The sequence below is a fragment of the Cibotium barometz genome, chromosome 5 (assembly GCF_041138505.1).
Source record: "Cibotium barometz isolate CiBa-2024 chromosome 5, ASM4113850v1, whole genome shotgun sequence".
Lineage (NCBI taxonomy): Eukaryota > Viridiplantae > Streptophyta > Polypodiopsida > Cyatheales > Cibotiaceae > Cibotium > Cibotium barometz.
The window spans coordinates 4616276-4683000 of NC_141050.1; the positions used below are offsets into that span (position 1 = coordinate 4616276).

At 43.7% G+C, this 66725-nt stretch overlaps 2 protein-coding genes across 2 annotated transcripts; one reads left to right on the plus strand and one right to left on the minus strand.

Moving 5' to 3' along the window:
* The first annotated feature begins 25992 nt into the window (after positions 1-25992).
* On the plus strand, positions 25993-60439 carry LOC147637985 (RNase L inhibitor protein-like protein). Its single transcript, XM_086797319.1, has 5 exons — positions 25993-26244; positions 32449-32498; positions 32575-32627; positions 59944-60009; positions 60173-60439. Exons 1-5 carry the CDS (start codon positions 26009-26011, stop codon positions 60401-60403), a joined length of 636 nt encoding a protein of 211 aa, XP_086653445.1. The 5' UTR covers positions 25993-26008; the 3' UTR covers positions 60404-60439.
* Positions 60440-62671: 2232 nt separating this feature from the next.
* LOC147637986 (uncharacterized) lies at positions 62672-65332 on the minus strand. Its single transcript, XM_086797310.1, has 2 exons — positions 63570-65332; positions 62672-63473 (listed from the first exon to the last, which is right to left on the minus strand). The coding sequence occupies exons 1-2, from the start codon at positions 64644-64646 to the stop codon at positions 63015-63017; spliced, it is 1536 nt and encodes a 511-aa protein (XP_086653436.1). The 5' UTR covers positions 64647-65332; the 3' UTR covers positions 62672-63014.
* Positions 65333-66725: the final 1393 nt, after the last annotated feature.

Sequence of the window (66725 nt, forward strand, 5' to 3'; positions counted from 1 at the left end):
CAAGAAACTCGACCATAATGCGTACAGAAATCTATCTCAAAGACATCCTCCTCGGATATTCATATCTAGTGATAACCAGTACGAACGTCAATCTTCTAAAAATAAACAGTATCCTACAACCTATCTATCAAATCATCCGCTCTGGGAAGAGGATACCTATTCTTTATCGTAACCTTATTTAACTTTTAATAATTCACACACCATCCTTCTTGTGCTTCAAAGAACTGGAGCTCCCCAGAGAGATTTACTCCTACGTATCTTTCCCATCCGAAGATATTTCGACAATTGTTGACAATGTCATCCTCTTCTAGGGCTGGCTCATCTTGTAAGGTGCTATACTCATGTTGAGATTAGAGTACTATCAAATTAGGATTAAGAAGCATGATATTCCTAAGATTACTTTTAATACGTGATATAGACATTGTGAATTTACATTAATGTCATTCGGATTAACAAATGCCCCTACTATCTTCAATCAATGAATATAAAAAATCCTCAGAGAGCATCTTGACGATTTCAACTTAGTCTACTTTGATGACATCCTGGTCTATTCCAAAGATGCTACCGACCATGAGAAACATGTGCATAAAGTCTTGGAAGCTCTCAAGAAGCACAAACTTATTTGCTAAGAAGAGTAAGGGTACCTTCTTCACTGATCGTATTGAGTATCTAGGGTTCACAGTGTCAAAGGATGGAATATTAGTTGATCCTACAAAGGTGCAAGTTAATATTGAGATGGCCAGAACCGATGTCGATAAAGGAAGTCAAATGATTTTTAGGCTCAATAGGGTGGTATCAGATTTTGATCTTCTAATATGCCAAAATTGCTTCTCCTTTAACCGTGCTTCTATCCTTCGTGTCAAAGTCGCCTTTGATAAGTTAAAGGTCATATCATTAGTAAAACAAATCATGTGCTGAAGCTACCAAAATTTGAAAAGCCTTTCACTATTGGTGGAATCTTGATGTAGAAAGGATGCCTCATAGCATATGAATCCCGAGAGTTGGAATTATGACGTATATGATTTACAAAACTGCTATAGTGCATGCCTTAAAGCTTTGGCGACACTTCTTAGGTAGAAGTTCACTTTGGTAATTGATCATAAAAGCGTAAAGTGGATCTTCACTCCAAATGATCTTAATATGAGGCAAAGAAGATGGATGCTTGCTCTTCAAGAATATATACAGGTCAAAGTAGAAAGGAAATGTGGTCGTGGATGTGCATGATAGAAAAACCTCCTTAATTGTGATAACCATAATTTCGAATCCCTCACCTACCAAGATCAAGGAGAGAATCAGATCAGATAAATTCTTTGCCCCTACCATTTCCATGCTTAAGTAGGAAAGCAATACATCCAAGGAAATGAAGGAGAATAGAGGATATATGCATGTATAACCGACCGTGTGTTCCTAAAGGAGGAGATTTGAAAAGAAGGATTTTGAATGAGGTTCATGATAAGCTCATGATAGCCCTGTATAGTAGGACACCTCGAGTATCTTAAAGACTTTCATGGAGGAGATTTGAAAAGAAGAATTATGAATGAGGCTCATGATAGCCCTATAGCTGGACATCCCAGCCTATGCATGTGAAGACTTTCGTGTTGGTAAAGAAGAGTTTCTTTTAGCCCAGACTTAAGAAGGATGTATTGTAGCATGTTCTTTGATGCTTATTCTACCAAAAGATCAAGGCCAAAAGAGTAAATATGCCAAGAAAGTTGCATCCTCTAGACATCCCCCCGCAAATGAAATGGGAATACATAAGCATGGATTTCATCACACGAGATTACCTTTAATAAATGTTGGGTATGACTCATCTTAGTTGTGGTGGATCGTCTAATGAAGGTTCCTCAGTTAATCCTAGTGAAAAAGACCTATATAGCCTTAGATGTTGCTACAATCTTTTTGAAGGAGATATTCAGATTACGAGTTACCTAGCAAGATTATTAGTGATATAGATCCTAAATTTACGTCCTATTTTTGGACTGGTACCTTTCTGAATCTTAGTATTACTTATTACTCAAAATTTAATCGAGAATATCTTTCAAGCAGTGTGAACCAAAACCCAACAGATGGATGAACTATTTACATCTGGTAGATTTTGCTTATAATGTCTCTTTTCATCAAAGCATCAGGATGAGCCCAATTTAAGGCACTATATGGACAAGATTACCTAACACCATTAGTTTGGTCCGATCCATCATAGTGGAAGTGTCAAAGCAGATGCTAGATGAGATGGATCACCAAAAAATGAAGTCTATAAAGAAGGATATTTGTTAACCTAAACATACTACCTTGCACGAGAGAGAGAGAGAGAGAGAGAGAGAGAGAGAGAGAGAGAGAGAGAGAGAGAGAGAGAGAGAGAGAGAGAGAGAAGCAGAAGAAGAAGAAGAGAAAGAAACCATGCAAGGGTCGATTCGGAGAACAGCATTTAGCAAACCCTAATGAGGGTTAACTCCCCTATGTGAGGCCGCTAGGGGCTCACTCCACCACCATTTGTGTCACCAAAGTGGAGATTCACAAGCTAGGTAAAGAGCAAAGAAGAAGGGAGCTATGGAAAGCTCTACTTCCACTCAATGCCAATGTGCATGGAAGAGGGATCTTGATAGAAAGACAAGAGAAGGGAGAAGAGAAAAGAGAGTGAGTGAGAGAGAGAGAGAGAGAGAGAGAGAGAGAGAGAGAGAGAGAGAAATGAAATGAAATGTTATATTAACGTCTTTAAAAGGCCAAAGAGAGGAGCAAACTCAATTGAGACAAATGGAATTGTCCCTTTTCATATTCCATAAAATGACATGTATATGAGCTCACTTTTTACAATGGCCGACAACCCATTTACAATTGGGGGCCCAAAATTGGCTTTCTAGCTCTATGTACATCTAGCCCATTCCTACAACTGGCATTTCACAAGCTGTAAGCTCGGTCATCCCATATATCTTTTATCAATAAGCGCTTTGCATGGTTACAAAATGATAAGTTACAAGAAGCATGACCACGCTTGAAAAAATGATATTAACCGGAGTGGTTAACATACCCCCTCCCTAATTCATGTCCATCTTCGAAGCTGGCAAAGGATCTAACGGTAGTAGATCGAGTCATGAGGTAGGATTTGGGGGGGACTTGATGGAAGATGCAGTAACTCGTCTAGAAGGTTGTCTCCATCATATCCTCGAAGGTTTGGAGGCGCCAGACAGGCATCCACTGGATGCACTCGTAGTAGCCAGATAGTTGCTTCAATGTTAGGCTCTTGTTGATGTCCAAGGCCAAGCCTTCAGTGCCTTTGTGCCTTTGTGGTAATGGCTCCAATCTGCGAAGGTCTCCGACAGTGTGATGATCAAATTAAAGAATCTAACTATGGTGACCACAGCGGGATCTAGTGTGCTCGTATCTACTAATGAACTCATGTAGGCGCTTGAGCTGGTTAGCTGCGATGCATGGGTTCTGTGGCATCAAAGGAGAGAACCACAAGAAATTGTAAACGAGTTTTGGGTTCTTGGCATAGAGATTCCATGCCCATTGGCAGGTGGATTGGCAAATACATGGGGTTGATCCTGAGTTGGCGTGGCGCCTTGCAGTATCGGTCCCACATATAAGGTTTGAGAAGGAATGGACACCACAAGGCTGGCTGCTCGCCCATGAGATCGAATGTGATGGGGCGAGTAGGAACGATCAAGTGGCTTGTGGTAGTCGTCGCATTGTCGAGGTGAGTGCTCACGCTTCTAACCGGCGATGCTTAGCGTCAAGGTAGGGTCACAGGATGTGGAGGTCTATATGATTAGTGACTTTGGTGATGGGTGCCACTTGGAGTTGTTGACCGAGCAAGATTCGTATGGCCTGCTCGAACTCCATGCGGTAGATCGCGCGCCAATTGAGGGGGTTTAGCAGAGGGTCCATCTCTTCCTGCTCTTGTGGTGGTGGCGGTGGGATTGGGGATTTTGGGTGGCGGTTGTGACGAGTGCAGAGGCGATGGTTGCGAGGCTTGCGGTAAGTAATGGGGGAGACCTGGCTGATGTTGGGGGTAAATGGGTTATGGCTTTGGGTAGGCCTAAGTTGAGGGTTAAAGTGGTAGGTGAGGAAGGTAGAGTGTGGAGATGGGGGGTAAAGAGGACTGTGAGGGGAAGAAAGTTAGTGTTGTGGTGTCAGGTGGTGTTAACCACATATTCGTTAACACATTCCTATGACAACTATGTCCGTACACTTATGTAATGGATTGGTGCCATCACTATATATTGTAAATCCCATCATTTGATGAGGGAAATGCCTTAAAGACACTCCCAAGTATTGAGCTTCAAAAAGGACAGACAAGAGGATCTTGGTCAGTTGGCCAAACCATAGAGAAAAGCCTTGGAACTATGTTTTGGGCACCCGGGTCACTTACTCCCAGGCAGCCTAGTGGGAAAAGGATTGGAACTATAAAAGCCAATTTCTCTTGTTTGTAACTCATTCTCCCATTTGTGCAATAGAAGTGGAGTGTTCTCTCTTTCTCTCTCTTGCAACTCTAATCTAACATGTGTGGTGTGCTTAGGGCTAGGGTTTGGGAGTGATTAGTGCGAATCACTTGTTCCCTCTTGCTTCCTCTCTCTCTCTCTCTCTCTCTCTCTCTCTCTCTCTCTCTCTCTCTCTCTCTCTCTCTCGAGTGATTAGGCTAACCAACGTGATCCTCTTCTACGGAGATCCTGCAGGATCTTTGCAAGAGAGCTTGCATCACCCGTAGAATTAGAGCAATCGTCTCGATGTGGCGAGAGCGGGAGGACGGCGGTGATGAGCGGCTACGCTGGAGCTCTTAAGCCTTGCTTGAGCTCGGTAGATAAGCAACTTCCCACGACATGTTAGGATAGGGTTTCCTTAATATCTTTGGTACCACTGTCAGGGAGTGCCAATCTGCTACTTATCTATGTGACAACGAGTACAGGAGGACGGTGGTGATGATGAACGGCTACGGTGGAGCTCTTGAGCCTTGCTCGAGCTTGACGGCGGATAGGCAACTTTCCCACGACAAGTTAGGATAGGGTTTCATTAACATCTTTGGCACCGCTGTCAGGAAACTCTAATCCACTACTTATCTATACCATCTTTGATTCAAATCCGACGGAGTCTCCATAGCCCGGTGCCAGGTAAGCTCTTTGGCATCATGCAGTTTTTTTATTTTTAAATGTATTTTGATGTTTTGCTTTTTCTATTTTATTTTTTTGTTGAGATTCATGTATAGATTTGTGTTTAGAGTAGGATTACTATTTGTTTGAGTGAAAAAACTTGAGATTAGGGTGATTAGAGAACCTATCCAAGATGGTTTTTGCTTAAACCTAGACCATTTTTCTTAATTTTTAGCTTAATCATTTCTTTTGTTTAATCCCTTTGCATAGGTGGGTAAGCATTACTAGATAGAACACTAATCAAACAAAAAACCTAAAAAAATCATAAACTATCTCTTAATTTTCACTAATTATCATTAATCTATTGATTAGTAGACTTAAAGATAGCCAAAAACCAAAAAATTGAGCCTGATTGCTTGTAATTAGACTAATTAAAGTGGCATTAGTTTTCTAAAAACTTGCCTTGTACCAAATCCCATTAGGCCTTAATTAGGAAGAATTAGCACTAATTTAGTCTTTTTTATTTAATTTTTTTTCTTTTGAGTGGGTTAATTAGAGATCTAATTAGGGGGATTAATTTGAGATAATCACATCTTTGGATTAGCCTAAAATTTGCTAATCCACCTATCAAATCCCCATGCTTAAACTCTTCACCAATTATGAGTAATTAGAGGGCAAAGAAAAAGATTAAGGAGTGATTAAAAATGAGATTAAGGATATTAATCTTTAGTTAAGTTAGAGTGCCTCTAAACTAGTAAAAATCCACTAATTTAGAGGTAGCCTCTAACTTTAGCCCTTTTCCACCTACTTGCATTAATGAGGGGATATTAATCTTTAGTTAAGTTAGAGTGCCTCTAAACTAGTAAAAATCCACTAATTTAGAGGTAGTCTCTAACTTTAGCCCTTTTCCACCTACTTGCATTAATGAGGGGATCTTAGCTGTCCCCCAATTTGAAATTCAAATCTCAAATTCAAATTTTAAATTCAAATTCAAACTCAAATTTCAAATTCAACATCCAATTTACCACGACCGTACGAGCTTAAAGCCACGGGCGTACACTTGTAAGCATACGGCCATACCAAACCTGACGAAAAAAAACCTTGTTTTTAAAATAAAAATAAAAAAATTTACCACACGGCCGTTCCACATTTTGCCATAGACGTACCAACCTAAAGCCACGGGCGTACACTTGTAAGTGTACGACCATACCAAATCGGGGAAAAAAACTTTTTTTATATATAAAAATTAAAAAAAATTACCACCCACATTTGCCACAACCATACCAACCTAAAGCCATGTGGGTGCGCTTATAAGCATACGACCGTACCAAAAAAAACTTTTTTTCAAAAATTTTTTACCACGATCGTTCCATACTAAAGCCATGAGGGCGTATGCTTATAAGCGTACGGCTACCGAAAAAAACTATTTTTTTTAAAATTTAACACAGCCATTTCACACTTGCCACAACCATTCCATACTAAAGCCACAAGCGTACGCTTGTAAGTGTACAACCATACCCTCCCAAAAAAAAAGTATTAAAAATTTTCCCAAAAAAAAATCAACATTTTCAAAATTTCCAAATCTTTAGAGGTGCTTTTGGTCTACCTCCCCGACTCACTAGGGTCGTTTTTACCTGCATAAAACACCTAAAAAGACCATTTTAAACCTTAAGTGTGCGTTCACGCGCAAGGCACAAGTGAGCTTAACCTCTTATTTCGAGCCCATGCGCGCACTGTTGAAGCTTTTCTAAGCTTCCCCACACACCATGGACACCTTTCGGTTATGGTTGCATGCTCCCACAACCTCCATTCCATTCGGCGGCACAACGATCTCAATTGCACATTCACATGTGGTCGCCACGCGACACATGTTTGGCCATGAGGGTGAAACAATCTTTAAAGAGCCCTCATCTAGTGGGGCCCCTCCATACATGCACCCCGGTGTGGATAGACACCCCGTGCAAACTCACGTATCTTCTTCTCTATCCACCACGGATCTATTTCCACCCCACACACTTGCACCACCTCCCCTTGCACCACAGCTTGACATTCCAAGCTTAGCACAAGCTCTAGGAAGGGGAGTGTCACAACACTTGTACCCACAAACATCACATACAAAACCTATGTGGGCGAAAATTTTTAAACTTCTGCCGAAATTCCATGGAGTTGGAGACCCCATATACCACATCGAGGTCTTTAACCAAATCTATCACGCATTTGAAATTTTTGACGATGCAACCAAAGTCCATCTCCTTGAACTTAGCCTTGAAGGCAAGGCCATGCAATGGTTCCAATCCTTGGACCCTCAGCATAAAGGCACTTTCAAAGCCATGCGAGAGGCCTTCATACTTGGCTTTGCACCCTACGGGCCCAAATGGAGCCCCATCATCCAATTGTTCCAATTGGAACAAAAACTCAAGGAAACATTACGCGACTACATCGCACACATTAAGTACCTTGATTTGTGTTGCGAAGAGAGGGAAAATTTGAGTGATAAACACTTAATGGACCGTTTCCTCTTGGGGTTGCACAATCCAAGACTACATGACCACATGTTGGTCAAGGACCCCTCCACCTTTGATCAGGCCTACAAATGGACGATCTTCCTCGATGACAACATGCGAGAAAGTTATTCCACACAATTGGCCACTATGCCAAAGCTCATTTGTAACATTACCTTCCTCTCCTCTCCCGGGCCCCAAGCCTTACTGGTGGCACAACCCCAAACTAGCCACTCAGAAACAGCACCACCATGACCTTCTCCAGTACCAATCTTTCCATTCCAACCGTTGCCTCTCCAGGCAAACCCTATTGCTCACATAAAGATCCCAACCATGTCCATTACTAGACTTGTGAAACCCATACGCTCCACCATCCCCGAGGCACCCCTAACACCTCATCTCCCTTTGCTAGTGCCTCACATGGACCCTAAATCACTTGTGCACACTATAGGTGCACCTCCGTAGGGAAACCACCTCTTCTGTGTTTCCTTTGCCATGGACCCCATAGAGTGGCTGAATGCCCTCAAAAAGAAACGTTTGCTAATGCAACCACAATGTCATGGCCGTGGAATTGACCATTACTTCAAAGATTGTCCTTTGTAATCAATTTCTCACTCCACAGTCAAAGGCATGCCATCCCTCAACGTGTTAAGCATTCAACATGGGAAGGTTTCAACTCTCCCATTGAATGTCGTCACACAGTTTGCACACCAAGCTAAAGAAGGCCACATCCCAAAAAAAAACGCTCTAAGCATGTAGGCCACGAAGAAGATTGGGTTAGCATCCCCACTAGCTCAACAAAGACCACATCCTCCTTCTCCGGGAGAGCGATGATCGTGCCAAACTGACACTCCCCCATGGAGCCCAGCAAAAACTCACCAAATGGGGAAAACGGCTAGCCACTTATCCCAATGCCATCCTTGAGAAGCCACATCTTTAAGAGGCCAAAGTATTGGTAGAGCAATACTAGGCTCAACTTGAACCGCCACCCATTTTTGCAACTTTTGACCCAGTACCTGAGTGTGCGACATCCCCCCATTACACCTGAACTTCCGCACCAAGTAAGGTAGGAGCCCTTGCAAAACGCTCAAGGCCACGAAAGATCCGTTCGCCAACATGATGTTGACAACCGAAGATTTTGCCCCACATATGCCCCCAAATCCCCTAGTGACTATTCCACAAACTGCCCAGATCCCCTAGTTTGTGCCTATTCCACAAACTGCCCAGATCCCCTAGTTTGTGCCTATTCCACAAATTGCCCAACCCAAATCCCATGTTCACATCAAACAACTCGATGCAAATAGTCACACAGAGTCCAACCATGACTCACGAGGTCCGCACACCAAATTTGTTGAGGTATTTTATCCTCCGACCTCCACCCCTGTCAAATAAGGACCAAATTGAACTTCCATATACTATTGATGGTCTACCCTATGATCAAGGCCCCGCCCCTCAAGAAGCTCCTACTCATCAACACAACTTCCATATACTATTGATGGTCCACCCTATGATCAAGGCCCCGCCCCTCAAGAAGCTCCTACTCATCAACACAACTTGGTCGGCCTCTTTGCCTTCCTTTCCTCCCAAATCCAAATGCCCATTGGAACCTTGATAAAAGGTAGTCCAAATTTATGGAATGACCTTCAAGATTGGATGGAACGCAAAATACAAGCTTCTGTGGAGGAGGGCGCTACCTTAGATTCCTTGGACAAATCTATGCCCCATCATCCAGACTTACTCCATCACCACAACCCACAACCCAAAGGGGCACCCACAATTCGCGTCAATGCGCTAGGACAATACTTTAAAGGTGATGACACAAATGCAACATTGCCCATTTCTTATCACAGATATGTGGTCAAAGGCATCCTAGATGGAGATGCTAGTGTAAGCATTCTCACACAAACATGTTGGGAAAACTGGGGCCAACTGTGCCTTGATCTAACCACATTGGTGTTCTGCAAAACGGACGAGAAATCTACAAAACCCCTAGGCATAGCACATGACCTCAAGGTCAAAGTCAGTGACATGACATTCCACCTCACATTTGTTGTCATGGACTTTCGAAATGCCACCTATGATGCTATCTTGGGTCGACTTTTCATGAGACAAACCCAACTGATCCATGACTGGGACATGCATCATGTCTACCTCCACCAAAGGGTCACAAACACTTAAGGTCAATTTATATACCTAGCACTCACATCCCATGGCCAAAGCTCCCTTTGCTGAAGACTCTATGACCATTGCCAGGAGCAATGATCTCTTGGTTTGCGATGCTTGTCATCATCAAGCCCTTGATGACGCGCAGGTGCCATGCACGGTAGCTTCTGTCAAGAGTGACGAAGTCGACCATGACTGGCTGAAAATCCTTGCTCCACTTGACACCCTCCCAGATCACAAACTCGGTACACAATTCGTGCTCCCAAATGGCCAGACCATTCCTGAACCCTACAAGGCCATTGGCTCACTTAACACCCTCAGTGTAAGTGTAGCTCCCCAACTTCAAACCACCACCACCACCCTACAGGTCTAGATAGATTTTCCCTTTGGTAGAAATATGCAAAGAAAAGGTACCTTGCTATCACCCACAACTAGCCACAATCTTTTGCCATGCAAAACATGGGTCTCTCTGGGCAAACCATCTCTTAAAACTGCCCATGCCAAAGTTCAATTGCTATGTGGAAAACGCATACAAAGCCTTGGGTCCTTTACACATTCTATCCAATCTATCTCTAATCCATTGGCTTGTAAGTTCTATGTGGTTCCCATAGGTAATATAAAAGAAGCAGTCATCCTTGGAGGAAGCTGGGTCCAAAATGCTACAAGTACAATCAACTCCGCTGACAACACAACTACCCTAAAGCTCGATGATCCTCTGGGATGAGGAGTGCCTCGAATCTAATCCTGTACCCCCATCAACGGCTTCCACAAAGGGTATTCTCACACCCCCCACAATAACTGGTAAGCCTTCCATTGCCCCTGAACTACCACCAGATCTCAAGCCACCAAGTATATGGATTGACAATAGTGGCAAGCCCACATATATCTTATGGTCTTCACTAATCTCATATTCTTGGAGGAATGGAAAGCTCTTGGAAAACCCACACTAACAAAAGAAGACACTTACATTCAAATATCACACAAAAGAAGACACTTACATTCAAATATCACACAAAATGTGTTTAATGAGTGTTGGGTCTTTCATTCCTAAAATTTCTATTGGAATTAACTAGTTGGAGTGCAGATTTCATGTTATTTATGCAAGAGCACTCCAAGGCCGGATTATCATTGGAAAAGAGTGGATTGATGCCACTCATTGCCCAATCAATTGGCACAAGAAGACGGCCACCATGGCAATCAATGGTCCAAAGGCCACAGTCCTCTTGTGTCCCTAAGAGGAAATCATACGCACATCCTCACCCCCGACTTCCCTTCCCCCTCATGGCCCATCCTCATCACCGGAAATCTCCCCTATTCCCACACCCCATGCCTCACCAAAGTTGGTCAGTCGGCCACTGTCAACACCATCATCCACCAATGACAATCAAGCCTCGTCGCTCCTTGACATTGCCCGTCACCTCTACAACCTTGACCACCCACACTGTAAACACCCCGACCTCATATCTTTATCATGACAATCAATGGTGGGTGACCAAGAATCTTCTTGTCGCTCCCCAAATCGTCATCTCTAAAACACAAGCGCAAAAGGCCAACTAAGCCAACAAAAACCAGCCCTAAGCCCAAAATTCAATGTTGGCTCAACCCCGACTGCCTGTTAACAAGCACAAGGCTACTATGAAGGCAACACTCTCCTATGGCTACCCAAGCATCCCGCCTGTGCTCAATTCCCACATCAACTCCCCAGGAAGCCATGGCAAAAGGCCCCATAACCATAGGTTAGGCAACCACAAGCACCACGCAACCAACAACGTTGGGTGCCTACCAACATGCTCAAAGCTCAAGGCTTCCATGAAGGCAACACACACCTGTGGCTCCCGAAGCCACAATCAAAAGCCTCTCCTCCGCATCGACAACCACATCATAGCTCAAAGCCTCGTCAACAAAAAATCCGGAAGCCTCGACAACCACAAACTTTCATCACTCTCGCAATGTTGGGTGCCCAAATGTCTCTTAGAAGCCTAAGGCTTCCATGATGGCAATTCCATCATTTGGCTCCCAAGGCATACCCCTCAGCAGTTCACCCAAACCACACCCACCATGACAAAGATACTTTGGCAACCAACGGGCATGCAAGTCCCCTCCTCCTCAACAAAATCCTATGGACTTGCCCTCACCCAACCCATGGGCACTCAAAAGCTCAATTTGCCCACCCCTTTTCCCCAACGGAGCCTCCTTCACGAAGCCCCACCCGGCCCTCGACTTCGTCATTAAACCAAGGGGTAGTGCTACAAATGGCTGAGCTTCTGCAACCACTCAAAGATAAGCTAACAAATCTAGCCACATGGGCCACTTCGTACAAAACCCTCTTTAGGGGTGCTGACCAATAAACACGTCCAAAAAAAAGAGAAAGGAAAAAAAGAAAAAAAAAAGAGAGTCTCTAGGTGATTAGGACCACGGGCACACCTTTTGCCCTTGCCCATGTACAACACCTGCAAATCTCACTAGTCTTTGTACTATGCACACACACTGCACAAAGCTTCATCATTGGGCAGCCATCCAGGTACATCTCTAGATGGGGGGACCAAGATGGGCGCAAGCCTGGTCAATGGTACGACCCATCGCCTTGGATCTTCTTAATCACCCCTGTTTCACCCCAATAAATGTGCTTCATGCCTAATCTATCCTACCCAAAACTTCTTCTTTGGCTTAACACCTATGGATCCTCGCCATCAACTGCCACTCCTATCCACACAGGATCCCAGTGCTTCAATAACATAAGAAGACAATGCACCAAAAGAAAAAGAGAGAACACTACAACCTACTGACTCAACATCCACGGGAGCCAAGATACCCATCATGATGTCTTGACAAAGATGCTAGAGCTTCATGAACATCGCCAATCGACATACAACATCTTGGAGTGCAAGGAGTCTCCATGCATTTTGCTTCCTTGTCCCTCTGGAATTCCCCCCTTGCTACTTGCTTACTGACCCCATTGTTTTACTAACTCCTCTTTAATCGTACCACCTACCACTGGGATACTGGTCATTAAGTATTCCATGCTACTCTAGTCATTCAAGTACTCTGACTCCTATAATGAGGATGTCCCGCCTAAAAAAACATGAAAAACAAAAAAAAGAGTACTACTGGGCACATCCAACAAAGCAAACTGCTAAGAGCCCATCAACCTAGCTGGATACTTAATCGTCAGTACTCCACTAACTTCTTTCCATCATACTAACTCCCCCACCCCCTCTCATTTTTGGAGAGACAGGAGAACCAACCAAGTCTGACACTTCCCCACGTGCCTTGACAACCCCTCACCGATCACCGATGAGGACACGATCGACTTTAGAAAGGGGAGTATGTTAAGCACATATTGGTTAACACATTCCTATGAAACCTATGTCCACACACTAATGTAATGGGCGCTAGCACTATATATTGTAAATCCCGTCATTTGATGAGCGAAGCACCCTAAAGACGCTCCCAAGTATTGAGCTTCAAAGGATAGACAAGAGGATCTTGGTCAATTGGCCAAACCATAGAGAAAAGCCTTGTAACTCTGTTTTGGGCACCCCGAGTCACTTACTCCCGAGCGGCCTAGTGGGAAAAGGCTTGGAACTATAAAATCCAATTTCTCTTATTTGTAACTCATTCCCCCATTTGTGCAATAGAAGTGGAGTGTTCTCGAGATCTTTGCAACTCTAATCTAGCATGTGTGGTGTGCTTAGGGTTAGGGTTTGGGAGTGCTAATCACTTGTTCCCTCTTGCTTCGTCTCTCTCTCTCTTTCTTGAGTGATTTGGCTAACCAACGTGATCCTCTTCCACGGAGATCCTGCATAATCTTCGCGAGAGAGCTTGCATCACCCATAGGATTAGAGCAACCGTCTCGGTGTGACAACAACGAGTGCGGGAGGATGACAGTGACGAGCAGCTATTACGATGAAGCTCTTCAGCCTTGTGAATGGGCAAATTCCCATGACACGTTAAGGTGGGGGTGGGGGTGGCTGTGTCCTTGTGCTCGGGTTAGAAGAGCTGGGAGGAGGAGGCTAATGGGGGGGAGAGGAAGATGGGGGTTGCTGAGGTGGTTGGGTGCCTGGGGCTCCTCCGTACGTCGTCATCATTATTGTCGTTTGTCACCGTCATCTGAGTCAGAGTTGTGAGGGCATTTGGAGTGGAAAAAGGCTTTGGTGACTGCGGCTTCTTCGGGGGTGTACTCCATTGGGTAGACCACATGCGAATCATCAAACTACATGATACCAATGGCATGGGTAACCTCCATCTACAAATAACAATGTTGGTACAGGATGAGGAGGCCTTCTGCTGAGCATGGCTGAAGCGCATAGCATCGGAGGGATTTGTAAGAATCATATACAACTTCCCAACCTGTGTGGTGTAGGAACCGTAGGCCTTGAGCAGTCTTGGGGGAGGAATAAGGGTAAGGGCAGAGCCCATCTGGTCGACGGGTTTGAGGTGTTCGGTTGGCTGGCCGTATCGAAGGAGATGGGCCTAGTTGAGAAGGGTGGCTTGGAAAGGATGGACTGGGAGGTCAGAAAGGATGGACTGGGAGGTCAGAACGGATAGAAGGGTGGGTGAAATAAATTTTCCCTTGAAAGAAGAGGGTGGCTAGGAGGGAGATGTTGTGGGCTAGGAGTTTGAGCTTTTCAGAAAGACACGGCCATGGCAACTCCAGGGTACGGGCGTACGCTTCTAAATTGGTACGAGCATGGAAAAGTTAGTACGGTCATGGCAATTGAGTTAGAGGTTGGTACGGCCATGGCAAAGTTGAATGAGAATGGTATGACCGTGGTGGCAAAGTTGAATGAGAATGGTATGGCTGTGGCTGCTTTATGGTACGGCCGTGGCTTTTGTGGTACGGTCATGGCAAGTTTTTGGGTTTTTTTTTTGTGGGCACCCTGCAAACATGTTTTCTACCCCCTAGCTATGTAGCCAGCACCCCATTGCAGGTTTTGTACTGACTCCATGCCTAGTTTGCCAAATGGAGAAGATGGTTCCAATTGCGTGATGGCAAGGTTGGTATCTCTCTAGGGAGTTTAGAGGCTTGTAAAAAGGGAGTAGATAATAATGGAGAGGTTCAGGGGCTGAGTGGGAGTACTTCAAGGTAGCCTAATAATGACGGGTGGGGGAGTAGCCAAAGTCGAGCGTATATCATAGTTATGGACCGTGGGCTTGTGTTGGTGGGGGGGAAAGGGGTCGTTGTGAAGTTTTTACTTCCCTTTTTCCTGTGCAATAGTAGTCGTAGAGGCCACTTTGGGCTTCATTGGAGGGTTGGTAACTGTGAAATGACAAGAGTAGGGAGTTTGTACCTTATAGTAATGTTGAGCCTGAAGTAGAGATTTTGGGATCCACCGATAATTTGTCTCCTTCTTTGAAATTTTTTGTCGGGGTTAGCTAACGAACAGGTGTGACTCGTGGGGAAATGGGGGTTGAGGTGGGAGTACTGGGGGTGGTAAGGACATCTCTGATACCCTAAGGATACCTCTTTGGGCCACTTCCTGGCCCGGTTGAGGTGCATTGTGAAGCGTAGGTGCTGGCAAGGCCAGTGGTTGCCTTAGATTTGCTGGAAGGGCTTGAGGCAGGGTGTGAATTGAGTAGCCCTTTGTTGATAGTAGTTTGTGATCTCATGATTGCCCCATCTTTGGCAGTATGTGCAGTAGAGGGTGGGATTGTGAAGCGTAGGTGCTGGCAAGGCCAGTGGTTGCCTTAAATTTGCTGGAAGGGCTTGAGGCAGGGTGCAAATTGAGTAGCCCTTTGTTGATAGCAGTTTGTGATCTCATGATTGCCCCATCTTTGGCAGTATGTGCAGTAGAGGGTGGGATGGGGTCGTAGATGTGGACACTCCATGCTAGTATGGTTAGCTTGACAAACCAAGAACCATACTAGCTCCCTCTTAGGGTAGAGATGGGGTTGACCAACCTGATCCCAATTCTTCAATATTGGGTCACTTGCTACATTAATGCATCGGCTAGCTGTTTGACCTTTTGTCCCGAGGTGGAATCCTTGCTTTTTCCCTCAGATCTGGTGCTGGTGGTTTTGAATGAGGCTTTAGATGTACCCTCCTGGATTTCTCAGGAACGCATTCCCTTGAAGTTATCCTTGAAGTCCATCGCACTCCTGTAGCATTGCTCAAAGGATGTATGGGCCAAGGCATATAAAGAATTATGTAGGGGCACATCATCTAGGCCTTCTAGAAATCTCCCAATTAACCTTTGATCATAGAACTTGTCTTTGGCACTACAACAAGAGTGGAGATATCTTACCCTGATGTAATCCCAGATGGTTTCACCTTCCTTTTGTTTAACATTGTGTAACTGCTCAACAAGACTCCATCTAGTTCCTTTATGGGAACCTTGAAGGCCTCTTTCAAGGCTTTGAAGATGGCCTTATCTTCCATCTTCAAAGACCTAAACCATTGGGTAGCTTTGCCATCTAGGGTGAGGCCAAATGAACTCACCTTAACTTGGTCATCCACATGGCTGAAGGCTTCACAAGTTTAATTAAACATCTCTAAATATGGTATGGGGTCTCTAGTCCCATCGAACTTAGTGATTAGTTTAGAGATGTTAGCGGGTTCGTTATGCTCTTGTCTGGGCCCTTGTACCTGGTGCTCAAGGTGTGATGCCGACAACTACCCCCCTCCCCATTTCCATTAGCCCTGCCATGGCTGGAGCAAGTGCTGGTTGGGGAACAATAGGTGGAGGAGCTGGGTCAGGTGGATAGTAGACCATTGGGGGTCCTTGTATCATGGGAGGATTGGGATATGCCTCATATGGCCCCATATGGTACCTTGGATATGCTCCTTGAGGTGGGTATTGTTGGTATATTGGTGTCCCAAGGTGATATGACGGGATCGGGTAGGCCCTTTCTCTCTGATAGGACATCTCGGGCCCTTGGAGAGTTGGTTCTGGCCCTGGGTTTAGTATTGGTATGCAGGCTTGATATGTATCAGCCACCCTTGAGGCGGGCATGGCCCTCCAGACTAGTGGATGAGTCTCGGTCGGATTACTCTCACTTTGCCCTATTTTCGCTCTAGGATCTAAAGGCGGAGTGGGCTCTCTTTCATGTTAGTTTTCCATACCTCTCTCCGTGGGATGTGACTCGTATGACTGTGCATTTCCCAAGATAAAATTCTAGAGTCTTGAAGCAAGGCTTCTTTGTAAATGGGTAGGGGAGGTAGGGTCTTGCTCCAAGACGAGTGGTCTGTTCATACACTGAGCCTCTAGTCCTTCTGTCTCTAGGTCAAGAGTAACTCGTCCTGTGCTGGGATGACCTTCACTCTCACTGGTGCTATCAAAGACTAGCACCGTTTGGCTCCAAGTTATGTTGACTAATGGGTCTGACCTTATGAGCGAGGGAGCGTCAGAAGAGTTTATACTGTCAAATAAAGGGTTGTTTTGCACTAATTGTCCTGAGCGTAGGTGCATGAATGTGTGGAATAGTAGTGCTAGACCCCCTATTTTGAATAGTCTGTTTTTCTTTGGTTTTTTTAGAATGGTATAGTCATACGCTTTCAAGATGGTACGGGCGTATGCTTGTTGAGGACACGAGCATACTCTTTAGAAGGAACGACAGTGGTAGAGATGACACGGGAGTACGCTTTCCAAAAGACACAGACGTGGCTTAGGAAGAAATGGCGTGCACTTTTGAGGACAGATGAAGGAACGAGAGTATGCTCCAAAAGGACACAGCCGTGGGGCAAAGTTGCCAAAGGGCGTTACAGAGCAGATGGCACAGGTGTGGCAAAGTTGACATAGGCGTACGCTTGTTGTGGTAGGGAGGAAGGAACGGGCTTCAGAGAAAGAATGGCCATATGCTACAGATGGTACAGGCGCACGTTTCCAATTTATATAGATTTTTAATGGTGCAAGTGCTACAGCCACCTATAAAGATTCCTTGACAGTGTAGTTGTGCCCCTTGTTTAATGCACTTTATGCTCAATTAATGCAAATTATTCCCTTTTAAATGCCCTCTGCCAAATTGAATGCTGGAGATATCAAAAGATTGCACTAGAGAAAGATACGGGTGTGGAAAAAATGCCACGACCAAGGCACTGAGAAGGGAACGACTGTATGCTTCTCAAAAACCCTTCTAGAGTGAAAATTCTGCCTACTCTCCTCCTCAAATTTCTGCTGGTTTAGGTGCTTTCCAAATGTTTTTTTGAGTTTTTGTTTTTATGAGGGGCTAAAGCTAGTCCCTTCTAGCTACCTAATGATACCTAGAATGCCTAAGGAAACCTAATTAATTCAAATTAATTAGATGATTAAGCTATTTGTGTATACTTAACAAATGTTGAACAAAAAGAAAAAATTGCATGAATCTCAAGAGCAAAATCAAGCACCTGCTTGTGTCTCCTGCATTTGATGGACTTCGACGCTCCAATGCTCCATTGATCTCCATAGCTCTATAAACAAAATCAACAAACAAGCAACAAGCTTATACAACATGCAACAACAACCGATGGATTTGCACTCCAACCAGGCAATGTGAAGGCTCTAATAAATGAAATATATGAAGGACCCTAAGCTAAATGCTTATCCCTGGCAGTGACACCAAAGATGTTAACCTAAATATACTACCTTGCGCGCGAGAGAGAGAGAGAGAGAGAGAGAGAGAGAGAGAGAGAGAAAAGAAGAGAAAGGAACCATGCAAGGGTCGATTCAAAGAATATCATTTAGCCAACCCTAATGAGATTAACTCCCCTATGTGAGACCGCTAGGGGCTCACTCCACCACCACTTGTGTCACCGAAGTGGAGATTCACAAGCTAGGTAAAGAGCAAAGAAGAAGGGAGCTATGGAAAGCTCTACCATCACTCAATGCCAATGTGCATGCAAGAGGGATCTTGATAGAAAGACAAGAGAAGGGAGAGGAGAAGAGAAGCTACATTAACACCATCCTTTCCATGCATACACAACAATCAAGCAAGCAAGCGTTCACAAAACACAAGCAAATAATCATAAGCTCAAAAGAGTGTGTGAGAGAGAGAGAGCAAAACTCAATTGAGACAAATGGGATTGTCCCTTTTCATATTCCATAAAATGAACTAAGGTTTTTTTTTTGAGGTGCAGTGAGAGAATGTTAGTTTTTTTTAAAAGTCGTTCATTTAATGGGAGAGACTTGGGATTTTTAAGAATATAAAATTAGAAAAATAAAATTTGAGTTAACTGGGTAAGCTAGGTTGTGCATAAATTTATTTCGAGCTTTCCTGTTGTTAAGAAATATGGTGCCATGGAGCACAAGAATAGTATGAAGTGAGTGTGAGAAAGCACATCACCAAGTGAGAATAGACTTGAGATGTTGTGCTTGTATTCCATTGCTTGAAATGTCCTCCTTTTATATGATGAGAGTGTACAACTTAGCTTTTCTCTTGCATGTGGGATAATTCTCACTTTATGATGTGCCTTCTCACACTCACTCCATACTTTTTTTGTGCTCCATGGCACCATATTTCTCAACACTCTCCCTTGGTGCCAAATCTTTAGGCTACTCAAGGTGTTGGATATCGGTTACAAAATGTTGTTTCTTTTTAATTTTTACATTCCCCTATGTGTTGTGAGTAACTTTGACTCATGTGCTACTTGAGCTCTTCCCCCCCTTAATGGTGACTTGACCTATCTTTGAGGCCTAGAGGTCATCTCTAAGAGTGAGGTCCCCCCCTTGATAAAGACTTAATATATCTTTGAGGTCTAGAGGTCTCTTCTAAGAGTAGGGTTACAAATTTTAGCTATTTCTTCTACCTTGTCTACATCATCGGTGCTAGAGGGTAGGTATAAGAACTTTTTGTAGGAAGTAGGATTTTTTAAAAAAACAATAATTTTTTTGTTTAAGAGATGGGTAGTGAGAAGATTTTTTATTGCATGCTCATTTGGCTGCTTATAGCAATCATATTCAACTCATGGTTAGACAAAAAAAACTTTGGTGGGATTTAGTAATGCCCAATGTGATAAAGATGCGAAAGCGCATAATGTGTATGAAAAAATCTTATGCATCCATGACGATGTCAAAGGCATCCATGATGCTTGTGTTGATGCAGCCCAAGTAGAAAAGATGAGGCCCATACGAACAGCCCCTTACTAAAGAGTTTTTACACATAAGAAGAGCACCTTAGGTTTCTTTTTATTTTTTATTTTTAATAATACAACCTTATCTTTTTTCAGTGGCCTTCAATCAGCGCAGAGCTGGCCTTCCCTTCTGTGCTTCTACTACACAATTCTGATTAGGAAGGTGTGTGTGCTTGCTGCTGGTTCTTCTTTGCTTCCGAGTCATCGTCAACATTGAGTTCTCTCCTTTACAGCAAGTCTTATGTGCGTGTTGTCTATTGTGCCTTTCTTCTCTCTGCGTTGAAATCTGCTCTTCCTCTCGTCTGCTCTGCAGGTTTTCACGCTATAGCAAATGTTGTGTTCTTTGCTTGCTATAACAACTGGCTCGATGGGAGCTGGCCGCCTCTTCCTGACAATTTGTATTGCTGCTTCACTGCTGTATTTAGCTATGATTTTCTTCACGATGCTGTTGTATCTGGTTACGTAGCTGTGAAAACCCGCCCCACTGAGCTAGGCTTTGCTTCGTGCTCTCTCACTCTGTATACTACTAGTAACTACTATTGGTCGAGCGTCAAAAAGTTTACAATTGGACAGTTGGCTCGATTCAGCACTTTTGTATAGTCGGGGGAGCCAGCCATGTCTTTGCGCATGTACACATCCCAAAGTCTCCCATGGCTATACGACAAAAGATTAGCACAAAATCGATTGAGCTCTCCAGCTATGGTGCCCTGCTCAAAAGCAGACTCTCTCTCTCTCTCTCTCTCTCTCTCTCTCACAGATGCTTCTTTTCTTCTTAAGTGCTCAGATATGTGCTCTTCGCAATGTCTAATTAGATCTACAATGTGGCTTGCTTGATAGCTCAATCACGACTCTTAATTATAGAAGGTAAGGAGGAAAAAACACTAATTGACAAGACTAAGAAAGCCTTGATCACTTGCTAATACTAAAGAACGAAGCTAAGAGAGCTAGACCTAAGCTCTGATACCATGTTAAAAGCATGAATCGAGCTCTCCTTAACTACACATCTTAATCACACACTAATTTGACCTAATGACATAGCTAATTTAAGGTGGATAGAAATGAAGGAGAGCCATTGTGATGAGTGTGTGCCAATAAAGTTTAGACTCAAGTTCAGTTAGGTTACAAGATGGAAACTTGTACTCATAAAAAGACTTGAGATGTTATGCTTGTATTCCATTGCTTGAGATGTCCTCTTTTTATATGAGGATAGTACAACTTAGTTTTTCTCTTGCATGTGGGTTTTTTATGAGTACAAGTTTCCATCTTGTAACTTATATGAACTTGAGTCTAAACTTAATTAGCACACACTTATCACAATGAGTCTCCTTCATTTCTGTCCACCTTAGATAAGCCATGTCATTAGGTCAAATTAGTGTATTAGGATGTGTAGTTAGGAGAGCTCGATCCATGCTTTTAACACATGTGTGCAGCTTTTAACATGTGTGCGCATGTGCGCATGCACACCTCCTGCACATATTAGAACTATAAAGTGAAAATGATACTAAATTTTTTTATGAAATAAATAAATGTGTTATTTTAAGAAAATTAAATAATAAAAATAATCTATATACAAATAAAATATGTTAGGGTGTGTAAGCATTAGCCTTGGTAAATTTTGTCAATAGAAGACTGCATATTTTTAATTAGGCTAAGATTGAATCAATAAATTATATAGTCTAAGGTTGGATAGTAAAGTGTATAACCTTAGGTCTAATTTTGAGGGTGTAAAATATTTTTTTCAAAAAGGAGATAAGCTCTAGAGCTAAGAGAAAGCTTTAGTTGTGCTTAAATGAGGGAGTTAACTTCATGTAAGAGTTAGATGCATGTGGAGTAGTTGGATGCATGTGGAGTAGTTAGCGGTATTGAACTTTGTGTACTATAATTGCACATGTTCAGGAACATTGCAATGAATTTGGGAGCTCAAGAAAAACTCATGGACTTCTAGGGACTTATGTAGCTTCTCGACTTTACAATTAGACTCTATTCCAACCCCCAAGCTAGGCCAAAAAGGTATAACCAGCTCTCATATTCAAAAATTGATATTTCTCTTGTTATTTCTTATAATTAAATTGAGTTAGATACCTTGATTTGCAATTGAATAAATAATTTGATAATTCTTTATCTAATTTAGTACATTTTACTCGTAGAAGGTCTATTTTCACCTTAGGGTAAGTTTCTATTAAAGATGTAGGTGTATAGTAAGGCTTTAATAGCCTATATTTCCCTTCATTCTCAAGGAAGCATACATTAGGCTGAGATAGACTAAATGTGAGTATTTTATTAATTTTTTGGAATAGGCTAAGGTTGTATCACATATCCTAAAAACTAAAAAAATTATTGACTATCCTTTAGCATGTGAATCTTAAAGAAGCATTAATTCTTAACCACATAAATCTATACTTATCTAGATTAATTTAGGAGATTATGTTAAGAGAATTGACCCTGGCCGCCTTAAAATTAGAAGAGATGGCCTAGGTGTGAAGTAAACATTCTAGAAAGAGAAAACCCTAGTACAAATACATGTAGATTTAATAGTGAATTAGGGTTTATATGGATAAGCTATTACAAGGAAAATTATATTTTTTGAGAGAATTTGATAGTTGATTTTTTTGTGTAGATTGGATAAAAATTAATCCTAGAGTTTAAATATAGAAAGTCTTAATTATCCCATAAATTAAGATGGATGTACAAATCCATACCCAAATTTTTGAAAAAGATATGATGGAAATAAGACTCATGTGAAACCAGTTTGTCATTAGTAAACTAACTACAAATCCATAATTTTCTCTCTCTAGGAAATTATGAAAGAAAAGTCATGTGTGCATTAATGTACACAATTTAAATACACTTTAGTGATAGTCTAAGGTCATAGAATACAGATTGGAAAATTAGGGCCAAATTTAGGAAATAAAGAAGGGTTAAAAATATAATGATTAAAGAGAGAGAATGTTTAAAAATCTATAAAGAGAGAAGTTGCTTCACATGCTAATTGTGCATGTGTAAAGTATGATCTTGAAAGTCATTTTTAATCAATTTATTAGGTAGAATTAGTATTCTAGGAAAAGAAAATATCAAACATTATTTTTTTAATCAATTTACAAGCTAGAATTAACATTATAGAAAAAGAAAATACCTATATCTAAAGAGAGAAAACCCAAAACACAAAAAGAGAATCCTTAACTCTGGAAACCAATGGTAGGATTGTCAAGTTGCAGTCAAGAAAAGATAATCCCCTAATCAAATGAAAAATCTGAATATAAATTCGTTGAACATATTTTGGAGATTTGTGAGTAAAAGAAGACTCCTAGCCTTATGTGCATAAAAGTGCACTAAAGTAGGACCATACAACTCTTAAAGATCACAAACATCCAGATGATGAAGTAGAAGTAAGAGAAATAAGTAATTGACCTAAGAAAGACCCTCATTATACGTGAAAGACTCTATCCTAAAGGAAATTTGGAATAATCCCAAGAAGTTAGAAAGGGAAATATTTGAAAAGACCTCATCAGGACACATAGGGCTACAGGAAACTCGACTTGCTTAGAGTTTTGATTAGAGAGATGAAGAGGTAAGATGTCTTGTCAAGCTTCCAATGGTTTACACTACATCGAATATGAATATGATGCGTGTTGCTTGAATCCATGTCTTGAAATTATTGTTTAGACACTGTATTCATGTATGCATATGTATTGATTGTTTGTGGAAGCTTGTGATCATGGATTGCCATGTGTGTTGCTTGAATCCATGTCTTGAAATTATTGTTTAGACACTGTATTCATGTATGCATATGTGTTGATTGTTTGTGGAAGCTTGTGATCATGGATTGCCATGTGGATATCATCTATTGTAGGGCACATCACACGAAGGCGACTGTTTGGGACCTTGACCCCTCTTGACAAAACGTAGATGTACTACTAGCATGATTAATGTGATGATAAGGAAACGGCTCCAGATTGATTGTGGGGAGCATGGTGACTATTTATGTGTACTGATACTAGACATATGTAGCCCCTGACAATGGGCACTGGAGTGCATGTGCTTTTGGGATTGGTAACGGCTAAGTGAAGCAACTCTAGATTGATTGTGGGGAGCATGGTGACTATTTATTTGTGCTGGTACTAGACATACATACCCCCCTGATGATGGGCACTAGAGTGCATGTGCTTTTGGCATTGATAATCGCTAGGTGAAGTAGCTCCTTGGAATAATGGGATTTCATGGTTTGGTGGATGTGAGACATATGTGGGCTCGTGCATGGTATTGGTCTCACCGAGATTCAAGAGGGATTGTCCTTGGCAATACATGCAGACTTATTAAGGATCATAGTTGTAGTGCAAGAAAATATGTATTCATGATGCGACGCTCATATGTTACCTTGTGTTATGTGATTGAACATATGCATGATATGTGAAAAGAATTATATGATGCTATATTTTTATGAAAGGATTATTTTCAAAGGAGTATGTGTGTGAACTTTGTTTAAGTGGTGTGTGTGAGTAAAAAGATAATTTCAATTGTGGTTGTGTGAGTTCACACTGGCTCCATAGGTTCGATATGCAGGTGCAAGGCTAGACACATGGGATCGGACAAGAAGGTTGGTTGAGCCCATGGATCTAGTCACAATAGAAAAAGGATCAAACACTAGAAAGTGGGTACCGGTGTGAGTGGAACGAAATTTATGGGCACTTTTCCAAACAAGACCAAATTATATTTTAGAATGGGAAAGTTGGGATGGGGATTCTAGATCAACAATCTTGAATAAGGATAGAGGAATTATGTCCATAATCGAGGAGTCAGCTCGAGGAGCCGCTTTGATGTGATTGCTTGTGAGAATTATGAAGGGAAAACACTTGGAAGAATCATTCACTTTTCATTACATTTTCATAATCAAGGAGTCAGCTCGAGAAATCGCTCAATGTGACCTACTTGTGAGAATTATGAAGGGAAAACACTTAGAGGAATCATTTACAGTTAGAGTAAGGAGAGCTGACGGAATAGCTAAGCATCGGGGTATTGTGATATGAGGGCCCGAGTGAGTTGCTTTATTCTTAGACTGATTTTTCATGCCGGCGTTTTGTTTAGATAAAGAGGTAGGGGTCTCATACTACAAGCCAAATGTAAAATTAGCCTAGTCTTCTAACAAGGATATCGAGAAGGAGAGTGATAAGCCTAAGAAGAAAGTATTTGTATGTATATGTGTATGTGCGAGCATTTTTATTTGCATTTATAAATACTGATATGTGTGTATTTATAAATACACGTGTGTGTGTGTGTGTAATATTTCATTCTATATTATCTATTAATTATCTATTATGTACAAGTTTTGAGAGGGGAGGGGACAAGTTGGCTGTGGTTGAGGGATAGGGAAAAGAGAGAAGGGTGATGGGGGAGGAGAGGAGCCATGTACTGGGCAAAGAGAGAGAGAGAGAGAGAGAGAGAGAGAGGAGTGTAGGGGTATGTTGAGAGAAAAACTATAAATAAATAACATAATACAACAATATAAAGGTATACAATAAAATATATATCATAACAATATGTAAACATATAACAAGTAAGGATATCAAATAAATACATATATTAAAAATTATACTAATATATTATAATATGTTATATAATAATAATAATAATACTACATAAGTATAAATAAGAAAATTAAAGACATATATATGTAGTAAATATATAATAATATATTATGAATATGATATATATATATATATATATATATATATATATATATAAAATAACACAATGAATAAAAATATTCAAAATAAGAAAGTATAAAAGTATAATAGTAACTATATAATAATATAATATAATAATGATATATAAATCAATACACGTATAGTAAACATATAATAATATTATATTTATATTATTATATATAAACACATTCACACACACATAGGTATGCAACAGTCACACGTGTGTGTGTGTGTGTGTGAGAGAGTGAGAGAGAGAGAGAGAGAGAGAGAGAGAGAGATTTTGTGTGTGAGAGAGTGTGCATGCGAGATGGGTGTGAGGAGAGAAAGTACATGGGCACGTGTATGTGTGGAGAGAGGGTTGTGTATGTAGATGTGATAGAGACATAAATAGAATGCATGCGAGAAAGACACGCACATATATACATCCATGTGAAAGAATCACATAAACACATGCACATAAATATGTGCGTCCTGTATATACAAACATATATATACAAACATACACACACATACATGCACACACATACATATGACTTGTGCCTAAATAAGCAACGCTTTTGTCACGGGACCAATACCACGTACGTACTCTTTTATTACTTACACAAATATATCAGAGCTAGTCGCAGAAGTTGTGGGAGCTTTTGGATCTCGCTCGCAGTGATGGGGAGGAACAGCAGCAACAGCAACAACACCAAGAGAAAAGGGAAAGCATCTGCCTCCCGGCCCATCGCCAAGCACAGCTTATCCTGGTATGCTGCTCCCATCTCTCGCCTTTCTCTTATTTTGCGTGGGGACTGTTTGATTCTTAGAGTGTGTGGGGTTGTCTAGCCTGATCATGCATAAAACCTCCTCCGAGAATAATATACAAAACATTAAATTTTCATTATATTACATTGTTAAAACAAGTAATGTAAGAATTATGAGGCATATCAAATGGCTCTAGACTAAGTTGAAGGTTTTTGGAGTCTGTGAAAAATTGAATCTCCTTATTTCTTTTCAATTGTCACGTGCATCTTGAACTTGGATACCACGTGGAACTATACAGATGACAAGTGTAGAACTCAAGGACAGACACCATTGCAGTTGCATTGTGAGCTTTTGTCCAGGGGCGAGTCATTGATGTACCACCTAGGGTGGTCAATTTGAGTAGTGCATGTCCTGCAACATCACGTCATGCCTGTCCAGCACTGAACTTGTAACCCAATGGCAATATGTAATGATGGACACTTATTATACTGATGTTGGGTGCCCTTCGTTCCTTGGTCAATTATAGATGTCTAGGTTTAGAACTAGCTATGTGTGAACCCATCCGTCCATGGCACTAACATTAGCAAGGAGTTGGGCATATGGGTTATGGGGCTGTGGACTGTCCACTTGTCTGGTGTCCGGGCAAGGGTTCCATCATGTGAAATATAGCTAGGAGGACCAAATAGTTACAATTCTAGCATGTGAATATTATGTAATTTCACCACACCAATATCGAATGTATAGCTTGGACCTTTGGAAGTCCTAACTGGCATTCTAGTGTTTTTGCCAAGAAGAAATTGAAATATATTTTTTGGTATGATTGTCCAATGAGAGGTTCTTCATTCATGATGAATATGTTTTTATTCTCTAGGAGCCCCCCCCCCCTCCCCCCCCCCCCCCCCACACACACACACACTCCGTTTGTGTTCATATGACATTTGTAATGGCACAAATTGCATGGTAGCCTACTTTACTAGGGTTCTTTACTTCTACAACTTTTTCACATTAGACCTTTGGGTTGTTGCGACTTTGCTGTGTCTCTGTACACGGATGTTCATCATAATCCTGCAAGGGATGGTGGTGGGCAGTAATGTTTTAGTAGAGGTTTAAACCATATTCCTCTTGAACCACTTAACCCAAATATGGCCATTGCAGCACTAATTGATTGCTTGGCTGACATTGCCAAAAGACTCCAATTGGAGTATAATGTCCATCTGGACATAGCCCAATTTCTTCCATTTATATTTATGGAAAGAATAAAGGGCATTCCACACAACTGGCTAGACAAGGAATCCAATTGGATGACACATGACATCTTAATATAATTATCCAAGATTACGGATAAATTTATGATTGTTGGGCTGGACAAAGCACCCAACAATGTGTCACTTATGTGCAAACAACTGGCATATAGGGCGGGTTTGGCAAGACTAAAAGGTGAAGAGTTTTACCAACTATCGGGCACACCATTTTATGCTTTACAACATCTTGCTAAAGGGCTACAAAGGATGAGAATCCCAATGCCTAATACAAGATTACCTATTCTATTTCCTATCTTTAAAATCCACAAAGATAAATTTAGATGGATCTCAAATGCCTCCTCATGTTTATTCACTGATGTAGCAAACCTAATAACTAAATCCCTCAATTTGGTCCTTGCTGACTTTCATGAAATTTGTGCTGATAAACAAAGGCATATTAGAGAATTCCTTGGCATAAACACTAACCCTTTCTGGGTCACGAAAAACGCTGCAGAGTACTTCTGAATCTACCGAATCGAATCACTAACATATATACGGCAGATATTACTCAAATGTTATGAGAATATCCCCCCTGGTGGGCCAATATGGCTTGATTAATATCTTAGAGAAAATCTCTAATATGGTTTTTAAGAAAAGGTCACCAAATGGCTTTAACAAAATGTCACTTTAGAAGTCGGATCCTACATGGGTGAAAAAATCTACCTGTAGATTTCCCCTAACTCTTGATTACTTTGATCTTCAAACTACTTTACAATGGCCATTTAATAACAGTATTATTCAGCTTGGAACTTGCTGCTTTAGACAAAAGAAGGGAATACCTATGGGATTCTCTTGATCTCGTGTAATGTGTAATCTTTACTTTGCATTTTTTGAGTATAACTTCTTTGCCACACATGCGGACATTAAACACAAAGCAACACTAGAAAGGTTATTACACTCTTTCCGCTATATGGATGATATTCTTAGCATCAATAACCCATAATTTCATCACATAATAAAGGACATTTACTCGTTTGACGTGATAAAAATAGAACCAACATCAGTTGAAACACTAATGATTGGAGATGAAACTTTTGTGGTTACAACTACATATCTTAATCTTGAACTAAAACTACGACCACCCTTTACAGGACAATTCTTAGTGAGTTTAATTATTTACTCTTCTTATGACCTATTTGTGGCGTTCGAAGACTTGATTAAACTCATAAATAAATTCTGTAACAATGGGTTCAGAAAGAAGGATGTTATAAACTTATGACTAACACTCTAGCCCCAAATAACTAGCCAAGACTTAAATTTAATCTGTCTTTACTCATCACTGTGATGAGGCAGTAGGTCCATACTCATGGGGCAGTACTGCCTCATTTTGAGTATGATGCGTGGGTTGGGGTGGGCGCGCGCGCGCCCGCACACACACACACACACACTTACTCCATGCTGCCTGAGAACTTGCCTCTCTCTCTTCCCCCTCATGAGGATTTGAACAGGGACTCGTGGGGGAGGTAGGGAACACAGGAGACGGTCTCCTGGATTGGCGCCGAGGGCAAGCTCTGGCAAGGTGGCCCATCTGCCTGCAAATGAAGCATTGGCCCGGAAGGCGTGAGTACTCCACTTGTTGAATGATGGGGTCGCTCCGAAGGCATGGGATAGATTTGACATGAGGCACTGTCTTTGGCGAGGCAATACAAATGCGAAGGGATGGAATCCCGGTTGCCCATGCGAGGGATGAGGCAATAGTGGGGGGGTTCCATCGCTCTCCCAATGGCTCCACCATGAGGCCTGGGAAGCAAACTGTCACTGGCAAGCCCAACACGCTAGCTAGAGGGTCAGAAGCGGGGTTGAAGCCGTGCTGCCACCATGCAAAGAAGGCTTGGGCCGTACAGAGTGCAATGGGGCTGAGCTGCATGACTCGATTTGACGCTGTTGGGCCAGTCAAACTCAACCTCGTAGTAGCCACGTCCTAGAGGATGAATGTCTATGATCTTTGCAGGCCCACCGATGAGGCTCGCCTGCAAAAGATCTCTGAGTTGTCCGCGTGTAGGGTGATTACCAACAAAAGGTGGAGGTCTCTAATGCTTCAATAGTCATAACGAGGATTTGAAGGTCCTCTTCGGAAAAAGATAAGCAAGTAACGGTGGCATTGGTTGGGGTTGACGGGGCGGTTGCCATGGAGTCCTCCTGATGGTGAAGACCAAAAAAAACAAAGACTTGCCGAAAGGAGAACGCCCCAAAAATGGGAAAACTACTTGCAAGAGACAGAGGGGAAAAGAAAAATGGGGGAGAGGTTGTGGATGAGGGAAGAAAGAGACCCAGGAAAAAGGGGGGGGGGTGTGCAGGCTGAAAGGGGGAGGGGTGTAAGGCGACTCAGAGGGATAAGGAGGGCAATATGGGGGGGGAGTGGGGCAGTGCTGACGGGACGGAGGGGATGAGGTGTAGAGGGGGGGAAGGAAAGCAGAGCAGGGGGAGGGAAGGGGGGGCGATGAAGTCGGAAAGGGGAAGAGGCGGTGCAAGGGGGGGCGGGGGGGGAGGCAAGGAGGGCGAAGCGAAGAGGGAAGCCTGTAGGCAGCGAAGGAGAAGGAAGAGGGGGGGGGGTGTAGATAAACACGAAGGGGAGGCGTAGGCAGCTGGAACGTAGGGCTCTCAGATCCTTTGTCACAAATATAGAAGCGTGTGCATAGAAAACCTTATCCCATACATAACATCAGACAACATCATCATCATACTTTGATACCCCTGAAACAACAATATGAAAACCTGCACAAAAACACAGCACTAGGGGCTGAAGTTGGGCCAGCCCCGCCCCCCCCCCCCCCCCCCCCGCGCCCGCCTGCCCCCTGCCCCCGAGGTATCTTTATTACCAAAAGGGAGTGTTCCAGTACAAGAGAACGGGTGCTAGAGAGTGAACACTCTTCAAACTGGCACCAGATACATCCAGAATAAGATGAAAACAAATCAAACAATTGCCTGAGTCCTCAAGCTCAAGCTTTCAAGAGTTCCTCGGGCACAACCACACTCTAGTACGTGATCACACCCTCTAGTAGTGGTGCTGTCCCGAATAACCAGCCATGAAAATCTTGGCTCTGGCCACCTGAAGGTTCCACCCTAAGAGCCACCGGCTTCACGTAGGTTTAGAGACTGTTTGCCTTCAAATCTGTCGCGAAGAACCTTGCTAAATTGGACTGAACAGCACTGTTTTCAGCCCACAAACATGCTGTACAGGTCACCCAAAGAGATAATATGGGTGCCCTGTTGTTTGCCTTGAATCCCGAGCCTTGGGAGCATGAAAACTCAGCCCAGAAACCTGCTGTACAGCAGTCGACCAGTGCTGTAGAGAGGTCAGAAGTGGTTGCCTGCTTCAAGGGAGATAGACAGAAGAATCGCTTTTTCCTATAGCAGCTATGGAGGCAAGCAACCAGCTATATAGCAGCCCTGGCCATAGTCGACCAGCTCTCCCAAGCTCTTTTGCATGCTCCACTGACAACTGCCTCAAGCCTTGGATGTTCCACCGCCAAAAACAACTGGAAAGGGGGGCGCCTAGCTGATTTTGGCCCTTCCCCCGCAGAATAGCAATGTGTAGAGCTTTTTTGGCTGGATGGGTTGCCCACTTTGAGTAATGGCCAAGTTTTATTAAAAACTGATCCTTTTGATGTGAACACTTAAAAAATTGTCCACCCAAACTTAAGTGTATATGAACACTTTATAATTTGTCCGCCCAAATCTAAGTGTATGTGAACACCTCTCGTAAACCTTAGTATAACAAAATATAAGCTGTAAATTGAGTTTGGGGTCACTTACCACCTGCAAAACACATAAGACCACCGCCTTAGTCCCAAACAGGTGTGGACACACGCGTCCATAGGGTTTCCAGGCATCCCCGGAGCCCATGGACAATCATAAGCAGAAATACCGAGCATTGTCGAGGCAGTCAAGACAAGTCAATCATGCATGTCAAAACACACACAAATGCTTTATGCATAATATTCTGGATTCCATCTCCCAACTTATTCATCTTGTACCAAACCGTTCTCGGGCACCACCCATTCAGGCATAAAGAACGCTCACCAGGGTGCCACCCTTCCATGAGACTTCATCAGCATGCCAGGAGCTCTCACTAGGGTAACCACCCTTCCATGAAGGCCTTCCACATGTACTGAGTCATTCCAGGAACTCACACTAGGATATCAATCCTTCCATGGAGCCCTTCCACATGTAACCAATCATGCTAGGAGCTCACACCAGGATATCCTTCCATGGAGTCCTTCCACCACCACCCATTCAGGTATAAAGAACGCTCACTAGGGTGCCACCCGAGACTTCATCAGCATGCCAGGAGCTCTCACTAGGGTATCCACCCTTCCATGAAGGCCTTCCACATGTACTTAGTCATTCGAGGAACTCTCACTAGGATATCAATCCTTCCATGGAGCCCTTCCACATGTAACCAATCATGCCAGGAGCTCACACCAGGATCTCAATCCTTCCATGGAGCCCTTCCACATGTAACCAATCATGCCAGGAGCTCACACCAGGATCTCAATCCTTCCATGGAGTCCTTCCACATGTACTAAACCATGCCTCAAACACACACCAGGGTCTATACCTACCCCTCCACATGTGTATAGTCAGAAATATGACATCCTCACATCTCCACATAAGTCTTGTTCTGTTGTTATGTTTAATATGATCAAGAATGAACTCCATAAGTATTGGTTTACAAAGAATCAACCTTGTCAGGGGTGCCAGAGAGTCTCTTTTATGGGATCTTTGAAGGGATGAAGACAATGACTGATTTCAAAATACATAATCATTCCTGCCATCATTTTTAGGAATGAAGGGACTTGATGGAAGTCTTTCAATGTTGGTGTGGCATGGGTCAGCTTGTGGTAAGCAGTGCTTGAGTGGCTAGACTTTTGAAGCTCATGCTTGTTTGACATGCAAACACAGGAACCTGGAGGAAAATGAGCTTTCAGAAGTTGCTTCTTCTACAGCTGAAGGTAAAACTGCTTTAGTTAGTGTTCATGCATCTGTTTGTTTTTACGTAGTAAGAGGTTTTATTGTGGTCTCTTGTAGAGGATCTGAATGAGACAAAAGCTGAAAAGCTGGACTTCAAATTGGCAATGTGGGTAAGATTATTTACTTTTATTTTGTGCAGAGCAGTTTTTGTCTTTTTTGTTTCGTTTTTGAACTGAACTTTGTTGTTATCTGGTAGAATATATTTTCAGAGTATTCCTGCTTAGGCTGAAAGGCACTCTAGGGCTGCTCCAAATACATGAAAATGCTGTCAAACCTGAAAACCCTGATTTTCGAGACCTAGAACTTTAGTTTGTAGATGATCTAGGCATTTCTGGTGATGAAACTTGGTACATAAATGAATCTAACCAAGAAGAAGGGCCGATGGATTTTGAAACTGGGTTTACTTAAAATTTCTCTCTTAAATATCCAAATCAAGGGCGGATGGATTTTGAAACTGGGTTTACTTAAAATTTCTCTCTTAAATACACTTAAACGTTAAACCATGAAAATGATTGAAAAGGCGATTCCATGACACACTCACTTCTCTAGCACTTGTTTAAAATGCACAAGAGCTCGCACTAGGGCCGGAATGGGCCGACTGCCCCAAGGAATGCTATATTCCAATAGAGTGATGTACAAGTACGGGGTGCCATGCACCAAATCTCCAATTGCAAAATAAATACGAAGTAAAACAAGAATTGCCTTGACCGTCCATGTAGCTATGCAAGGTAGCCGGTCAAAGCCCTCTGTCTCGGCAACGTTGCAAGGGACAACCTCCGCCCAAATGAAATCAAATGGGGAGAAAACCCCTCTCTAAGGCTACAAACCGAATGAACAAGAGACAATCGACCTCCCTAGGTGATAACACCTAGGGAGGAGAACTCCTAAGTTGTAGGTGTGGCACATCACCCCAAAGATCTTTCAGCCAAAACCCCCTTGATAGGGCCTCCAATGGAACCCTAAAATCGCTCCAAATCCTAATTAGGGTTTCCAATGCACACCGTAATGCTGGTTCAGCCATGTAACATCAAAACACCTTGTTTTCCTTGTCTTAGGCACTCTAGGGCTGCTCCAAATACATGAAAATGCTGTCAAACCTGAAAACCCTAATTTTGAGACCTAACACTTTAGTTTGTAGATGATCTAGGCATTTCTGGCGATGAAACTTGGTACATAAATGAATCCCACCAAGAAGAAGGGCCGATGGATTTTGAAACTGGGTTTACTTAAATTTCTCTCTTAAATACACTTAGTTCCAAATCAAGGGCTGATGGATTTTGAAACTGGGTTTACTTAAAATTTCTCTCTTAAATACACTTAAACGTTAAACCATGAAAATGATTGAAAAGGCGATTCCATGACACACTCACTTCTCTAGCCCTCGTTTAACAAGAGCTCGCACTAGGGCCGGAATGGGCCGACCGCCCCAAGGAATGCTATATTCCAATAGAGTTATGTACAAGTACGGGGTGCCATGCACCAAATCTCCAATTGCAAAATAAATACGAAGTAAAACAAGAATTTCCTTGATCGTCCATGTAGCTATGCAAGGTAGCCGGTCAAAGCCCTGTGTCTCGGCAACGTTGCAAGGGACAACCTCCGCCCAAATGAAATCAAATGGGGAGAAAACCACTCTCTAAGGCTACAAACGGAATGAACAAGAGACAATTAACCGCCTAGGTGATGGCACCTGTTGGGGGTAGGAGGGAAGCTAGCCTGCACACACACACACACACACACACAACCTCAAGCACAGAGAAACGTGAGAGTGCTGGAAAAGATGTACTCAATAATGACATGAAAATGGAAGTACAAGTGAGTACTAAAAGGCCTAGGGCAAAGTGCCCAACACACATAAGTGTGTTCACACGGGAAAAAACCTGTGTCCAGTCACAGGGAAAAAGTGCCCGTGAGTAAGTTGGGTTCACACCTGAACTAGCTGGGAGTGGACATGACCAACAAACCCCCCTCAAGTGAATGGTGTGAACGGGTAGCAGCAGGGTGATAAAGCTGTGAATGCTGCCCTGTACCATGCTCCACAGTAAGAGTGAACTGCAGTGCCAATGGAAAAAGCAAGCACTGTATGACGGGGAAAAGGAGAATCCCTAATGTCATAGTGCTAATGCTAGAGCACAGTAGTACAGAAATGCATCACCAGAAATGCATGGCAAAGATCATGTGGACATCAACTGCATCAAATCAAGAGGCATTGCATAATACCCCCCTGAAGGCAAGTACCAAATGCCAAGTTGAACGGCATGTAATCCGCATCAATGCTCTGTAACTGCACCGGTGATAAGCATAAGAAGAGGTAGCAGATATACGTATGTGTAAAGGCAACAGGATCTAGAAGTCATGCCTGTGAGACATGCAGTGTAAGTTGCAGAAGTGATACTCATCAATGGAGGATCCGATGAGGAAAAATCAGCAATGGTAGGGCTGATATAAGTAAAAATTCAGCAATGGGAAAATCTGAAAATGGGGAGAGAAAGTGGGGACTCGAGGCGGGGCATCAACCAATGCTATGAGAGGATAGGAAAACTCTCAGCGATGCCATGATCAGTGGCATGTATGGCAAGTGTAAAGATGCATAATCCCACAATGAATAATATACATGTGACATGTCAAAACCATGAGAGCAAGCCAACACTGGCCAAGTGTGTAAAAGGCACTCCCAGTAAACATCACATGTGAGAAAGTGACAATGTCAACACTGTAGAAACAATCCTGCTGCAAGGGAAAACAGCATAAAAGGCATCTCCAGTAGACATCACATGAGAGAAAGCGTCTAGCATAGACCAGCATAAGGGTCAACAAGCATAAGTGACCATGAGGCATCACCAATTGCATGTGGGCAAGTAGAATTCCCCCCTGAAATGCATCTGCCAGACAATGCATACCATGGAGTATAGACTATAAAGCATAGTCATCAAAAGCAATGGCATCAGAAGACATCTCTGTAGGCAATGAAGATGTAAGTGTCAAGGCTAACACGTGTAGCCAAATTGGCCTGATCTGCACCTGTGGAAGAAGATGCCAGCTTCTTCTTTTTTTCACTCTCAATACGCTTCCTGCATTCCTCTATGGTGTGCCCTGTTTTCTTGCAATAGTTACAACGCTTTTTCTTTTCAGCCTTGTCCTTTGTCTTGGGAGGACTCGATGGGCTAGGTTTAGGCCCAGATCTATTCCCACGAAAAGGAGCAGCCATTGCTGACTCAGGAGACATCATGTTGTTCCTGTTGGAACGAGATTGCTCTTCACTGAGCAAGAGTGTCACAAGGTTGTCAAAAGTGACCGCATTAGGTGCATTGCCAGCCAACAACCGCAAAGTGGTGCCAAATGTCTGATAAGAGTCAGGCAAGTTGCACAAAACTGTCTGAACAAGATAGCTATCTGTCAAAACCTCATCAATGTTAATGAGCTGCTCTCGTAGGTCTTTCACATGCGTAAGGTACTGATTGATAGAGTCACCTTCAAGCATGCGGTCAGTCTCAAGCTTGCGCTGAAGGTAAGCTACACTAGCCTCATTGCGACCTGAATACAATGCCGCCAAGGTATCCCAAGCACCCTTTGCAGTGGTGCAAGAACGAATGTGCGAAATGATATGCTTGCGGCACAAGAGAGCAATCAATGCATGGGCCTGAGCATCCCTAGCATCCCAAGTACGCTGCTGCTGAGTAGGAGGAAGACGAGGAGGTGGACCTGCAGGAGGATGAGCGGGAATCACTTCACCTTCCGCTGGAGCAGGTGCAAGAGGACGCTCCTCGGTGCCATCCACATACAACCATACATTTTTGGCAACCAAAACATGACGCATCTAAGCCCACATAGGGTAGTTGTCCCCATTGAGCTTGTCCTCTTGAGATAGCATTCGAAAGCGGTCATTATTATTGTTGGCCATGATAGCACAGCAAATTTGTCTCACAAGTCATCACCATGAGTATGCAATGCCCAGCAAAACCGTAAGAATGCGGGAGATAAATAGCAGGATAACCAATGGACTAAAAGGGAACTCCTTCACCACGAGAAATACATATGCATGTCCCAAATCTGCAAGTGTACTGCACGATGATGCAAATCTATCAAAGTGTCCACAATGGCATACATATACTGCAGCAAACCACAAATGAGCTGACACCTGTAAGAGCTGCAAGTGCTCAAATATTGGCAGATCAAATGTAAATGTAAATTGGTGAATGCTCCGAAAATGGGCTCAATGTAGAAAAGCCCTGTGCAATTATGCACCAAATCTGTTGAAATCAATGCCAATGTGTGCCAATGTTGCAATTGGAGGCTCAATGGTGAAATGTGTAATTTCAGGTCAAAAAATTGCAAATCCCTCAAACCTTGCCAATTTTGGGTAGATCTGAAGGTGAATCTCAAGTCGCTTTAGGCAGTGCAGAGCAGGTACACAGATACAGTCGTACGGTACAGGTGCAGGTATAGTCATACGGCGGTACAGGGAGGCTGTACAAGGCACGGTACAAGGCGGAGACGGCGGCGCAAGCGGCAGGTGCTCGTGAGGGCGACGGCGGCAGAGGCGGCGGTGCTCAAGCGTTAGGCACACAAGTGGCGGCGATGGCATTGAGGCAAGTACGAGTGCAGACGGCGGCGGCGGCACACAACGATGTCAAATCTGGACCAGGGGCGCATGGCTCCAAATGCCTAATTAGGGTTTCCAGTGCACACCGTAATGCTGGTTCAGCCATGTAACATCAAAACACCTTGTTTTCCTTGTCTTAGGCACTCTAGGGCTGCTCCAAATACATGAAAATGCTGTAAAATCTGAAAACCCTAATTTCGAGACCTAAAACTTTAGTTTGTAGATGATCTTGGCATTTCTGGTGATGAAACTTGGTACATAAATGAATCCCACCAAGAACAAGCATGAGATGGCTGCCCCTCACCTGTGTTTGCTGTCCAGCACGTGTGAACCCTAATTTATAGTTGATAAACATTGATTTCCTGGAGTTCAGCTCATCTCCTGGTGATGAAAGTTTCTGGAGAGGTGAAGGACAACATGAGAAACGTGTTTGCAGCTGGTTGTACATCATTAGGGTTGGTCGTACATGCTTGAATCTGAAATTAGGGTTTTTGCCGTGTTTCTTGGCTGTAGTTCACCTCCACACCCTCCAAAATCAGGTCCCTACCTCCAAAATGTCCTATGCATGAGGAATTAGTGGAGCTAGGTGAAAGGAGGGCTTCTAAGGATAGAAACTAGTCAAATGTCACCACAAATACCTAGAGTCCTAGACATCTGAAAGACCGAGGTCATGTGTTACGTGTAAGTCCAGTAATATCTGAAGACACACACATGCCTTTTGTGACATGTCTAGCCCATCGTAAAGATTGCCACTAGCCATGGTGGTAATGCACATTGGCCTAGCCCAGTCACCACAAATAAGGGATACCTTACTGTCCCATCCAACTGTTCAAATTTCAGCAAGACCCAATCCCCTTCTTTGAGCTCCATATGCCTTCTATGCTTGTCCGTGGCCTTTTTATGCTTTGCTTGAGACCTCTCAATGGCTGTCCGGACCTTTACAAGGTATCCTGCAAGTCCCTTGCATACACTTTGGGAGCAAAAATCTCATCTTTTGTGCGGATATGGGTGGCAACACCACCTTTCCATAAGTGACCTCAAAGGGTGCCTTTCTGGTGGATGAATGCATAGTGTTGTTGCATGCAAACTCTGTTAGAAGTCATCTTCTGTCTTTACTGAGATACCACGGCCTCTGTTGTGGGTGTGCCCGCCCGTATTTGGTGTTTTCTCATTTTTCCCCACTCTCCGTATTTTTCCCCCATTTTTTCCCATTTTTCTGTGGCTTGGATGGCAGTCCTGAACTGGCAGGAGGCTCTATCTTTTGGCCGACTATACCTGCAAGTACTCGACTTCAGTTCTGTGCTGGCCGACTGGTAAATGTGGCTGGTCATGGAGATTTAGAGCCTGTCGGCTGCCTCTGTTTTTGCAGGCCGACTGCTGTATGGGGGCCATATAAAAAGGCCCCACAGCCCCCTTGCCACATTGTCAAAAATTCGGGATCTTCTTTGTGTATATAGAGCAGAGTTACACGCCTCTCTCTCTCTCTCTCTCTCTCTCTCTCGTGCTGTTTTTCTGCATTGCGTTTGCTCGTGTTCCCAGATTTGGTCATCATCTCCGCTGCGTATTTTGACATGGTATCAGAGCCATAGGCTCTTGATAGTTCTTGGGATTTGTGTGAGCAAGAGGGAGACTGTTGTGTTGCTGATTGGTGGACTGTACGGGACTGTTCGGGAAGAGGAGAAGCAAGAGAACGGCGGGCTGATTTGTTGGACAGCCACTTGCAGGTGTAAGTTCTTTGTTCCCACCCACCCACCCTTTTTTAGAGGACATCCCCGCAATGGCAGATTTGTTAGAGATGGCCGAGAGGCATGTGAAGATCCCTACACTCCCCACGTTCCCGGTGGACCGTCAATTGGACGGGAACAACTACGGCATATGGAAGGTTATGATGGAATTTGTTCTGGAGTCTTACGACCTTGCTGATTTCATCGTTGTCGGGGTTCCACGGTCGGAAGTAGAGGAAGAGGAGTTACCGTCAACTCGAAAGGACCAGGAGGCACAGGCACAGTTGTGGGATCGTGTCAATGCTAGGGTCCGTTCATTTATCTTTCTCAACTGCACACCGCAGGTAATCAATCATATCAAGCATATGACACTGGCCAGAGGTATATGGCAGCATTTGGCTTCTCTTTACAACAGGGTATCACCCAAGAAGAGGATTTCCTTGGAAGTACAGATGCGGGTTATGAGCCCTGCAAAGTTGTCGATGATGCGGGAGCATATTAACAAGCTGCAGGCTCTTCAGTAGGAAGTTCTCTAGGCTGGGAAGGAGATATCATCAGAGGACATGGCCATAACGTTGCTGTCGCATTTGCTCTCTCAGTACTCATCATTCTACTTGTCTTTGATTACCAGCGGCGGCAGGCTCAGCACCATTACTTGGGAGGAGCTTGTGCCCATGGTCTTGGACGAGGAGGAAAGATTCTCGAACCCTCCTCAGGGCGGAGGTTCGGAGGCCTTAATTGGCCAACGGTCGAAAGGCCGTAACACGGGCAAAGGAAAGACTTCATCGGAGAAGTCTTCTGAGAAGAAGTCCGACCCAGACCGCGAGAAACTGAAGGCAGAGGACTTGTAATGATTGTGGCGAGAAAGGCCACTATTGGAGGCACTGTCCCAAGCGGAAGATCGAGAAGGGTGAAGAATCCTCAGCAGCAATCGTGAAGACTCCAGCATTTATTTACCTGGAGGTGATGGACACCGATGTTTCATTTTCTTCAGGCAGGGAGGAGGTTGGAGGACTCGCGGCTACGGATACTCGGGAGTGGATTCTAGACAGTGGTGCTTCCAGGCACATGACTCCTTCTCGTTCAGATTTACAGGATCTCTGCAGGTATTTTGGTCACATTCTTACTGGGGATACATCCACTATTCCAGTTCAGAGTGAGGGCAGGTTGGAGATAGTTCTCGATGGCAGAGGGGGGAAGCATTCCTCCCAGGTGTTGTATGTTCCGTCACTTGGTTTTCATCTGTTGTCAGTGCATCAGGTTTGCAAGACTGGCGTACGCGTGGAGTTTGATGAGCATTTTGTTGCTCTCCGGGACAAGGCAACAGGCCAGATAGTTTGGGAAGGCGGAGTGGAGAATGGAGTTTACAAGCTTTTAGCACTCTCTCCCAGGTTCTCAGTTTTGTGATGAGTGGCAGTTTGGTAGTGGCCACTTAAGTGTGGATACGCTGCAGGTGCAGGCTTTCCTGGACCAGATGGTGGATAGCTTGACAGTTGATGGCAGCAGTTGGCAAGAACTTTCCAGTACTGATGTTGGTGGTTCTTGTGTTCGTCAGTCAGAGGAAACTTTACAGGTGACCTATGCTCTGATGTCTCGTAGCATTCGGGACAAAGAAACTCCTGTAGATGAGGACGTTCTGTCCACGGGGACCTCTTGGAAAGCCAGGCAGGTGGCAGTTGATTACTTGCAGAAGGAGGTGGTTGTTGCACATTCTCCAGGCTTTGTGGTTTTGGATTCAGAGGGGGTGGTTGACAGGTTTCAGAAGGCCTTGTGTGGTCTTCAGCAGGTTTCTAGGACTTGGCTTCCCACCGTAACAGGTGTTGATCCTTGTGAGCAGTGTGATGTCTCTTTCACTCGGAAGCAGAATGGTCCATTGATTTGGTTGATGGATACCAGATTGGACGGGAGCTTCCTGATGAGGTAGTTGAGCTCATGGTTGTAGATGACTCTTTGGGAGGCAGGATTGCGTATCTTGTGGTTTTTGCGGCATGCAAAGGATCATGGACTCTTTTACACAGGAGGGGGATTGATGGATGGAGTCTGACTCCACGGTTGGAGTGACTCAGATAGGGGAGGAGATCCAGACATGAGGAGATCTACTTCAGGCCTAGGAGCAGCTTTATGGAGCAGTAAGAGGTAGTCATCTTTTGCCTTGTCGTGGATTGAGGAAGAGTACTGGTCTGCTTGTGATGCTTGTGAGGTGGTAAGGTTGCATGGTAGGATTGGGCTTCCACTGAAGGAACCCACGGTCATCCAGAGGCACTTTGTTCGTGAACAGATCGTTGTTGATGACATCTTGTTAGAGTTCTGTTCGACAGAGGATAGTACGGTGGACCTCTTCACTGTGATACTTTCCCAAGGCTTCTTGGGAATCAGCAATGGTTGAAGCAAGCTCGAAGCCTTATGTTTATCAAATTTCACCTTTTGACAGATGATGCATTGACGCACATAAGCCTCTATGTCTTTCCTCATGGCTAGCCAATAAAATTACCTCTCAATGAACTTAGTGGTGGGGAATATCCCTCTATGACCACCATAGGGCGGAGCATGAGACTCATTTTAAGACCTTCTTCCTAAGGTCCTTCACCACACATATAGCGTGCTATTGTGCATATGATACCCGTCTTTGCATACAAATGGGATACATGGTTTCCTGGCCTAGAATTCAGTACATATAGCTGCGAAATCATCATTTGTGGCATAATGTCTCGCAGAACCATCAAGTCCTCACAAGAGGCCAGTGATACAAGAGCAACATATGGCCTTGTTGAAAGTACATCGGCCAATAAGTTCTTCTTTCTAGATGTATGCACACTCTGAAAATGAAACATGGATGAGAAATTTGCCATGTGCATGTGCTTCTCGAAAATCTTGGGTTGCGATAGAAAATATCTAAAACTTTTATGATCAGTTTTAACAGTGAATTTAGCCTCCTAAACGGTAGTGTTTCCACATTGGAAGGGCATGAATCACGGCTAGAAGCTCTTCCTCATAGATGCCCAAGTGTCTCTCTGATCCTTCTTGATTTAGGAGTCAGGATATCCCCTATGCAGTCCCCACTTGCATCAGATTCCAAAGAGGAAGGTCTCTGCAAGTTGGGCACTGCAGGCCCAGAAATGATAACACTCTTCAAACTATGAAAAGCATCATTTTCAGCTTTGCCCCATTTATACGTGGCGTTCTCTTTGGTCAAAGCAGGTAATGGTAGTGCAACATGAGCAAAGTGCCATATAAAGTGTTGATAATACGAGCATAGGCCCAAGAAGCTCTGTACTTCAAGCACATTTATAGGTCCAAACTGCATGCACTTTAGCGGGATCCATCGAACCCTTCCTTGGAAACAATAGGACCCAAGTAATGGATTTTTGATAAGAAAAATTCACTTTTCTTGCCATCTATGTAGTGCTTATGCTTGCGTAACTCATCAAAAACAATGGCTAAGTGCTTCTTATGCTCCTCCTCATCCTTGGAGAAGACAAGAATATCATCAAAGAAAGTCCCAAAGCGGTGGCCATATGGGTGGAGATAAAGTTGTCCGTAGAGCAATTACACATATTATTAATCTAATCATCATTGAATCGTGCAACACTATGAGCTTAATCATCATCTCTCTTGCTACGCCTGCACACACCTGCACCATGCAGAACTTCCATCCACCTTAGCATGTAAACTCTAACCCTGAACTCGAGAGAAAATCCTTCTCTAACACTACACAACGAGATAGAGAGGAGTCTCAACTTCTTGTTAAAATTACATTAAATGAACAAGAGACAATCCACTGCCTGGTGATAGCACCTAGGGAGAACTCCAAAGTTTTAGCAGTGCAACATCACCCCAAAGCTCTTTCAGCAAAAGCCCCTTGAACGGGGCCTCCAATGGAACCCTAAAATGGTTCCAAATCCCTAATTAGGATTTTCAATGCAAACCCTAATGCTGGTCAGACATGTAACAGCAAAGCACCTTGTTTTCCTTGTCTTGGGCACTGTAGGGCTGCTCCAAATAAGTGAAAATGCTGTCAAAACGTGCAAACTCTAATTTCCAGCCCTAAAGCTCTAATTTGCAGATGATCTAGGCATTTTTCTGCGATAAAACTTGGTACATAAATGAATCCCACCAAGAAGTAGCATAAGATGGCTGCCTCTCACCTGTACTCGCTGTCCAGCACCTGTTAACCCTAATTTACAGCTGATAAACACTAATTTCCTGGAGTTTGGCTCATCTCCCGGCGATGAAACTTTGTGGAGAGGTCAAGGACAGCATGAGGAACTTGTTTGCAGCTGGCTGTACATGCCTGAATCTGAAATGCCCATAATTTTGCCAAAAGAGGGTGCCCATGGCCAATGCACAAAATCTGGTCCAGTGCCCATTTGGTGTCCAAAGTTATCAATAAGTGTGTGTGAATACTTATTATTATAAGTGAAAATTTTACTAAGTTCCAAAGTTGAGACTTTTTAGCCAAACTCCTCACCCATTTTGGAATTCTTGTAAAATGCCAATCAACAATCAACCTACACTTAGAAACACACGGTCTTGCACACAGTAGTTCCGGGCATCCCCAACAATGCAAGACTAACCCACGGCAACACATCTACCACAAGAAAATAGGTCACAAAAACTATCAGTTTGTCTAACTCACAAACAACCATGAATGATGCAAATGCATGTACAACATGGAAATTTCCAATTCTCATATCAAGTACAAATACCTGGAATCCCAGACATTTGAAAGACCCAGGTCCTATGTAAGCCCAGTCACATCTAAAGGTACATATAGGCCTGGTGACATGTCCAGTCCATGCTAAAGACAACCACTAGCCAATGGTGGTAATGCACACTGGCCCAGCCAGCCCATCACCACAAACAAGGGATACCTTATTGGCCCAACCAACAATACGCTGCTACTTGTGTCACAAGTAGGAAGGGGACCCGGAACAATAGAATAATAGACCAACACTTCAAATACTAGATAGAGCATGATAACACAGTGGAAGAACCATAAATAATACAATAACACCGCACTGAGCCGGAACGGCCGGCCCCCATAGGAACTTCTTTATTTACACATAAGCTTTTACAAGATACCAAGGTGCGGGTGCATACAACATCGGATTTTTCACAAAGCATCAGCACAAATCTTACCTAGATAACTATCGAGTGCCAAGATATGAAAAAGCTATCGGAAAACTGTCTCAAAACAGTCCCATAATCAGCCCATGAAACAGCCCGGTACGGAGCCAAAACAGCCCCAAACTTCGTGCCAAATCAGCCCCAAAAACTGAGCTCAAATCAGCCCCAGAAGAGAGACTCAAATCAGCCCAAAAACAGCCCCATAAACAGTCCATAAATCAGCCCCAGAAGAGAGACTCAAATCTGTCCCAGATTCCTCCAAAACAGCACCGGAAACAGCCCCAAATCTGCCCACAAAGCGGCCTTGGTGGTTTCACACGTGTGAGCTGATCCAGCCACTGTACGGCCTGCACAAAGATGGAGAGAAAGAAAGACAGCTGTATGACCAGCACAAGAGAGATGGGAGAGAGAAAACTCCAGTTGGCGAGATGCTTGATGATAAAATCAGCCCCAATACTTACTTTAATAGAGTCGAGTAGCTATATTTGCAGTGCTTTTCCCCTTTTTTCCATAAGTGGCTTTGCTCCCAAAAATAGCAACTTTTTAGCTTTTCTTGGCTTGTAGTGCAAGTTTTAACCCAAAAATATCAACTTTATGCTTTTCCTAGGCTTGTAGCCCAAGTTTACTCTAGGCGCCTCTTTCTGTCCACATATACATGCCCAAAAAGTAATAAGTCTACCCCGTTTTTGATGATGTGTGAACACACCAACTTGTGGGTCGCTTTATTGATAAAAATCCCATGGTGCCACCATCTTTCAGGCCCATGCCAGTGAATGTTTCAGCTTTCTTCTGTGGAAAGTCCCCGTTCACACCTTGGTTTCGCTCAGTGTGTGAAACACTGGTCAAGGCTGGTGAAGGTACCAAATGGTGACACCCCCCGTCTTATAAAGCAGTTGTCCACAACTGTATAAACAAGATACCACTGAGATATCCTTCAAGTATAACAGATGCACTGCCAATCCATGATTTTTATAATTCCGACATTAAAGCCATAAATCTAGATCGACGATTCGAAGTCAGATACAGGCACAAGAGCCAACCGTGTCTCAAAATATTCATAAATCCATAAACTGAGTCAATAACTCTGATATTAGCCAGACACAGGCTTAAGAGCCAATTGTGTCCCAAATATCCATTAAACCATAAGTAGCTTTAAGTGTACCTACAAAAGAAAAGTAAGCAAAATACATAGCCACAAAACATCTTGCCATGCCATTGGACTGCATAAGGGCACCACCCCTATGATCCATACGCATGCCCAAGCCAAACATGCTTCGCATGTCCATATGGTTCACCAGGGCAACGACCCTTCCATGAAACCATACATGCTCGCCAAGGTTTCCCCTTCCACGAGACTTCACTCACTAGGCTCACCAACCCTTCCATGAGTCGAGATATTAACTCACTAGAGTCACCAACTCTTGCATGAGTTCACAGGGTCATAGTCACTCACTAGGATCGCTAACCCTACCAGGAGTTCATGCAATACTCACTGGACAGAGTCACCAACTCTTCCATGATCCCATGAGTTCAGATGGTGAGAGATCAGAGTCACCAACTTCTCTCACTAGATGGAGTCACCAACTCCTCTCACTGGACAGAGTCACCAACTCTTCCATGAGTTCATATACTCCCTCACTAGAGTTACCAACTCTTCCATGAGTGCAGTATATCATAAGATAACAATAAATCTCAGGCATAGAGATCTTGGGTCTCCATAAATATGTCTGCGCGACAGATAGTTTTACAGGCATTTTGGTTGATGATAGAAATCCATAGAGAAATCCTCGATCCATAAGATATCCAATAAATCCACTGTAACCATAGTATACTCATAGTCTAGAATCAGCTAGTCCATGTAACTGATAAATACAGTTTCCAAGGAAAATGTCTTTTAGAAAAGTAACTTTTCCTGAAACACATCTCAAGATAGATATGAGAAACACTCTCCAGTTGCGTCAGCAAGGGAGTTCAACATGTACAAAATTCTAAATATTGGCAAAAAGCATCAACTCGGTAAAATTCAAAGTATACTTAGCTTTTCTTTGCTAGGTTCGTCACATGAAGCCAAAAGAAATATCTCGTCAGCATACACATAAGATATCTTGAGAGAGAGCTCCATTTAGCTTGCTTGTCAGCTTGATTTATAATCCACAATAATTCATTTGGAAAGAGTGCTGAACACGGGTACATAAAGCCAACTCCATTTTCCAAGGATAAAATCTGGGAATCCATAAATCTTTAATCCAAGCTGTCTACTGCTCATACTCATGACTGCTTCCACAAGCTCAATAGCAAAACTGTTGGTCAGTGTAGTCGCCACTTTTGATCTTTTCTCTTTCTCATTGTTGGTAGAAAGCCTCTTGCTTCCGAGAAAGCCTTGTCTCTTATACCAATGCCACAAGTAGGAAGGGGACCAGGAACAATAGAATAATAGACCAACACTTCAAATACTAGATAGAGCATGATAACACAGTGGAAGAACCATAAATAATACAATAACACTGCACTGAGCCGGAACAGCTGGCCCCCGTAGGAACTTCTTTACTTACACAGAAGCTTTTACAAGATACCAAGGTGCGGGTGCACACAACACCGGATTTTTCAGAAAGCATCAGCACAAATCTTACCTAGATAACTATCGAGTGCCAAGATACGAACACACCACCAAAAGCCATCCGGAAAACTGTCTCAAAACAGTCCCATAATCAGCCCATGAAACAGCCCGGTACGGGGCCAAAACAGCCCCGAACTCTGTGCCAAAACGGCCCCAAAAACTGAGCTCAAATCAGCCCCAGAAGAGAGACTCAAATCAGCCCAAAAACAGCTCCATAAATCAGCCCTAGAAGAGAGACTCAAATCTGTCCCAGATTCCTCCAAAACAGTACCGGACACAGCCCTAAATCTGCCCTAGAAACAACCCACAAACCGGCCCTGGTGGTTTCACACGTGTGAGCTGATACAGCCACTGCACGGCCTGCGCAAAGAGGGAGATGAGCGCTGTACCCTGTACGGCCAGCACAAGAGAGAGAAAGAGAGCTGTACGGCCAGCACAAGAGAGATGGGAGAGAGAAAACTCCAGTATGCTTGATGATAAAATCAGCCCCAATACTTGCTTTAATAGAGTTGAGTAGCTATATTTGCAGTGCTTTTCCCCTTTTTCCATAAGTGGCTTTGCTCCCAAAAATAGCAACTTTTTAGCTTTTCTTGGCTTGTACTGCAAGTTTTAACCCAAAAATATCAACTTTATGCTTTTTCCCAGGCTTGTAGCCCAAGTTTACTCTAGGCGCCTCTTTCTGTCCACATATACATGCCCAAAAGTAATAAGTCCAGCCCGTTTTTGATGGTGTGAACACACCAACTTATAAGTCACTTTATTGATAAAAATCCCATGGTGCCATGCTGTGTAGCCATCTTTCAGGCCAATCTATGCCGGTGAATGCTTCAGCTTTCTTCTATGGAAAGTCCTTGTTCACACCTTGGTTCGGCTCAGTGTGGGAAACACTGGTCAAGACTGGTGAAGGGACCAAATGGTGACACCTTGTAGCAGGTCTTAGGCCTAGCCAATCTTGCCACAAGGCTGGCTCCAATACACATTGGACAAATACATGATACTTTCTGGCCCGTCCAACCATACCATGTGATAAAAAAAACATAGCTTTTAGCCCCAAATCCCTCCAAACATAATTAGCAACTGTGCCCACATGAATAGGAAGCCTGTGTGTGGTAGAGTTTCTCCTTGTTTGTGACAACCCCACGGATCTCCTAAATGCAAAACACAAGTGATTGGTACAAACTCCCTAAGAGGGCTGCAGGTTAGCTCACCATCCAAGTGTAGGTTCGTGTCCGCAAACCTCCCCCGAGCCAGAGGCTACGACTCCAATCCCACAAACCATGCCAGTCAGCACTGGTATACCACCAACGTCTGCTTGCTATGGTCTTTGGCGGCGGTAATCCTAGTCCATTAGAGACCATAGAGTGAATCACTCTTTGTGAACAATAATAACCCAAGTCTCACTTATATAGTGGCTACTGCTACTACAAATAACTGTACGGTCATAAATAGCCAGTGTACTTGGTATTATTAACCATGAGCCTTAGCTGCTTGTATCACCCTGCTTTCTTTTAACCTAGGGCTCCCCTAACCTTGTTGGATTAGACTGCTAATCCTAAAGATTAGTACTAGGTATGTAACATCGTCTGTGAGGGTAGGCTTGAGACGACCGCAAGCTCTGATCCTTGAAGGAGGAGCTTGAGACGTAGGAATGGGCCTCCATGAAGATCCATTGTATACTAGGGGCCAAGGGACCATTGAGGAGGTTGGGGGGCGGGGTGGGGAGCGGGGGATCCGTGCGAGAAGAAAAGCCTTCTAGGGCTCACCACCTAGCTGAGGTCTTGACCCAGAGGGTTTTGATTGAATAGCTGGATCAATGATGCCCAGACCACCACAGTGACAAAGCTGAATAATCACTGTCCTTGCCACTTCTGTTGGCAATCACAGGAGATCAACCATGGAGCTATGTAGGATGAAATCTCTCCATGGTTGTGGAGTGTGAAGAAGAGAGAGGAGGAAGCTTGAGCACACAAGAGAGAGCAAATTGGGCACAACACAAGTGTTGGTCATGTCCACTCCCGGCTAGTTCAAGTGTGAACCCAGCTTACTCACGGGCACTTTTTCCCTGTGACTGGACACAGGTTTTTTCCCTGTGTGAACACACTTATGTGTGTTGGGCACTTTGCCCTAGGCCTTTTAGTACTCACTTGTACTTTCATTTCATATCATTATTGAGTACATCTTTTCCAGCACACTCACGTTTCTCTGTGCTTGAGGTTGTGTGTGTGTGTGTGTGTGTGTGTGTGTGTGCAGGCTAGCTTCCCTTCTACCCAACATTGGTATCAGAGCCTGGTTAGGGTTAGGGTTAGGGTTAGGGTTACACCCTGTTACTCCCAAACATTAGGGTTAGGGTTTGCCCCTTGCTGCAGCCTATTGCACACTTTAGACACCACACACTCTCTCTGTGGATCTGCGTGTACTCTCTGCTCCGTACAGGTGTGCACACGACCGTACGTCCTCTGTGTGCGTTGCCCCCGCCGCTCAAATCTGCGCCGCCTTGTGTGTGCCGCCAGATCTGCATCATACGCCTCTGCATTGAGCGCCGCCCGTCGCCCTTTGCGCTGCCCAGTTCGCAGCGCCGCTGCCACCTCTGTTGTCGCCTACGCCGGTCGCCGCCTTCAGATCTGCCATTGCCGCCCGCAGATCTATGTGCGCCGCCACCACCACCCTCTCCGTCGCCTGGTAGATCTGTGTGCGCCGCCGTCGCCGCTGTTTGCCGCCTGTCAGATCTACGAAGCTAACGTGTACTTGCGTCGCCGTCGTGCTGCCCGTCGAAGCTCCCAGATCTGCGCCGCCTCATGCCCGTACTACTGTGTGCCGACTATACCTCATGCCCGTATTGCTGTCTGCCTTGTTGAAGCCACTGCAAGCTCAGTAACTTTCTTACAGATTTTTTTTGTAATTTTTAAAAATTCAAAAATTGCTAAAATTAGCAAATTTGTTGCATTAATTTTGGGGCTTTTCACCATTGAGCCTGCAATTGCAACATTGGCACACATTGGCATTGATTTCAGTAGATTTGGTGATTGCACTAGAAATTAGGGGATTTTGCAGAAATTGACTCGATTTTGCAGAAATTAACTTGATTTTGTAGAAATTGGCACTTTTTTGCAGAAATTCGCACTATTTGCAGGCAATTTTGAGTATTGCAGGCACATTTGCAGGCAATTTTGAGTATTGCAGGCACATTTGGTTGGCATTGGGGCATTTCCCCAAAATTTTTGGGTATTGCAGGCACATTTGGTTGGCATTGGGGCATTTCCCCCAGATTTTTGGGTATTGCAGGTACATTTGGTTGGCATTGGAGCATTTCTCCCAAATTTTTGGGTATTACAGGCACATTTGGTTGGCATTGGGACATTGCTCCCAATTTTTGGGCATTGCAGCACTCGGTACAGGTGACAATCGCATTAGCAGATTTACAGGTGCAGATCCGGTTCAGATGTGGTCTAATTGGTTGCCTAAAAATTAGGGCTTTTCTACATTGAACCCATTTTTGGAGCATTCGACCAATTTACATTTGATCTGCCAAGATTTGAGCACTTGCAGCTCTTACAGGTGTCAGCTGATTGTGTTTTTCACGGCACATGTATACATTTGTGGTTTGCTGCAGTATATGTATGCCATTGTGGATACTTTGACAGATTTGCATCATCGTGCAGTACACTTGCAGATTTGGGACATGCATATGTATTTCTCCTAGTGAAGGAGTTTCCTTTTGGTTATCCTGCTATTTATCTCCCGCATTCTTACGGTTTTGCTGGACATTGCATACTCGTGATGACTTGTGACAGATTTGCTGTCCTATCATGGCTAACAGTAATAATGACCTCTTTGGAATGCTATCTCAAGAGGACAAGCTCAATGGGGACAACTACCTGTCAGAATACGCAGCGGAGATGATGACCAGATCTGGGACACGAGCAAAAACGCATGCAGAAAAAACAGCACAAGAGAGAGAGATATAGGCGTGTAACTCTGCTCTGATATACACAAGAAAATCCCGGGTATGATACACAAGTGGTATGGGACTGGGGGCCTATTTATATGCTCCCATATGAGCAGTCGGCCTGCTGAAAAGGGCCTCCACGACTGCATCATCAGTCGGCCAGCACTAAATGAAGCCCACGACTGCATACATCCAGTCGGCCAGCAGTACAGAGGTCCACGACTGCTGTTGGGCAGTCGGCCAGTCACCTGTCTGCTGATGGGTCAGTCGGCCAGCCACTCAGTGCTCCTGCCAACTCAGAATTGCCTCCCAAGCCACATAAAAAATGGGAAAAATAGGGGAAAAATGCGGGGAGTGAGGAAAAATGATAAAACACCTCATAAGGGCGGGCACACCCACAACAAAGGCCCTGGTGTATAAAACTGGACAGGAGATGACTTCTAACACTACCCTATGTGGACTTATATGATGCATCATGTTTTGGTTGCCAAAAATGTATGGTTGTATGTGGATGGCACTGAGGAGCGTCCTCTTGCACCTGCTCCAGCGGAAGGTGAAGTGATTCCCGCTCATCCTCCTGCAGGTCCACCTCCTCGTCTTTCTTCTACTCAGCAGCAGCGTACTTGGGATGCTAGGGATGCTCAGGCCCATGCATTGATTGCTCTCTCGTGCCGCAGCATATCATTCCGCACATTCGATCTTGCAACACTGCAAAGGGTGCTTGGGATACCTTGGCAGCATTGTATTCAGGTCGCAATGAGGCTAGTGTAGCTTACCTTCGGGGCAAGATTGAGACTGACCGCATGCTTGAAGGTGACTCTATCGATCAGTACCTTACGCATGTGAAGGACCTACGAGAGCAGCTCATTAACATTGATGAGGTTTTGACAGATAACTATCTTGTTCAGATAGTTTTGCGCAACTTGCTTGACTCTTATCAGACATTTGGCACCACTTTGTGGGTGTTGGCTGGCAATGCACCTAATGCGGTCACTTTTGACAACCTTGTGACTCTCTTGCTCAGTGAAGAGCAATCTCGTTCCAACAGGAACAACATGATGTCTGTTGAGTCAGCAATGGCTGCTCCTTTTCGTGGGAATAGAGCTGGGCCTAAACCTAGCCCATCGAATCCTCCCAGGACAGAGGACAAGGCTGAAAAGAAAAAGCGCTGTAACTGTTGCAGGAAAACAGGGCACACCATAGAGAAATGCAGGAAACGTATTGAGAGTGAAAAAAAGAAGAAGCTGGCATCTTCTTCCATGGGTGCAGATCAGGCCAATTTGGCTACACATGTGTCAGCCTTGACACTTACATCTTCATTGCGTGCAGAGATGTCTTCTAATGCCATTGCTTTTGATGACTATGCTTTATAGTCTGTACTCCATGGTATGCATTGTCTGGCAGATGCATCTCAGGGGGGGATTCTACTTGCCCACATGCAGTTGGTGATGCCTCATGGTCACTTATGCTTGTTGACCTTTATGCTGGTCCATGCTAGATGCTTTCTCTTATGTGATGTCTACTGGAGATGCCTTTTATGCTGTTTTCCCTTGCAGCGGGATTGTTTCTACAGTGTTGACATTGTCACTTTCTCACATGTGATGTTTACTGGGAGTGCCTTTTACTCACTTGGCCAGTGTTGGCTTGCTCTCATGGTTTTGACATGTCACATGTATATTATTCACTGTGGGATTATGCATCTTTACATTTGCCATACATGCCATTGATCATGGCATTGCTAAGAGTTTACCTATCCTCTCATAGCATTGGCTGATGCCCGCCTCAAGCCCCCACTTTTTCTCCCCATTTTCAGCTTTTCCCATTGCTGATTTTTCCTCATCGGATCCTCCATTGATGAGTTTCACTTTTGTAGCTTACATTGTATGTTTCACAGGCATGACTTTAGGATCCTGTTGCCTTCACACATGCGTATATCTGCTACCTCTTCTTATGCTTATCACTGGTGTAGTTACAGAGCATTGATGCGGATTACATGCAGTTCAGCTTGGCATTTGGTACTTGCCTTCAGGGGGGTATTATGCGATGCCTCTTGATTTGATGCAGTTGATGTCCACATGATCTTTGCCATGCATTTTTGGTGATGCATTTATAACCTACTGTGCTCTAGCATTAGCACTATGACATTAGGGATTCTCCTTTTCCCCGTTATATAGTGCTTGGTTTTTCCATTGGCACTGCAGTTCACTCTTACTGTGGAGCATAGTGCAGGGCAGCATTCACAGCTTTATTACCCTGCTGCTACCCGTTCACACCATTCACTTTAGGGGGGTTTGTTGGTCATGTCCACTCCCGGCTAGTTCAGGTGTGAACCCAGCTTACTCACGGGCACTTTTTCCGTGTGACTGGACACATGTTTTTTCCGCGTGTGAACACACTTATGTGTGTTGGGCACTTTGCCCTAGGCCTTTTAGTACTCGCTTGTACTTTCATTTCATATCATTATTGAGTACATCTTTTCCAACACTCTCACGTTTCTCTGTGCTTGAGGTTGTGTGTGTGTGTGTGTGTGTGTGTGCAGGCTAGCGTCCCTTCTACCCAACAACAAGGTGAATATATATAGAATGAGATGAATAATCCACCAAGTACAATATCCTTTTATAGTCATCAAACCCTATCCTTTGACTCTAACTAAGAGGTTGTTTACACCTAGAGTGTTCACACCAATTCGCTATAGACTCAATGAACCATATTGCCCATATCTCCAATGTCACATGGTATTTTGGTGTATTATTTCAATACCCTCCCTCAGTAAAATATCCATGGCTACTATGATGTCAATGCTAGCTCTAGTTACTGTTTACAATGCTTACTATTTACAATGTTGTTTATGATGACCATCCAAATGCCTGTAGGTCTTACTCATGGTGGTTTACAATGCCAATTATGATGATAGATGCTAGACATTGCATTACAATTCACTTAGGATAGAGGGGTGATCATAGGTGGGCAAGCCTTGGCTGGTCTAGGAAGCCACCTATGCCTTTTATAGCATCAAGGCTATCTCGATGTGACCAAGATGCTGATGAAGATCTTCTTGATGTCGATGTAGCACTTGATCCTCTTCATGTCGATGTAGATGTAGCTCTTGGTCTTCTTCATCCTTGATTTCATTGTGTAATGAAATCCATGTAGTCAAAGATAAATCATGTTCTCAATGTGTTCATGAAGCCTGACATGATGATGATGCATATCCCTTTCCGATGATAATGCGTTAAATCTGCTTAAGGGGGTCTTAGTCTTATCAATGGCTAGTGTCTTGCCCTTGTACAATTGATTTATGAGCATGATGGATGAGTTACATGAAGTATTCAAGCTCAAAAATGCTGTCGTCCCAAACAATGCTAATGCAGATTTATGCCCAGTTTTGGATCACTCAAATCAAGGGGAAAATCTGATTAGATGCTTTACAAAGGTTTAGCAACACTTGAATGTGAGATATGAACCACTAATGATCCCAAAAACCTCATATGATTAGCACTAATCAAGGTATTAGTGAAAGCAATTTTTTGTTAATTGAGCAAAAAATACCCTGATTTGTTGAGCACCGTCAGAGGGGTAAATCAAGGGGCTTTTTCAATATGAACCTTTGGCAAGCTGTAGCATGTCCCCAATGGTAGGGTTGAACCCTCAATGGTTCAAAAATACTAGGATTAATGTCGATTAATCATTGATTAGTAAAGGTAATTTACTGTTTGTAGTGCAGAAGAAGGAGCAACTTGGAGTGTCAAATTGTAAGCCTTTCACAAATCTTCTTCAAACCAGCCTCAAGGTGCACTTATAGCAATAGATTAACATGAGTTTAGAACCACTAAACACATGATTAGCCAAAATAATGACTCCTTAATCACCTGAATGCCAAAGTGTATCTTTGTTTAGTGCAAAGGGCTGGAGCAGCAGCTTGTACACACATTTTTTTGAGAAACCAATGCTGTAGCCGTGTTCGCCATCATTGAAAACTCCGGAGTGCTTGGTGAATTAGGTTGAAACGTTGTGATTAGGTCGCCATTGCATTTTTCCTAAAATAATTAGCGTTTTCTAATCGCTTCTTGCCGGTGATAATCCGTACAAATCAACTCGATTGAGGTGATAGGAGGTTACACCTTTGAGGTGAGAAGAAGCTTCAATAAGTGGTTTGGTCAATGGTTAGGTGTGGGGAGAGAAATCGATGCTCGAATGGTTGTGGGTAGTGTAGGAGAAGACCTAAATGGAAGAGAATGATTATAATAGATTAACTACTAATCATGATTAAGGTATGTGGTAAGATGCAGGTGATGATGCTGAAAGAGAGTGGAGTAGATGATAAGCATAGCATAAACACTAAGAATCATGGCTCTGATACCATGTTGGTAATCGCAGGAGATCAACCATGGAGTTATGGAGCATGAAATCTCTCAATGGTTGTGGAATGTGAAGAAGAGAGAGACGAGGAAGCTTGTGTCACCATTTGGTCCCTTCACTAGTCTTGACCAGTGTTTCACACACTGAGCAGAGCCAAGGTGTGAACTGGGATTTTCCACAGAAGAAAGCTAGAGCACTTTACTAGCATGGTTTGGCCTGAAAGATGGCCACACAACAAAAGCAGCATGGGATTTTATTCAATAAAGTGACTTATAATGTTTATGAGTCGGTGTGTTCTTTGGTCCCTTCATCAGTCTTGACCAATGTTTCACACACTGAGCGGAACCAAGGTGTGAACGGGGATTTTCCACAGAAGAAAGCTAGAGCATTTTTACTGGCATGGTTTGGCCTGAAAGATGACCATACAGCATGAGCAGCATGGGATTTTATTCATCAAAGTGACTTGTAATATTTATAAGTCGGTGTGTTAACATATCATTAATGATGGGCTGGATATATTATTATTTTGGGCTTGAATAGGTGGATAAAAGGAGGCACCTACTTGTAACTTGGCCCAACAAGCTTGGGAAAAGCACAAAAGTAGTTATTTTAGCCCATCCCGGTTATTTTTGGCAAAAAGGGGAAAAGCACTTCAAATATAGCTAGCCGACTTCATTAAAAGGAGCTGGGGGCTTCTCTTTTTTGCCATGGAGTTTTTTTTTCTCTCCCCTCTGCTGGCTGATTGCAGATTTTCTCTCTCTTCTCGCTTGTGCTGGGCGGTACAGCAGCTCTTGGTGATGATCTCTTGCGCTGGCCATACAACAGGCAATTCTCCCTCTCTTATGGCCTTGTCATGGGCAGATTTGGGCCTGTTTATGGAGCAGTTTTTTGGGGCTGATTTATGGCTGAGTTTTGGGATTGATTTGGCATGGAATTTGGGACTGTTTTGGCTTTGTACTGGGCTGTTCTCATGGACTGATTATGGGACTGTTTTGAGACAGTTTTTGATGCTATGTTTGTATCTTGGCTCTAGATTGAGATATGGGCAAGAGTTGTGTTGATGCTTTGTGGAAAATTCGGTGCTGTATGCACCCGCACCTTGGTATCTTGTAAAAGCTTGTGTGTGAATAAAGAAGTTCCTATGGGGGGCCGACCGTTCTGGCTCAGTGCGGTGTATTTATATTGTGTTCTTTATGGTTCTTCCGCTGTGTCATCGTACTATGTCTAGTATTTGAAGTGTTGGTCTATTATTGTCCCGGGTCCCCACCCTTACTTGTGACATTGGTATCAGAGCCAAGGCTTTCTCGGAAGCAAGAGGCTTCCTTTCAACAATGAGAAAAAGAAAAGATCAGAAGTGGGGAGGACTACACTGACCCCAACAGTTTTGCTATTGAGCTTGTGCTAGTAGCCATGAGCATGAGCATTAGACAACTTTGGACTAAGGATTTATGGATTCATCGATTTTATCCTCGGAATATGGAGTTGGTTTTATGTGCCTGTGTTCAACACTCTTTCCATATGGATTATTGTGGATTCTATAATCAAGCTTATAGACAAGCAATATGAAGCTATATCTTATCTGTATGCTGTGGAGATATTTCTTTTGGCTTCATGACGAACCTGGCAAAGAAAAGATAAGTATACTTTGAGTTTCACCAAGTTGATGTTTTTTGTTGATATTTGGAATTTTGTACATGTTGAACTCCCTTGTTGATGCAAGTGGAGAGTGTTTCTCATGTATATCTTGAGATGTGTTTCAGGAAAGTTATTTTTCTGAAAGACGTTTTTCTTGGAAACCATTCCGATTCTGGAAAAGGCTTCTCTATGGTTTTGATGAATAGTTTATGGTTTTGGTCTTGTGTACTAGAGGCTTCTAGCAGTATGGGATGCTAGAATTGTCGCCTACATAAGGATGTCATACGGAGAGTATTCTAGTGGTATGGGACGCTAGAATATGTCGCATATGCAGTTACAAAACTATGAATTATTTATCAATAACATGGACTAGCCGATTCTAGACTATGAGTATACTGGATTTTTGAAATTTATGGATACCTCATGGATCGAGGATTTTTCTATGGATTTCTATTATCGATTGAAATGCTTGCAAAACTATCTATCGCAGACATGTTTATGGAGAAGTAGGATCTCTATATCTGTGATCTATTGTTATCTTATGATATACTGCACTCATGGAAGAGTTGGTGAGTATATGAACTCATGGAAGAGTTGGTGACTCTGTCCAGTGAGAGGAGTTGGTGACTCCATCTAGTGAGAGGAGTAGGTGACTTTGATCCCTCATTGTCGAAACTCATGGGATCTTGGAAGAGTTGGTGACTCTGTCTAGTGAGTATTTCATGAACTCATGGAAGGGTTCGCGACCCTAGTGAGTGATTTCGGGTTGGTGACCTTGTGAACTCATGCAAGAGCTGGTGACTCTAGTGAGTTTGTATCTAGACTCATGGAAGGGTTGGTGACCCTGGTGAGTATCAGAACTCATGGAAGGGTTGGTGACCTTGGTGAGTAAAGCCTTGTGGAAGGGGAAACCTTGGCAAGCATGTATGGTTTCATGGAAGGGTTGTTGCCCTAGTGAACCCTATGGACATGTGAAGCATGTTTGGGCATGCGTATGGATCATAGGGATGGTGTCCTTACGCAGTCCAATGGCATGGCAAGATGTTTTGTGGCTATGTATTCTGCATATTCTTCTTTTGGAGGTACTTAAAGCTACTTATGAATTTATGGATATTTCGAGACACAGTTGGCTCTTGTGCCTGTGTCTAGTTATTATCCAGCTTATGGATTTATGAATATTTAGGACACAGTTGGCTCTTGTGCCTGTGTCTGGTTATTATCAGAGTTGTTCACTCAAGATATGGATAGTGTTTCTTTCTTGATACGGTTGGCTCTTGTGCTCGTATATGACTTCGGGTTGTGGATCTGGATTTACGGCTTTAACGTCGGAATTATATAATACTACTGATTGGCAGTGGATGTGCTATTCTTGAATGATATCTTAGTGGTATTAAGTTTATATAGTTGTGGACAACTGCTTTATAATACGGAGGGGATGTCACCATTTGGTCCCTTCACCAATCTTGAGCATTGTTTTACACACCGAGTGGGACCAAGGTGTAAACAGGGATTTTTCCATGGAAGAAAGCTAGAGCATTTTACTGGCATGGTTTGGCTTGAAAGATAGCCATGCAGCATGGGATTTTATTCATCAAAGTGACTTATAATTTTTATAAGTCGGTGTGTTCACATATCATTAATGATGGGTTGGACATATTATTATTTTGGGCTTGGACAGGTGGATAAAAGGAGGCGCCTACTTGTAACTTGGCCAACAAGCATGGGAAAAGCACAAAAGTTGATATTTTGGGCTGAAACTTGTACAAGCAAAGAAAAGCATAAAGGTGATATTTTTGGCTAAGTTCACCTATTTTGGTCAAAAAGGAAAAGGACTTCAATTATAGAGCAACTTGACTTTATAAAAGTACAAATTTGGGGCTGTTTTGACCATGCGCATTATGAGCTGATTATGGGACTGTTTTGAGACAATTTTTGGTGCTACGTTTGTATCTTGGCTCTAGATTGAGATCTTGGGCAAGAGTTGTGTTGATGCTTTGTGGAAAATCCGGTGCTGTATGCACCCGCATCTCGGTATCTTGTAAAAGCTTACAAGATACCCACCTCGGTATCCCCACCTTACATCCCAGATATCTGACCAGGGTGCCATGGAGAATCCACTGAAAAGACTCAACTTGTCACCAAGTTGGGGTGGGTGAGGATCCAATTCAAAAACCACACGACTAGTGCGAGCCTCTTTTGTCTTGTCTCTCATTTATGTTGCTGATGCATTGTTATTGTTAAGCATATCAAAACCCTTTGCTTTTATGGGCATTTTCGCTTTTCAAGCTCCATGCATAATCTCTCCTTGCATAAAAAATGGGATAGTTTTATTTTAGATTACTTAAGTTGTTATAAAATCTTTTTCTCTTGGTTATCTAAGAGATGTGTTAGTAATTGTTAATTTATTAACTTCAATGCCTTGTAGAGGTTCACTTGTCGTGCCATCTAGAATCCGCATGCATGAGCAAGGGATGATGAAGGTTCCTTATGAAAATCCTTAGAAGGGGCTCAACTAATGACTCACTCCTTGGAATGGATAGTCATTCCCACTATCTAGAATATGTGCACGTGAACGAGGGATACTGACGAGGTTCTTAGAGAGGCACATAAGAACTTAAATTGTGTCTTCTAGACAAACACATTTAGGTAAGCTTCCACCAACTTTCATGTGCTTTGATTGTCCAGGAAATGGTTGGAATTTCCAATTAATGCAGGAGGTAAGTAAGAGACTTACTTCCATCCCGAAGTTGGATGGTAAGGTTTTGCAGATAGTGGCAAACTATTCTTTGGTCAAACTTTCCAGAGGTGGAGCTTGGGTTTGCAATTCCATCTCATGCCCTTCCTTATGCGGTTGTCTTGGGCATTGAGCAAGGGATCAAAGGATTATTGTACAGGAGGATGATAGTAATATTGGATTTCGCCAATGAGGTGATAGCTCAAGTGGTAAAGGTGCTTGTCTAGGACCAGTAGGTCCTGGGTTCAAAACCCTTCCTCGGCTGCATCGCCTACGAGCGGATGAAAAAAGTGCCTACAAGCAGTGAAAAATGATAATTATGGGAGGATCTTGGGCCTAAGGCTAGTTGGGAGAAAAAAAGATCGGCTTTCAAAATTTTGATACCTATTACTTCAGAAGGTGGAGGCTTGATTTCTTACTGCTTGCAAGAGGTTAGTAGACAGCTTTACCTGCAGATGCATTGGTTACTGGAGGGTTTTTCAATAGGTGGATAAGAGGCCGAAGATGGGTGTCTTTTACTGGTGCGAGTAGTTGGGAGGAAACCCTTCTCTCTGAGGAGGAGAGACTTGCTAGCCTGGAGTTTTGTTGGTTCAATAGACACTGCTTGATTAGAAGACTTTCTCCCCTTTGGGCAGTGGATCGTTCTTCAACGTGGATGCCTGACTGCAATTTTTCGTGCAGGATTTTGGCCATTGTGACATAAAACGATGTACTGGGCGTAAATTGTCTCGGCTTGGGTTCTTAAAGGTAAGGACTTCTTTTTGGCAGCAGTTCATAGTTTGTTACATCATAGTTTGTTACAAATCAAAAAAATGAGAGAATGCTCAAAGATCTCAAACAGTTGATCTCTCTGCAGAAAGTTATGATATAATACACTAGGCTAAGCACGTGCTATGAACTTGGTTTGCAGGAGTTACGTATTCAACAGCGTTTTGGTGGTGTTGTGCTCAGGTATTCAGCCCATGGTGGCCAGTTGCTGCATAAATTTTGGTGCTTTGGTTATCTTGGTTCTGATCCTTTGACTACTTTTGCTTTGAGTTCAAGCTGCTTGCGGTTCTATGAGTTCATTTTAGCTGTTTGGTTTTTCAAATGGAGAGGTTCAATGTTCCTCTCTAATGTTGGAAAAGTGACCCCATTGTAAGACTTCTAACTACGTTAGTTTTGCGACTGTGTGACCCCCACCATCCCCCCCCCCCTAACCCATACTCCTGCAGGCACTCTTCCGCCCCCTTGACCCTTGCATCAGATCCCCCAGCCCACGTGTTCCTCCCCTCGCCTTCGTTTCCTTGTGCCCCCCTCATGTGCCCATCATTTCACCTCCCCTGCTCCTTCACCCTTGCGTTTGGTCCCCCAGCCCTACGCATTCCCCCTCCCCTCCATTTCGTTGTGCCTTCCCCCCATGGAGATTGATGGAAGGCTTCTTTGGAAGTTCTGGTGCTGACAAGGTGTGGCCCGAATGTTAGCTTTAGGAGTGGCCATATGGTGATTTCTCAGATCTTAGGACAGACTGTGCAGTAGAGAGGTTTTTAAAAAAACCTTTGCATCTCTTGGTTGGTCAATTTACATGGATACCCGACAACTGAGGACAGCTGCTATGTTATTGAGGGAGAATGATACACCTGGACCCACTGTAGACTGACTGGACATCAGTGGAATGGGTCAATGGTAGATTGGCCAGGCTGTGGGCAGCGTTTGGAGGATTTGGGCAGCCCTTTGGAGTAGTTGGGCAGGCTAGATCAGAAGCGCCTATATGATGAGCAGGTCGGGCAACAATGTAAACGACCACACGTGTGAAAAGAGGAATTTTTGTTGGTTGTGGACGCCCATATGATGGCTAATTGGAGCACCTGGGCACTATATAAGCATGCTTGGATATTCAGTTCCACATCTAATTGAAGCCTGAGTAAACCTTCTCTACATTGGCGCTGATATGATGATGGTCTATAAGAGTGTTTGGGCTGAGGATCAAAGATCCACATTTTCAATATCATTTTGTACTTCGAGAGTACTGTTGTATCTCATTTTCTTGTACAAAAATATACAGTAATTTAGGTAGTTGTGCAATGTGCATGTGTCTCTGTCTATTCTCCTGCTCTCTTTGCTCTATTATACATTAGGCACAAGTCTACCACGTTAGTTGTGCGACTCTCCTTGGCAAGGTGGGCTGTGGACAGATGGGCTAATTATTTGGCCCAATTTCATTTCCAAATCATGCATACTCATGGAAAAGACAACAAGGTAGCGGATGCACTATCTCTGAGACCCATGAGCCATGCGGTTTCTATGGATTATCATATGGATTTTACTTTGATGAAAGATCTTTATGCTACCGATGAGGATTTCAAGGATATTTGGAACAGATTGCAGAATGGAGATGTAGTGACCTCCTATGTCATCAAGGAGGGTTTCCTTATATGATGCAAACCCGGTTATGTGTGAAAGGATTTTTAGGCCAAAAGTGATGGAAGAATGTTATGCTCCACCCTACATGGGACATAGCGGCATCTTGACTATAACTCAAGCTTTGGAGAACTACTTTTATTGGCCTAGCATGAGAAAGGACATTGACCGATATGTTCCCGAATGTTTGGTTTTTCAGAAGGTCAAGTTTGATTGACAAAAGCTAGGAGGACTATTGCAACCATTGCCGATTCCAAATGTTCCATGGGAGAGTATTGCTATGGGTTTTATCTTTGGATTATCAAAGTCAAGAAATGGGAATGATGGTATATGGACTATTATTGATAGATTCAGTAAGCAAGCCCACTTCATCCCAGTAAAGAAGACCATTCGCACAGAGCATATGGCGAGATTGTATATGCCTAAGTCCATTGTGGTGGATAGAGATCCTCAAACTACTAGTTTCTTTTGGAGAGATCTTTTCGATAATATGGGGACAAAGCTAAATTTCTCTTCGGCTTATCATCCTTAAACTGACAGACAAAGTGAGATTGCAAACCTCACTATCTTGGATATGCTGAAGTGTTATGCTCTTGAGGCAAAGGATCAATGGGAGAAGCATTTGCCTTTGGTTGAGTATGCTTACAACAACACCGTTCATTCATCTACAGGCGAAGCTCCTTTTGAGATTATCTATGGCAAACCATTGTTGTTGCCCGTGCTTAGAACCAAGGAAGAGATCTTCCATGTGGATGAGTTTGTTTGAGACTTGGATACAACTTTTGCACAGGTTTGAAAGACTATTGAGATATCTCAAGCCAAACAAAAAAAAGCTGCGGATAAGCATAGAAGGAAGGTCTCATTTGAAGAAGGAAATTGGGTCTTGTTGAGATTCGAGAAAGCAAGACTTAGCAGGTCTAAAGCCAAGGAGCACATGGACCCAAAGCTTGCTTCTAGGTATTATGGACCTTTTCAGATTACAAAGAAGATCAACAATGTATGTTATCGGCATGGTTAGTTAGTACGAAAGGTACGGTACGGTACGGTACGATAAAATACGGTACTAATTGGTACCTTAAAATTTTTTGAGGTACGGTACGATATTAGTACGTTTTTTAAAAAAAAATACTTCCTAAACTTAAAAATTGTAGACAAGAAGTTACAAAATAGTAGAACCATGAACATAATGTCATCATGCCATTAGAGTACAAAATTGCTACAAAAGGATAGGCCAAAAAACTCATGGCATGGGCGACCGCCAACATGCGTACATACATGATACTACATACTACAATACATCATCGATGGGCTAGAAGGAGATAGATGCCCAATGCCTAGAGAGCTATAACATATCAAAAGTCTACATCATCACCAACATCTGCATGATCATCAACATGATCACTACTAGAGTGTCCATCAAGAGAGTTCTCTGAAGAGGACTCTTCGAAGGTGGACGAGACACTCTGGGGATCATTCTCGCTAAGTAGGTTGCCATCATCATCAAACAAGGGCTCTCTAGGCAGTGGGGTATCATCATGAGGGGGCAATGGAATATCATCATGAAGGCGGGGATTGGAGCTCGAGGATCCCCGCCTCACATATGTGCGAAGGCCACCCTTTGCCGATGTCGAAGGCGGAGACCTATGAACTCCAACTGCTCGGCCCCGTCCATGCTGACTCCTGGTGCTGCGAGTATCTGCTGCCACAAGCTCACTATAGAGCTCCATGAAGATTGCCTCCTCCTCCTCATCAGGTTGTTGATTGACACTTGCAAAGTTTTCACTCGTCAAGGTGAAAGTGTCAACATTGACCTACACATTAAGGCACAAAAGTTAGAGTCTATACAATGTACACAAAACTTAAAAGTTATGAGTCATGACAAGTTAGAGTCTAGACTTGTCACTTACTTGCTTGGGACTACCCATACTAAGAATGCCCTGCATCATGCGCAAGTTAGTGCGGCAGTAGACCAACCGCTCCAACTGTCGTGTGCTCAGTCGATTGCGTATCCTCGTGTGTATGAGAGAATAGGAACTCCAGTTCCTCTCACATGCACCCGAAGAACAATCCTGGGCTAGGACCCTTAAGGCTATGGGTTGGAGATGCTCTAGTCCATACCCAAAATTGTCCCACCAAAAAAGGGGCTTCACAAGTGACTCCCTCCTCCAGCAAGTGGGAGACGAAAAGGAGGTTTGACCTCTCTGATCAACATAGCAGCCCAACTCCTCTAGAAAGGCATTGTGCTCATCAACTGGCACAGCTCGAAGCATATATGTATCCCGATCTTGTCGAAGCTCCCTATCGGTGCAAACTACTGGAGACTTGTAGGCTGGATGTACCAATGCTGCAAACCCGTGGATTGGTTTGTGCATCCACCTCCATCTCTTCTGTGCAATCTCCATGATTTGTGCTCGCTCCTCAGATGTAATGTCTGTGCAAGCCTCCAACTCCACAAGGGCAGCTCTAAAGAAGTGGACAAGAAGGCCCATGGTGGACCCCTCGCAATCTGTCATCCGCAAGAGCCTATAGAATGGAGTCATAGCAATGACAATTGCTCGGACTCTAGTCCAAAATCTCTCCTCTAGGCAAAAGCGTTGCATGGCTTTGGCCTCTTCAGTGACGTGCTCATCCCAATCGTTCCACATGGTGGAAACAACTGTCTGGCGAAGGGCGGGCCTCACATCGTATAGACGCTCCAAAACCAGCCACATGTAGGCAAAGCGGGTGGCCGATGGCTTCTTCAAGTCAAGCTTGCTATGCTCACGAAACATAGCAAGCACCTTCACCTTTAGCATGAAGAAGTTGACAATAGATGTAGCTTGTTGCACAATCCTCTTCACCCAGTCGAGCTTCGCCACATCCTCCATGAGTAAGTCAATGCAATGACTCGCACATGGAGTCCACACAATGGTGGGGAATTCCTCCTCAAGCAAGCGGCCCATGCGTCGACAATTTGATGCATTGTCGGTGATGACTTGCACCATGTTTTGAGCCCCAACCTACATGGTAGATAAATCATATGAGTTGAGGGCTTTGCACAAATGACAAAATCAGCCACACTTAAGTAAAATAATGCTTACCTCTATGATCGCTTGCCTAATATGGCGGTAGATGAAACTCCCGGTAGTCTTTCTCCCCCTTCTCCCGGTGTCAACCGCACGCAAGAAGTATGTGCCAAGCGGGCAAGACACAAGGATGTTGATAATGCCACGCTTCCTTTGATCACTCCATCCATCTGTGAGAATAGAACATCCATACTTCGTCCATGCGGCTCGAATCGGGTCAAGGGCTCGATCAATTCTCTCCTTCTCTTCATCAATCTTCCTCGTGCGCATAGCCGTGTAAGAGACCCCCGTCCACCCCTCACATGGGCCCACATTTGCAATCGCCGTCACCATCTTCTTCCATTGCTCCTTTTGGAGTACATTGAAGGCAAGATTGCATTCAATAATGGTGCGAGCAATCTCTATCTCTGCAAGGCGTTGCCGCTCCTTAAGGAATGCAACCGAACCTCTCACACTACCCGTGACTTGGTGGAGAGAGGGTTGCACCCCTTCACGCTCCACCACCCTTTGCCTTTTGCCCGGTGCGGAGGCGGACCGTGCATCCGTGGAAGTGGCAGTGGAGGATACACCAATGAAAGAGCCGGTGGCCGCTTCATCATGTGCTGATGGTGGTGCCGGTGGTGGTGCCGGTGCGCGTGTTGATGATGCTCCTCTACTTGAATTTGAGCCGCGGCTCATCTTCCACGAAATGTCATCGGCAATGCTTTGCGGAATCTCCTTGCATGGGGCAACTTATCCCCCAATCTTCGAAAGGTGTTGGAGAAGCCTTGTTGTTCCACTAGTGTATGACTTGCCGCAATATCGGCATGTCCAATGATGGGAGTTGGACTTCTTGGTGTCCTTCTCCACATTGAGGCAATGCAAATCAAAAGCCTCATGCTTCTCCCGAGGCATGATGGATAAGAGAAGGGCTGAAGCGTAGAGTAGAGGAGAGAGCGTAGAGAAGATGAAGTATGGGAAGAGCTTGGAGGAAGAGAACTTGGAGTAGAGGCTCAAGTGGGATGGAAGGAGCTTGGAGGAGGGTGGAGGAGGGTGGAGGAGAGGCTTGGAGTAGGGCTTGGTGCTTGAGGCTTGCTTGGAGTAGATGGAGGAGAGGCTTGGTCCTTGAGGCTTTTATAGAAGGACTCAAGAGAGATGAAGGCAAACAACCAAAAAAAACGGGCAGAAAACGGCTAGAAAAACGGGCAGAAAACGGCTACTTCCAACGGGCAAAAACGGCTACTTCCAACGGGCAGAAACAGGCGAAATTCGTACCTGATCGTACGGATACGTACGGTACCGTACGGTACGATTCGTACGTACGGACAGATCCGTACGACGTACGGAACTAAGCCTGGTTATCGGTTGGACCTTCTAGATCATTGGAGGATACATAATGCCTTCCATGTGAGTTTATTGAAACCATATACAGGACCACCCCCAAAGGAACCCGTATTGGAGGATCCATCAGAGGTGGAAGAGCAAGAAGAAATTTTGCAACCAGAACAGGTTGTGTTTCGCTTTGAGAGAAAAAGAGGAAAGACAATGGTCAGAAAGTTCCTCTTGAATTCAAGAATTATTCGCCATTGGATGCGAAATGGATGCCAAAGGAGTACTTCAAGGACTATCCAGGGATACTTAGGAAGTTGTTGGTCCAGATGGATTTGAAGTATAGACATAGGCGTCTTGAGAACAAGATAGATTCAAGAGGGAGGGAATTTAATTATTTGGCCTTCCTAGCATTATTCACATGATGGAACCCTTGTCGGAACACTGGACTGGTGGAAGAAGGCATAGGGACAAGGACCATAAGGTTTGCACATGGAAAAGCACTAGTTTTGGTCAAAAAGCAGAGAAAAGCAAAAAGTCAAACTGAGTTGACCACGAGCCAAGAGGATCATTGGCAAGAGGAGATTGAGTAGGATCAAAAAGCAAAAGTTGTTTTTTCAAAAAGCAACCCTAGGATGAAAAAGCAAGGCCCCAAAGCTGGAAAAGCAAAGCACAAAAGTGCTTGGGAAA

Coding starts and splice junctions, on each gene's coding strand:
- LOC147637985 (XM_086797319.1), top strand. CDS start 26,009: ATGCACACACATACATATGACTTGTGCCTAAATAAGCAACGCTTTTGT. Junction 32,499..32,574: donor TGCTTCTTCTACAGCTGAAG/GTAAAACTGCTT, acceptor GGTCTCTTGTAG/AGGATCTGAATGAGACAAAA. Junction 32,628..59,943: donor ACTTCAAATTGGCAATGTGG/GTAAGATTATTT, acceptor TTTTTCGTGCAG/GATTTTGGCCATTGTGACAT.
- LOC147637986 (XM_086797310.1), bottom strand. CDS start 64,646: ATGGTGCAAGTCATCACCGACAATGCATCAAATTGTCGACGCATGGGC. Junction 63,474..63,569: donor GTATGGGTAGTCCCAAGCAA/GTAAGTGACAAG, acceptor CTTAATGTGTAG/GTCAATGTTGACACTTTCAC.